Genomic DNA, 71258 nt, shown 5'->3' with positions numbered 1-71258 from the left:
CATAGACCACGTACCTAGATCCCTCAAAGTTGCTGCCCAAGTGGATAGGGTTGTTAAGAAGGCATATGGTGTTTTGGCTTTCATTAACAAGGGGATTGAGTTTAAGAGCCGCGAAGTTTTGCTGCAGCTCTATAAAACCCTGGTTAGACAACACTTGGAATGTCGTGTCCAGGTCTGGTCACCTCATTATAGGAAGGATGTCGATGCTTTAGAGAGGGTGCAGAGGAGATTTACCAGGATGCTGCCTGGATTGGAGGGCTTGTCTCATGAAGAGAGATTGAGTGAGCTTGGACTTTTCACACTGGAGAGAAGAAGGAAGAGAGGTGACTTGATGGAGGTGTACGAGGTAATGAGAGGCAGAGATAGAGGAGATAGCCAGAGACTCTTCCCCAGGGCAGAAATGGCTGCCATGAGGGATCGTAATTTTAAGATGATTGATGGAAGGTCTAGGGGAGATGTCAGAGGTAGGTTCTTTATGCAGAGAGTGCTGGCTGTGTGGAATGTACTGCCAGCAGGGAGTAGGGATATTTAAGCGACTGCTGGACAAGCACATGGATGGCAGTAAATTGAGGGGTGTGTAGGTTAGGTTGGTCTTAGATTAAGGTAAATGCTCAGCACAACATTGCAGCCAAAGGGCCTGTACTGTGCTGTGTTCTAACTGACTGGGGGAGGAAGCTCCACACATCCCCACCCCCAATGATGGAAGAGCACTGCCCATCAGGGCAAACGATAAAACTGAAGCTTTCACTTCAGCCAGAAGTGCTGATTGGTTGATCCATCTCTGCCTCCTCCATTGGTCCCCAGCATCTCAGATACAAATCTCCAGCCAATTCGATTCACTCCACATGATACCAATAAACGGTTGGAGACACTGGATACAGCAAAGGCTATGGGCCCTGACAATATTCTGGCAATAGCACTGAAGGCTTGTGCTCCAGAACTTGCAGCTCCCCGAGCCAAGCTGTTCCAGTACAGTTACATCACTGGCACCTACCCAGCATTATGGAAAATTACCCAGCTATGTCCTGTACACAAAACAGGACAAATCCAACTCGGCCAATTACACCGCATCAGTCTGCTCTCCATCATCAGTAACATGATGGAAGAGGTCACTGACAGTGCTATCGAGCAGCATCTGCTCAGCAATAACCTGCTCAGTGATGCCCAGTTTGGGTTCCCCCAGGACCACTCAGCTCCTGACCTGGTTCACAGCAGTTGCCATCTCCCTGGCCTGACACTCATCCCTGGAATGTCTGGATAACAAGGACACCTATGGCAGACTCCTTTTTATTGATTTTAGCTCCACATTCAACCCCATAATTCCAACCAAACTCTGAGACTTAGCACTCTGCTCCCCCCTCTGCAACTAGGTTCTTAACCCGCAGACTACAGTCAGTAAGGATAGGCAACAGCACCTCCTCCACAATAATCCTCAACACCACTGCCCTGCATGTCTGCAAACGCAACCCCTTACTATACTCCTTATACACTCTCAAACGTGTGGCCAAATTCAGCTCGAATGCTATTTACAAATTTTCTGATGATACAATCATAGTGGGTCAGAACTCAAATGATGATGAGACCGAGTCCAGGAAGGAGATGGACAGCTTTGTGACGACATGATCTAAAGACAACAATCTTCCCACCAATGCCAGTAAAAACAAAGGAGTGGGTCAGTGACTTCAGGAAGCAGAGTGGAAGACATGCCCCTGACTGCATCATTGGTGCTGAGGTGGAGATAGTCGGGAGCTTCAAGTTCCTGGGAGTAAATATCACCAACAATCTGTCCTGGTTCATCCACACCGACTATATCGCCAAGAAACCATACCAACATCTCTGTTTCCTCAGGAGGTGAAGGACATTTGGCATGTCCGCAATGACTCATCAATTTTTATAGATGCACCATGGAAAGCATCCTATCCCGGTGCATCACAGTGCGGTATGGCAACTGCTCTACCCAAGGCTGCAAGAAATTACAGAGAGTTGTGAACACAGCCCAGTCCATCACACAAACCAGGCTTCCATCCATTGACTCTGTTTACACTTCGCGCTGCCCGGGGAAAGCAGCCAAAAGGATCAAAGACCCTTTCCAACTCTAGTTAATACTCTCTTCCAGAAAAGGTTGAAAACACATACTGACATGTTTTAAACACAGCTTCCTCCCCACTCTTCTCAAAATTATCAGCAGACCCCTTGTACATCTGAGCACATCATTCCTGATGAAGGGCTTTTGCCCAAAACGTCGATTTTCCTGCTCCTCGGATGCTGCCTGACCTGCTGTGCTTTTCCAGCACCACTCTAATTTTGACCCTTGTACATCTGAGTTGATCTTTCTCAGCATCTTCTCTGTAGCTGTAACGCTATATTTTGCATTCTGTTCTATTACCCTGATGTACTTAGGTAAGGTATAATTTGTCTGGTTAGCAAGCAAAACAATTACAAACAAAAATCAAACCACCACAGCCTTGGTTCAAACATGGACAAAAGAATTCCAGAGGGGAGGATAGAGTGACAACTCCTTGGCATCAAGACTGCATTCGACTGAGTGTGGCATCTTGGAACCCTAGTAGAACTGGAATCAATGGGTATTGGGAGGCAAACTCTCCACTGGTCAGAGTTATACCAAACATGTAGGAAGATGGTTGTGGTTGTTGGAGGGCCAGTCATCTCAGCTCCAGGACATCTCTGCAGGAGTCCCTCAGGGGAGTGTCCTCGGCCCAACCATCTTCAGCTGCTTCATCAATGACCTTACCCCACCCACCCTCCCACACCCATCCCAAACCCTCCCCCAGTAAGGTCAGAAGTGGGGATGTCCGCTGTTGATTACAGATTACATTCGCAACTCCTCAGTTACTGACACAGCCCATGTTCAAATACAAGATCTGGATATTATCCAGGCTTGGGCTGACAAGTAGCAAGTAACATTCACACCACACAAATGCCAGGCTATGACCATCTAACCCTAACCCTATCCCCTCCCTCCACCTTGTCTCAGTCCCAACCCTCGAACTCAGCACCACCTTCCTAACCTGCAATCTTCTTTCTGACCTCTCCGCCCCCACTCCGGCCTATCACCCTCACCTTATCACTCTCACCTTAACCTCCTTCCACCTATCGCTTTTCCAACACCCCTCCCCCAAGTCCCTCCTCCCTACCTTTTATCTTAACCTGCTTGGCACATTTTCCTCATTCCTGAAGAAGGGCTCATGCCCAAAACGTCGATTCTCCTGCTCCTTGGATGCTGCCTGACCTGCTGCGCTTTTCCAGCAACACATTTTCAGCTCATCTCCAATAAGAGCCTATCTAACCATTTGCTTTTGACATTCAATAGCAATATTATCACTGAATCCCCCACTATCAACATCTAGGGAGTTATCGTTGACCAGAAACTGAACTGGACTCACTACATAAACACAGCGGCTACAAGGGCAGGTCAGGGGTGAGGAATCCTGCAGTGAGTAACTCACCTCCTGACTCTCCAAAGCCTGTCCACCATCTACAAGGCACAAGTCAGGAGTGTGATCGGATACTCCCCATCTGCCTGGATGGGGGCAGCTCCAACAACACTCAAGAAGTTTGACACCATCCAGGACAAAGCAGCCCCCACTTGATTGGCACCACATCCACAAGCATCCCCTCCCTCCACCACTGACACTCAGTAGCATCAGTGTGTACTATCTACAAGATGCACTGCAGAAATTTACCAAAGATCCTCAGACAGCACCTTCCAAACCCACAACCACGTCCATCTAGAAGGACAAGGGCAGCAGATACATGGGAACACCACCCCCTACAAGTTCCCCTCCAAGCCACTTACTATCTGGACTTAGACATATATTGTCATTCCTCCATTGTCGCTGAATCAAAATGCTGGAATTCCCTCTATAAGGGCATTGTGGGTCAACATACAGCAGACAGACTGCAGCAACTCAAGAAGGCAGCTCACCCCCACCTTCTCAAGTGAATAAAAAATAATTTGCTGTGTAGGTGTTGACATGAGGAATTACACTGACAACAGTTCTATGCTATTGGTCAGACTCAGAATGTGCTTGTATGTACTGGAGCTACTACTATTAATGAGGCCCTAGTCTTCGCCGACAGAGAGCGCGAGTATATGCACTGCACCCTGTTTCAACTCAGCAAGGTGGGTGACAACCATTTTCAGCTATGTTCTTCAGGGCAATGTCCTAACCAATCAGTGTCAACCTGACTGCTTTCAAATTTAAACAAAGACTGACAGTTAACTGTCAATCATCTTTAACTGGCGCATTCTCCATGACAGCATCTGTACAAATCGTTTTCCCACCAATTGGTACTCTACTCTCATTAACATAAATGCTAGTGTTCCCCTTAAACTGGTATTCATGTGAATTGTCCAGATGAGAGTAAGCTGAAAAGCATTGATAACATGCCCCTTTTACCACAATGCTCAGGATGAATGTTAGCATTTAGTAAGAAAAGAAGCTTGTAAGCTCTGCTAAGGTGAGAACCGTGTTGTGGATCTGGTGCAACCATCCCCATTGGTGAGCCAGAGGACAATGCGCAAAAATCCACAACCAAAACCTCTGAAAACTCCTGCACAAAAATTAATGAATCGAACAAGGTTTAGAGAAAGTAATGGGATTCAAGATGACATTGTACTGAACTACTTTATCACGTTAAAACAAAATACACAAAATCATCTCTTTTCTGCAAAACTAGTCCAATGGGGTTGCTGACCAGGAACAAAGAGTTATAGTGACACGCAGAGACAGTAAGAACATCATCAGGAATAATCACATATTTAATAAACTGGGAAAAATACACTGGAGCAAGGTATCTCCATGGAAACCATGGTACACCGAAAAATCCACCAGTCTCCTGGGAAGGACCATGCACTGAGCACTGACCTTGTGTCTGTACAGGAAGGGCTCATGTAAATACACACTCTTTCAAGAATTCATTAAACAAATTTGGCTATTTCGAGATTGATGTCACAAAAGTGAAATTGTGAGCTTTATTGCATCAGCTGGTGAGGTGTCGATGAGACTCCTTTGTCTAAATGATCAGACTGAGGTCAGGGATGGGTCCAAAGCTGACAGCTCACTGTGTTCCCACTGCAAGGTCAGTGGCTGTGAGGTTTATATACAGAAGCACTTTCACTCTGAAGCCAATGCACCCCCTCAACTCTGTGTAACCTTTCACCTTCATTCACCACCCGTCCTTCCAATGCATCACATTACCTGCAAAGACCATCAGGGACAGTGCAATAATTCTGTAGGTGAGGAAGAGGTAGAGAACTGGGGAAGGGGCTCACTCAGGATGGAGTGGGAGGGGAATTAAAGCACTGTACCCTTCAGTGCCCACCATTGGTGGACATGGTGTGCTCCCTTTCCAAGGACACCCACGCACAAAGGTAACTGCAGAAGACAGGCAGGCAGTTGGCAGGGATGACCACCCCCTCCATGGCTCGCTGCCTGGACCTGTTTATAACCAGCCTGGCCAGGCCCAGGAGCAGACCCACAGGGAGCTCCTCCGATCTGCCTCCCCGGGTGCCCAAATATCAGGAGTGTTGGGCTGAATTATGACCAAAGGCACAGTGAAAGGATTTTTTTCTCAGAAAACCAAAGAGGAGGTGCAAATACCCAGAACCAACACAAGGTTCAAGGACTCTCCAGCTCACTGAACCAAATGCCTGTTTCTTTGGGAATAAATATTCAGACATGTCTGATGGCAATTGACACCATGGTTTGAAGTTACCCTGTTCATGGATGTTATTACACACCTCTGAAGCAGGTGGGACTTAAACCTGGGCCTCGCGGTCCAGGGGTAGTGACACTGCCACAAGAAGGCCCTGGAGATCCTCTCTAGCGGGCCCAGCTGTGAATTGTCGTTTGCGGTGTCTGAGATCTGCAACTCGAGCTCCACATTTTTAATCATTTTACCTCCATTTTTTCAATCCTCTTTTTCCAGGCTGGTCTCCCTGCACTCGATTGTAAGAGGACACTGTTCTGTCAGCATGTGCTCTCCTCCAAACGTCCCATCCAAACAGCGGCTCTTCAAAAATGGATGTAGCATGAGACCTGACGTCTGGCTGTGAATCTGAATCAGCACATCACGCTCCATGCAGACTCCAAACATTAGCCCTGTTCCTGTCCCCACAGATGCTGCCAGACCCGCTGAGTTTCTCCAGCACTCTCTGATTTTGTTTCAGATTTGCAGCAGCTGCAGTATTTTATTTTCACACTATATTTCCTCTGTCACCCTTTGTGTTTGTGAAGAAGCAACAAATCAGCAGAAAGTGGGAAATGGGAACAAGTTGAAAAGGGGAGCGACGGGGTGTAAGTCCCCCGGGAAACCCGATAACAGTCTGAAGAAATCAGAATGAATGTTTTGATGGTGGAACAAGGGGAAAGTCTCATCAGATACTCTGTTCATCCACATGTCTGTCCACAACAAAAACTGGGACATTAACTTACAATCTGTGCAAGAAAAGAGAAATGTTTTAAATGTCAAGGCAGACTTTTAAAAAATCCTATACAGAACTTGAGATGAGTGAAGAGGTGTTTGAGATTGCAAGAGGAAAGTGAACTTAATAAGCGACATTCTGAAAAGAAAGTGCCAATATTTCAGCTGTTTGATCAGAACCAAGGAACCACATTGATCTCCACGAGAGGGCAAAGGGCAGCAGGACATGGGGAGCTGGGGACCCAGGATGATGGCTGTTACAGAGCGGATTACTGACAGAGTACAGAGTTTGTATGACATTGGTGTGAGGCAGCAGTCTGCCTGTTGGTGGTTTCTAGGTGGGCCCTTGTGCTGAGAAATTCCTGTGCTGGGAAATTCAATCCTTCATCCCAGTTTGAGGAGATGCCAGTGTGCCCTCCTCCCTTGGCACATGTACAACTTGCCACCCAATGACAATGCTGGAAGAGGCTGTGGGTGCGATCGCTATGGAAACATTTGAATATACCTTGGGTTATGATGGAAACACAGAGTCTGTGTGGTTTCTATGGTGATTAGGGACATTGCTATGGAGCAGCAGAATGTGGGAAGCAGGTTCCAGTGTGTTCCCCCAACAACCCTCTGCTGCCAGAGCCTTCCAGAAGTTCCACAAACCTGCCCCCTCCCTTGTACAAACAGACAGAATTGGAGCAGAACTAAACCATTCGGTCCATCGAAACCCCTCAACCCGAACAGCACTGTGGGTGCCCCTCAACCCATGGACTGCAGTGTTTCAAAGTGGCACCTCAACAGCACCTTCTCAGGGCAGCTGGGGACGGGCAATAATTGCTGACCCAGCCAGCACCACTCCTGGCCTGTGGGTACAATAAGAGAAGTGTTTCAGAGTAAGACGCTAGGTATTGTTCTCGATAAAATCAAAAATACCTCTATTGTTTTTTTTCAGGGAACAAATGACACACTTGCACAGAGTCCGCCAAAGCACTGATAAACAGTTGTGTATAACTGTGGGTAATGTACATCGCTGGACCGTACGATATAGGAGCAGCAGTAGGCCATTCAGCCCATCGCGTCTACTCTGCCATTCAATGAGATCATGGCGGATCTGATCCGCCTCAACTCCACTTTCCTGCCCTTTCCCGTAACCCTTGCTTCCCCCTGACTGATTAAAAATCAGTCTGTCTCAGTCTTGAATATACTTGATGACCCAGCCTCGACAGCCCTATGTGGTACAGAATTCCATGGATCCACCCCGCTCTGAGAGAAGACATTCCTTCTCATTTCTGTCTTCAACATGCAACACCCGATGATGCCCTCTGGTCCTAGACTCTCCCATAAGGGGAAATAACCTCTCCACATCTCCCCTGTCTCGCGCATTCCAATAAGGTCAGCTCTCATTGAGCACAGGCCCAACCTACTCAATCTCACCTCATAACAGACCCTCCATCCCTGTAATCAACTGAGTGAACCTTCTCTGAAACGGTCTCTAATGATCCTTCCTTAGATAAGGAGCCGGGGTGACATGTTAATTGGCCGATCTGAGAAGACAGCCCATGGGATCAGGTTGTGAAATCGATCTCAGCGCTGGAGACTCCTCCAAACTGAGAGTTGCAAACTATTTGAGGAGATTGTGATGAATGGAACAATCTACCGCCTGGCTGAAGCAGATTATTTGTGGTTTAACAGTTTCAAATAGCAGCATCCTTCCTGTTTTTAACCATATAGGGTAGCTATAGTAACACAGCAGGAATGTTGCATCATCCTCAGGCATATTACTTGACACTGAATTAAAATGATGATGAAATATCCACCGGGTCCTAACTGGAAGATCTGAACTAGATGCTGGTAAAAGTGAAACTTACTCATTCGTTTGGTTGACATGACATCACAGCTTCAGGATAAAGCCATATCAACAGGGATCCATGTTACGGGATCAAAACTGCACACTTCTCATCAACTGGCACCGATTCCTGAGATACAAACTGTTATTAGCTTCTACAGAGCTTGAGTTTTGCTGAAAAGAAAGATCCATTTTATCAAACCTTTTCATCTTGCACTCTTCAGAAGAATATGCAAGAAGCTTTTCACTGTGCCTCGGTACACGTGACAATAAATTCAATTCAATCATTCTCCCACCAGAACTAACACTGAATATGAGTGCTGTAGTTGGAAAGTAGATTTTGATTTGTCAGAGTATTGCCATGGAGGCATGAATGATGATTATTCATCAGTTAATGATGATTGACAGTTAACTGCCAGTTTTTGTAGAATTTTAAACCAGGCAGGTTGACTCTGGTTGGTTGCACATTGGCCTGGGAAGTACATGGTGGTGGCGGAGTGAGGGGGCCTGGCTCCTTCTTTGTTGAGTGAAGCAAGTGTCGTGTGGATACATACTCTTCCTGTACAGGGCCCTGTAGTTTGCAGCACACAGACACACAGACACAGAAACACACACACACAGAGACAGACAGACACACACATTGATACACACATACAGACACACACACAGACAGACACACATAGACACACACACATAGATACACACAGACACACACACAGACAGACACACAGATATACACACACAGACACACACATAGATACACACAGACACACACACTGACAGACACACACATACACAGATACACACACACAGACACACACACACAGACATGCCATGCTGAAGCCTTGCCAATATTAAATTGATTGTCAGTATGATTCTTTGCCTATTCAGTCTCCTGCAGTAAATGTTATCCAAAGGCAGAATCATGTCTAATATTGGACACCGCATTGTAAATTTTGCCAGGGGTTGAGTGTGGTCAGTACCTTTGTTATTGCCAAAGGGGCCTGCTGGTTGATACCATTGGCCAGTCTTTGGGACAGATAGCCTAGACACCTGGAGCCACACCAGCAGTGAACCTCAGACCCACATTATCAGTGTGAGAGACTGCAAGGTTTGATGGTAACCTCCTGTTGGTGGTGAACACCACTCATATGACTACTGCATAATAGCAGTGTGAAGCAACTCACTTAAATGTTTTCAGAGACTTTAACCTAAAAGGTCATTGGAGGTAGACTGGGCTCTATTCAGAATCAAACATTGGCCTAAGGGCCAATTGGACATGTCTTTTATTTAGAAACGTTCTTAGATAGAAACTGCCCCCTATTGTACAAAAGTTAAAAGGGGGTTAACCCCTCAAGATTGTGTGGGTCTTTATTGGATTAGAGAGGGAGAGAAATTGTTTTCACTGACAGGAGTGTCACTAAAGGAGGGGGCCACAGGATTTTGTGTAAATTGACAAATGTGACGAAATGTGCCTTTAAGAGGGGTTTGCCTGTCCTTTCTTGGGGTGGGGGAGGGGTGGTATGTGGAGGGATGATGTAAACTTGGTGCCGAGGTGTCTGCCCCATGGAAAGCAGAAGAAATAGCTTTGGGTTTTTAAAAAAAAATTAGAGAAAGCAAGCATGAGTGGGTGGAGTCAGGCTCACACCGAGCCCAGGGTTTTGGTTTTGCTTTCAGTTGGAGTTGGGGTTTTGGAGTTGAAGCTGCTCGATACAGCTCTCTCTCTCTCTGCTGCTGGATTCACTCTGTTAGTGTTCCTTCACCTGGACTGGGCGGGATAGCAAGCGAAGGAAATCTGTTTGGCTTTGCCAAGGGTGTGTTTATGGGATGCTGCTATATTGGAACAGTTGATAACTGGTAGTATTATTTTGTTAATTATTTCATTAGAGTTTAAGTTATGTCAATCCTTTGTTTGTGTTTTAACTATGGGCTAAGAATAACATGGGTTTTGCTTAAAGCCGAGTAGTGTGACCAATTGAATCACATCTGGAACACAGCATCTTACACTGGCCTTTAGATAATAGTTAGGGTCTAACTTATCTGGGGTGGCACGGTGACTCACAGTGCCAGAGATCCAGGTTTGATTCTAACCTCTGGCGACTGTCTGTGTGGAGTTTGCACATTCTCCCCGTGTCTGCGTGGAATTTCCCCAGGTGCTCTGGTTTCCTCCCACAATCCAAAGATGTGCAGGTCAGGTGAATTGGCCATGATAAATTGCCCTTGTGTTCAGGGATGTGTAGGTTAGGTGCATTAGTCAGGGGTAAATACGGTAGGTGAATGGGTCTGGGTGGGTTACATTTTGGAGGGTTGGTGTGGACTTGTTGGGCCGAAGGGCCTGTTTCCACACTGCAGAGAGTCTATGATCCTATCTCCTTGATAATTTGAGGGGGGTTGGTCTGGCCCCTAACACACAAAAGGCTGGGTGAAATGACACAGTGAGTTGCGGTGATATGGAACGTGCAGTGGGAACAGGTCCAACAGGAATGTTTAAAGTGGAATTGGAGAAATATTTGATTACATGGATATCTGGGAATACACTGATTGTAAACAGTGGACAGACTGGAAATGAAAGGGTTATTTTTACTGTTGGACTGCAGTTCATTTTTGCTTTTTATCACTTTTCAACCTCCACTGGAAATAAAATTTGGAAGACATTAGTTTTAAAGTCGAATGTTGTCCAAGATAATGACTGTCATCCTTCATCCTGTAAATACTTGGAACTGAATGATTGGTAAATTGCTTCAGTTTCTAAATCCGTATGGACCCAGTTAGCTCCAGACTCCTGCAATCCTCTGGATGAAAACAATGTAACCTCATCCCCTTCTCATCCTCCCACCAATCAGGTTAAATCCATGCTCCCTAAACACTGACCCCTCACAGATATCGTTTGCAGGGGCTTGCATCATGCCTCAGAAAAGCACTTGCAAAACTTTCACTCTCTGTCTTCCTCACCAGCATTCACCCTTGCCTCACCTTCCTCTTTTTGCTGCCTTTGGGTAATTTCTCCCACTATCTGTTTCTAAGATACAATGTTGAATACGAGCTGTCAGAGCTATCCCAACTCAGCCCAAAGTTCATAAACACGTCCTTCCAACAGGGACAACTCCCAGTGACTCCAGGTCTCCACTGAGACATAGTCAGGGTTACAGTACACATTGTCTGGGTCACTGCTTGGAGATCTGGGATAACACTAGGATACAACAGGGAGTCTGGGATAGCACAGGGAGGATAGGATGCGTCTTAGACAAAACAGATAGAAATTCCAGGCTTTGCAAGAAAGTGCTGGCTCTGAGCATAAAGACATATCACAAGGCCTGTCCATCAGGCTCTTTAGAGGACAGCAGAGGCTATCCCTTCCAGCCTGCCTTCCCAAGAGGGGGCTGCTGGATAATCAGAGACCAGGGAGGGGGTATCCTCATGGGGGGAGGTGAAGTGGGGGGCAGGTGTGAAGGATAAATCTGATCAGAGACAAGTTCAGGCTTGTTTCTGAATCACAGCATTGTTACAGCTTACATGAGATCATTCAGCCCAACGTGCCTGCACTGTCTTCAAATGAGCAGCTGTCACTAGTGTCAATCTCCTGCCTCTTGCCCATATCCCTTCACACCATTTCTATCCAAATACAGCCTGTTCTCTCCCGATTGCCTCAATCGAACCTCTCTCCACCACATTTCCAGGCCGTGCACTCCAGACCTTTCTCACTTGCTGGATGAAAAAGTCTTTCCTCACATCATTCTTGCTTCATTTGAACATCAGTTTATTTCTTTGCCCCTCTCATTCTTGTTTCTTTTCGGAGCTGTTTTATATTCAACTGTTACAACTCTAGCATCACAGAATAATTGAGACAATCAAGGAAGAATTAACTTGCACCATTGTTCCACTTGGAACAGTGGGATGAGGGTTCAAGTCCTACCTTTCTTTCATCATAGAATCCCTACAGTGTGGAAACAGGCCATTCAGCCCATTGAGTCTTGAGTCCGAAGAGCATCCCACCCAGACCCACCCCCTACCTTATTTCTGTAACCCTGCATTTACCCATGGCTAATCCACCCAAGTCTGCACATCTTTGGACTATGTGTGGAAAGCAGAGCACCTGGAGTAAACCCACACAGACACGGGGAAAACGTGCAGACTCCACACAGACAGTCACCTGATGGTGGAGTCAAACTCAGGTCCATGGTGCTGTGAGGCAGCAGTGCTAATCTCTGAGCCACTGTGCCACCAAGGTCAATCAATAGCACAGTGTCGCTAACAGAGGTTGCAGTGCAATCATTGTCAAATTATTGGAGATTTGTGAACTGTGACTCCCAATCTCACCTCCTCACTCATCTCTGCAAACCCCTGCAATGGCAACACCTCATTTGTCAAAAGCCTACAAGCAGCCCAGGGAATGGTGCTGTAGTGGGCAATGGCTCTGGAATTATTAACCTACAGACCCAGGTTAATGCCCTGGGGATGTGAGTTCAAACCCCACCATGGGACCAGGTGGAATTTCAGTTCAATTACAGCCATATAATGACCATCACATCTATCGTCAATGGATATGAAACCCCACCTGCTTTTCTAATGGACAACAAACACTGGACTTGTCAGTGAAAGATTATTTTTTTAAAAACTGGTCTTTCCTGGAAGTTCCAGGCAACTTTAAAAATGATGTGTGGACAGTGGAAGGGATTCAAACCTACTGCTAGCTTGTACAATTTTCCAGAGGCCCTTCAAGTTATTGAGACCTTCTCTATCACAACTGCCAGGAGGTTCTGGGTTTTCAGAGGCCTCTGCACTGAACCCAGTGAGGGATGCTTCAAGCAGCTTCAGTACAGCAATACTCAAATATGGAGCCATAGACTCATACAGCTGTACTGCACAGAAACAGGCCCTTTGTTCCAATCGTCCATGCTGACCCAGATATCCTAAATTAATCTAGTCCCAGTGCCAGCACATATTCTTTTAAACCCTTCCTGTTCATATACCCAACCACATGCTTTTTAAATGTTGCATTTGTACCAGCCTCCACCACTTCCTCTGGCAGCTCATTCCATACACGTACCACCCTGTGTGTGAAAATGTTGCCCCTCAGGTCCGTTTTATATCTTTCCCTTCTCACCCTAAATCTATGTCCTCTAGTCCTGGACTGCCTCACCCCAGGGAAAAGACTTTGTCTATTTATCCTATCCATGCCTCTCATGATTTTATAAACCTCAGCTTCCGACGCTCCAGGGAAAATAGCACCGGCCTATTCAACCTCTCCCTATAGATCAAATCCTCCAATCCTGGCAACATCCTTGTAAATCTTTTCTGAACCCTTTCATGTTTAACAACATCCTTCCTGTAGCAGTCTGCTGCATTGGGAGATGCCAATACTTTCTCACCCCCCCAGTAAATTCCAACTGGTGATGATGACAGACGATGTGTCCCGTTCAGGATGGTTTGCATCATTCCCCGAGAGCAAGCAGTGGGTATGGGGAGCAGCCTCTTACTCTGAGTTTGCTGATTTCTGTTGGAGCTCAGAGTCAGATCAAGAAGTGGGCAGTGGTAATTTATTTTCTCAGCAATAGCTGAGCTAGGTTGCATCATCTCAGAGCTCCTCCTGCACCGTTATCTGAGTTTCCCATCCTGTTCACACACTGCACTTAGAGACAGTCTCTGACAGACACTCTCTCTCAGATTGCTCACTCTTATTCTCTCTCTCTCACACACACACATATTTAGACACACACTCTCACACAGACACTCAGAGAAACACACACACTCCCTCACATAGATACACACACACCCTCACACAGATACACACACCCTCACACAGACATACAGAAACACACACACTCCCTCACACAGAAACACAGACACACACTCTCTCACACAGACACACACTCTCTCACACAGACACACACTCTCTCTCTCACAGACACACACAGATACACTCACACTCTCTCTCACACACACAGACACAGACACACACTCTCTCTCACACACACAGACACAGACACACACTCTCTCTCACAGACACAGACTCTCTCTCACAGACACACTCACTCTCTCACACCCACCCACCCTCAGTCTCCCTGACTGTCCTGCAGACTCCGGCCTCAGGCAGATCCACCTCCCTGTTGCCCAGACACGGACAGGGCTCTGCCTGCAATGGGGAAGGACTCGGAAGCCGGGCAGCAGCTTGCTAACGGCAGCCGCCGAGGATGCAGTCTGAGCGGCATGGCGATCCAGCCGAGCCCCGGGGAGAAGCGGCGAGCCCCGGGGAAACTGCGGGCTTTCCTGCGGAGGAACTGCCTGGTGCTGCTGACCGTCTCCGGGGTGTTGCTCGGGGTGGCGGCTGGACTAGCGGCCAGGAAGCTGCAGCTCTCCCGGACCCACATGCTGCATTTAGCTTTCCCCGGAGAGCTCCTGCTCCGGCTCCTCAAGATGATCATCCTGCCCGTGGTGTTCTGCAGCCTGGTAGCTGGAGCTGCTAGTATCGACCCCAGAGCCCTGGGCAAACTGGGGGGCAGAGCCATCCTCTACTTTGCACTGACCACCCTGATTGGATCAACGCTTGGAGTCACCTTGGGCTTGACCATCAAACCAGGAGATCAGAGCGGCCAAGTACGGCCCATGGACCAACCCATTGGCAGCTCCAGCCTGCCCAACAAAGAGGCAACTGATACCTTCCTGGACCTCTTCAGGTAAGGCACCCCCTGTTCACTCATCGCAGTCTGAGAGGGGGATCTTATGAAACACACTGGATTGTCAGGGAACTTGCCAAGGTAGATGTGGGAGAGTTTAGGACCAGAATTTGGGGGCCACCGTTTTAATGTCCAGGGAGGAATCTCTTCTGTCAGAGGAGGGGTGGGAGGGGTGAATCTGTGGAATTCTTTACCGCCCAGGGCTGTGGAGGCTGGGTCCTTAAAGGCTGAGATAGATCAGTAACAGAATCGAGGATGATGAGGAAAAGGCAGGAGAGTGGACGCCAGGATGATCAGATCAGCTATGGTCTCATTGACTGGCGGACTAGACTTGATGGGCTGAATGGCCCACTTCTGTTCCTACCTCTGATGGTCCTCACATTGGGATGCAACATCGGTGGGTAAAAGATGGTTTCAGGGAGACTAATGGAGGAGTTTAACATCACCAGGGGTTTAGAGAATTCGCTGAGAGTGGGTTTTAGAGAAAAGCTTGTTTCTGATACAGTTGTTGTAATGTCCGACTGGGAATGTTTTAGCCTCAGACTGTGTGCCTGTCAGAAAATGAATGTTCCTAATATTAAGACTGTTACAACCGTGAGTGGACCATGATGTGTGGGGAGGGTAGATTGAATTTTGCTGCTCCACCTGCAACTTTCACATCAAAATGTTTTGTAATACACTTTTATAAATCTTATGAGTAACGTAATTTTTTAGTGGAATGTAATAAGGAGAAGCCGTGCTCATTGTGTTGGCAAGTGAGTTAGTAGCCAGAGGTAGTCCGATTAGATTAATAGGCAGAGAAGCTGAGGGGAGTGATTTTGATGTAGCCAATTGTGTTCTGGAACACACTGACTGAAAGAGAAAAGGGAATTGATTCAACAGGAACTTTCTAAAAGTGGATTGGAAACGTGGGAAGTGAAAAATGTGGGGCTCAAGAGTGGTGTGTGGGACAACTGTGACAGCTCTTTCAGAGTACAAGTGCACACACAATGGGCTGAATGGCCTCCTCCAGTGCTTACTATTGGGGAAGGGGGGTCCACATTTATTAGTTAGGCCTGTAAGTGCTGAAGACGTGTGAGATATCCCCTGCAGTGGGAAGGTGGGATTGACCCAGAGGCAGGCTGCTCATGCTGTTTGTGGATAACTGGTTGTGTTTTTGTTTATGTTTTTGTTTTGATTGAAATGACAGTGAATGCACAGAGTTCAGGCTGTCAGTCACTTTGAGGGGAGTATCTGAACAGGCTCTCCCCGAACTGAAAGCATTGACTGCAATCTCAGGCTCAGGAGCTGGCCTGGCCAGGCAGTTTCAACTGAGATCAGTCTTCATTTGGTCTCTTCTCACCCTCAGGTTCACTCACTGTCTCACACTCTGCCTCACCGTCACACTGAGTGTCTGTCCCACTATCTCTCACAGCCTTGCTCTCTGTCTCACTCTCTGTCTTGCTCACTGACTCACTCTTAGGAGATGATAGCCTAGTTGTATTATTAGACTATTAGATCATTAATCCATAGACCTGGGCAATATCTGGGGACCCAGGATTGATTCCCATTGTTGCAGAGAGCAGATTAGAGTTCAATAAAAACCTGGAATTAGAAGTCTATTGATGACTATGAATCCATTGTCAATTGTCAGAAAACCCCATCTGGTTCATTAATGTCCTTTAGGGAAGGAAATGGCCATCCTTGTCTGGTCTGGCTTACATGTGACTCCAGACCCACAGCAATGTGGTTGACTCTTTATTACCCTCTGGGCAATTAGGGATGGGCAATAAATGCTGGCCTAAGCCAGTGATGCCCCCATCCTGTGAGGCTGAGGGGTGACCTGAGGGGCATGGATAGGGTAAATAGACAAAGTCTCTTTCCTGGGGTGGGGGAGTCCAAAACTGGAGGGCATGTTTAAGGTGAGAGGGGAACTATTTAAAAGGGCACCAAGGGGCAACATTTTCACGCAGAGGGTGGTGTGTGTATGGAATGAGCTGCCAGAGGAAATGGTGGAGGCTGGTACAATTACAACATTTAAAAGGCATCTGGATGGGTAAATGAATCGGAAAGGTTTAGAGGAATATGGACCTAATGCTGGCAAATGGGACTACATTAATTTAGGATATCTGGTTGGCATGGACCGAAGGGTCTGTTTCCATGTTGCACATCTGTATGATTCTATGAATTGAAAGAAAACATCACTGTCATACTCTCTGTCTCACTCTCTGTCTCTTTCTCTCTCACTCATTGCCTTGATCATTGTCCCCATCCCTGTCTCTGTCTGTCTCCATCTCTGTCTCTGTCTCAGTGTCAGGCTTGGTCACTTGGATTTTGGAAGGGAGTGTTGGAGGTGGAGGGTGATAGACAGAAACGGTCCCAGTATGAGAGGGAGTCTGGCCTTAAAATCACATCGAGTTACCTCAGGAAATATTTCTTCACACAAAGGGAGGTTGATGTTTGTGACTTGCTGTCACAGGAAGTAGTAGACACTGAGGCTCAGTTAATAATCTTTCATCTTTGTTGGTCACGAGGAGCTGAGATGTGCAGATGCAGTTAGGTCCCATGTCAGCCATGATCACATTGACAGGATCAAGCAGTTGAGTGACACAATCCCCATATCCTACACAATACAGTCTGTTCAGAATTCCAGAAGGGATTTATTTATGACTGTCTTGTGTTTGTGACAGCAGCTTCTCTACGTCCCATCCATTCACCTTCCATTTTGGAATAGACAATCTCAGCCTATTCCAATCTTCCTGATGATTAAATTCTCTTGGGGTTCCAAAGGTATTGCCTTTGTAAGTTATCTTTTGCCTCCTTTTGAGAGTGTTGATGTTCTCAATGCGGTGTTTTTTGTGATACAGATCCAGACAGCTTTGCAATCTAACCAAGATTCAGTTCAGGTTGAAATTCATTTCTTTGCTTTTCAATCTGTCTCTCTGGAATTTAAACTTTTTAAAGATGCTCCTATTAACACATATCCTTACTTATTGATTTGTGAATGTATTTCCATGTACTCTTTCAATCTCTATCCCATTTATCCATTTTCCAAGCATAATGTAACTTTGAAAGTAAAAACAGATGACCAAGTGGGCTGAGTCAGCAGATTGATGACTCAGATCAATTTACAGGATCTCCTGGTCATTAGAATTTATCCCCTGCCTTTTGATCAGAATTTTACTAATGACAGAGGCCATTATCTGGTCTTTTAGGCCTCCCCAGCTTTTGTAACTCAGTGCCAAGTGAGAGCTGCTGATACACTGAAGGGTCTCCAATGAAGCGTTTTCAGAAGCACATTCACTGAGCTTGAACATGTGCAGTTACTCAGAACAATGTTCTCAAACATCGTGATCAAATGCATCTTATTGATTGGATGTGATGCCCTGACCTTAATGCAGGAGCCAATTAGGTTCACATTGTTTAGTAGCATGGACAATATTCCAAACTTTTCCAACATATGAGATTCCGATTCTGTGTTCAGTTGGCCTTTCTGTCTGGAGTTCTGCAGTAGAATGTAACATTGATGTTTGTTGTAATCATCTGCAGTTTTTCTTAAGAAGATTTTTATCGACGCTATAGCTCTGAAACGTGAACTGGAAGTTAATGTTTCGAGTTTAGTATAATTGTTGTTTGGAACTGGTTCCTTCCGTTCCAGAGGACAGTCACATTGAACATGAAATGTGAATGATGTCCCTTTTGGCAATGATGTGGAGGTGCTGGTGTTGGACTGGGGTGGAGAATGTTAGGGGACAGGGCTCCTCTGGGTGGTGCCTATGCTTTTATACTCCAGGTGGGGCCTGTTTCTTGTTGTGTCTTTAGTCACCACTGAGACTTTGCTGTGTAAAAGTTGGCATTTATTGGAAAAGATATCCTCACTTAAAATTATTCACTTGGACCCCTGAAATTATGCAAATTTCTACATCTTAATTTCATCCAATGCCTGATTAGTTTTTTGTTGTGTGGGCTTTGGTTGGGAAGGCCAGCGTTTAGGAGCTGTCCTCGAATTGCCCCCTGAATGAGGTGTTTTCTGCTTAAACCGCTGCAGTCCATGTGATAAGGATTAAGGATGAATCCCCTGGCAGCACCTAGCAGTGATGAGGAGGTACTGGGGTGGACAAAGTTAAAACTCACACAACAAAAGCTATCAGCGATGCTGCCCTTATGTTTGTGGAATCAACACATTTCTCGGGTGTGAGTGACAAAAAGTAAACAGCGAGGGAGATACTCAAACTGAGCCATGGTGCTAAAGACAGACACTCTTATCCTCTTAGACAGTGGTTCTATATATAACCCACTGATCCTCTAAATACTGGGTGCTGCATTTTCCCTGTCTTAGCTTTCAATCCCAGTTATTGAACATCTGAATAAGAAAGTGGCCATTGTTATTTCTGTTTGCCTGATTTTGGTATCAGTGTTAGTGTTAACGTTTTGCCCTCTCTCTTACTCATTGCCCACTTTGTAACTAGAAGCTGAAGGTGATTGTGACACCGCACGGCCTGAGCACAGAACAAGGCATTCTGCTTTCTTGCTCCAACACGTGGCAGATATTTTGAAATTTATTTCACTTCCTTATATCTAAACTGCTGTCATATAAAACATCCTTTTTTCCAGCTAAAAATTCATCAAACTATAAATATAACGGTTGTTACTAAAATCAAATCAGACACCTGGTCCTTTCATTAGTGTAAGTATTCAGAAATGTCCAGCTACTATTTTGTGTGAAGGCTTTTGGGAAGTTAAACTGTGCCTCACTAGGAACATTTAAATCAAAATGATTTAAGAAGCATTTATTTATATCTTCTCAACAACAGGTTCATATTTTATTTATGGTGCATAGCCTCAGACATGAAAGGCCTTAACATTGTTTCCCATTGTGCTGCCACGTCAGTATTTTATCTTTAGTTGGGCCCCTAAGGTCCCTCTCTGAGGGGAGACAGTGACATGACGGTAATATCACTGGACCCAGTGACCCAATCACTCTGGGAACATGGGCTCAGATCCCTGCATGGCTCTTGCTGAATTTAAATTCAATTAATAAGATTTGGAATTGAAAACTAGTCTCAGTGCTGGGGATCCTGAAGCCAGTGTGGATTATGTAAAAACCCATTGGGTTCACTCCCCACTTGAGGGAGGGAAACCTGCCACCCTTACCTGGTCTGATCTACATGTGACTCCAGACCCACAGCAACGTGGCTGACTCTGGACTGCCATCTGAAATGACCAAGTGAGACACTCAGGTCAAGGGCAATTAGGGACAGGGCAACAAATCCTGGCCCAGCCAATGTCACCCCCATCCCATGAAGAACATTTAGAAGTCAGGTATTACCATGTTCCTTAACTTAATCTGGGGCTGTAATATGACACAATAAAACCCTGGTCACTAAACTGTGGGAACGGATGGAACAACTGGAGGGCAGTTTGAAGAGTTAGATTCATAATTCAATTTTTCCTTCTTTATCATTGTAATATAGAACATAACTCCATATTTTCTGCTGTTTCAAATGTGTATACTGTGCAGAGAGGCTGTGAGTGGGTTAAGCTCAAAGCCTTGATCTGAAGTTGTTTTCGTTGTGTGTGAGTGTATTGTACAAATACTTTCCCACGGACTCTAAAGAAACTTGGTAAATAAACCCGAGAGCAGGCTGCTGGGCTGAGAACAGGTAGAGACACACTCTGGGGCTGCGGGAATGTGTGGAACACGATGCATGAAACGGCCCATTCCCCCCTTGCCTACAGGCTGCCTTTAGATTGAGATTTTGGGAACTGCCCCGCTCATTCATGGTTTAATTATGTTGATCAGCTGGAGCTGAGTTGTGGGATAGGGGTCGAGTTATGTTCTGAGGTGAGCTAGGCCCAGCTGGAATCCATTGGAGGTTAGAAGAATGAGAGGTGACTGCATTGATAAGTATGAGGTTCTGAGAAGATTTGTCAGGCTGATGCTGAAAGAATGTTTCCTCTTGTGGAGGGAGACTCAATCAAGGGGACAATGTTTAAATGGAAGAGATCTCCCAGTTATGAAGGAAATGAGGATTTTGTTTCTCTGAGAGTTTTGAGCTTTCTTCTCCTGAGAACGATGAGGAGGGTCATTGAGTATTTTTGAAGCTGAGGTAAAAAGATTTTTTCTTGAATGTGGAGTTGAGAACTGCATAAGATCAGCCATGGTCTTATTGACTGGCAGAGCAGATGAGAGGGGCTGAATGGCCAGATTGTATTTGATGTGTATATAGGAGTCAGCTCCTTCAGCAGGCTATAGGAAGGGCTCGGGGGGAATTGAAGGAACAGAAGTGAACTGCGCTCTGAGTCGTATAATTTGAGTTAAGCTATAAATCTGTAAATATTTTAACTCCTTGCTTATAATAACTGCTTCAAGGTCATTGATGTTCTTGCAGCCTTCTCACAGAGTATAGCAACAAACTGTTTCTGATTAAATAAGTTAAAGACTGGCCTGAATTTTCCCACCGAGGTGGTCGGGTGGAGGTTGCTGTAGAAAGCTGTGCCCCCTCGATGTTGTCCTGCCCTGCAGTGAGTTGGACAAGCAGGAGGCTGGTGACATAGCCCAGGCCTCAGAGGAGACGATACCTTCCACAGAGGCAGGAGCCAGTTGAGGCCAATTTAAGACCTTGCTCATTTGGGGGTTGGGGTTGGGGTTGGAGAGGTGCTTCTCCCAAGAAGGTGAAGATGGAACATCTGCCTTTTCTGGAAAAAACTCTCAAAGATTGTGTACTTCCCAAGGCAGTGAGATAGTTGGAGAAAGATGCACTAAAGCCAGGATCTGTGGCTGGCTCTGATCCGTCTGCTAACGGTGTGTGACCAAATACAGACACTGCCCCCATGGCAACTACTGACTTAATCCAGAGGAAGGAGAGGTGATTTTACTTTAATTATTCATTCATGGGATGTGGGAGTCACTGGCTGGATGATGCCCAGTGCATCCTGTAGATGGTACACATTGATGCCACTGAGCGTTAGTGGCGGAGGGAGGGGACACTTACGGATCAAGTGGGGGCTGCTTTGTCCTGGATGGTGTCAGACTTCTTGAGTGTTGTTGGATCTGCCCCCATCCAGGCAAGAGGAAAGTATTCCATCACACTCCTGACACGTGCCTTGTTTTTAGATTACATTAGATTCCCTCCAGTGTGGAAACAGGCCCTTCGGCCCAACAAGTCCACACCGACCCTCCGAAGAGAAATCCACCCCCCTCCCATATTTACCCCTGACTAATCCACCTAACACTATGGGCAATTTAACATGGCCAATTCACCTGACCTTTGTGACTGTGGGAGGAAACCGGAGTACCTGGAGGAAACCCACGCAGACACAGGGAGAATGTGCAAACTCCACACAGAGAGTTGTCCAAGGCTGGAATTGAACCTGGGACCCTGGTGCTGTGAGGCAGCAATGCTAACCACTGAGCCACCGTGCCACCCATGGTGGGGAGTATTCCATCACATTCCTTGTTGATGGTGGGGCAGTGTGCCATCCCAAAGCTTGATGTACATTATTGTTCTCTTTCTGGGTGTTCCTATCACTCTTTTTCTAACCAAGCAGCTTCTAACTGGTTCTAAAGAGGTGTCACTGGACTCAAAATGTTAACTCCATTTTCTGTTCACAAATACTGCCAGAACTGCAGAGTTTCTCCAGCAGTATCTGCTTTTTTTTTGGCTTCTAAATGAACTAATTAACTTTAACAGTGACTACACATCCAGATAGCCAATAGCCCACCAATGCATGGTCAGTTATATCATACTTTCGGCCATGATATTCTGAAGGCTATTTAACTTATCAAACCCCCTTGTGGCTTGTAATGAAATGTAAATAGTTTCTGGTCACCTTTAGGAAATGTTCTGATTTTGCATTTGGATGAAGGCCTCTAATTTGTGCAATGCTGAAATGAGAAATTCAATATTTTCATTGTATTTTCTGTAACATCTGACTTGAACTGTTTTGGAATGTACTTACAGATAACTCATGAATAAAGTGTGTTTTTGTGAAGAAACATTCTGTTATAGTTACAAGTTTACCGAGGAGCTGCGTCTGGAGATTGCAGCCAGAATAATGTGCTTCAAAACTAACCTCACGTAATCTATTTCACAGAAACGTTTGCTGCAACTTTCTGACACTTGGGTTGTCTCAGAATAAAATCACTGGGACCCGAAATGTTAACTCTGCTTTCTTTCCACACATGTGGCCAGACCTGCTGAGTTTTTACAGCAATTTCTGATTTTGTTCCAGATCCTGGTTGTTGCCTAAAAGGAGGCTACTGTTTATTTCTTTTCGCTGCAGACGGTTTGATGAGTAATGATTGGATTGGATTTGCTGTGAAATTGTTGTTTCTTTTTGTTTGTTGCAGGAATCTGATTCCTTCAAATCTTGTTGCTGCAGCTTTCCGCTCGGTGAGAATTACTCCTTTAAAACCTTCAAACTAATCAGGGTCTGACAGGGACATTGGTTAACGGCTGAAGCAGATGCTGTGCTTTCTATGCCTGCTCTTGTTCTCCCTACTGCACCAACCAAACACTATATCTCACTGCCATTTGTCACCAGGGCACATTTATTAATACCAGTTGCTCAGCGTCCATCAAAGGTTGGGAAAAGATCCATATTCAAAATAACATTTGGGAAACGCTTCCTTTGCTTGTGTGAATTAAATTGTGGTGATAATCTTTAAACTCCCAAATAGTGAACAAGTGAGAACTTTGACATTCCTGGTGCAACACAATACACATTGCTGCTAAAAGGACAGGAAGACTGCTGGCAGTAATGGCCCTGTCTCTAGGCTGGAAGTTCCAGGTTACAGGTCCCAATCCAAGAATTTTCCGGCTGTGCTGATTGGTTGTCAACAGTAAATCCTTCCAGGTGGCTGTACAGCAGGTGGTAAGAGGGGGAGAATGGCCTTCTCAGCTACCCCTGCAGACGGCCATGGTGAACACTACAATGCATTACCCATAAACCTGCACCAGCCAATGGCAGTGCCCGACCCTATCCTCAGGAACGGAGACTGGGGAAAAGCCAGGGGACATAGTGAAAGGTGACCTCATGGTGACAGGCTCCAGAAGTGGCCAATTATATTTGCCTTTAGTGGAGTTACACAGCTCAGTGTGCTGGTGTTGTTGGTGAATCACACTTGATGTGCAGGTATTTGTTATGATTGACGAACCATGGCAGGGTCTAACACAAGCTTCCTTTCTCAGTATGCCACAGATTATAAATGGGTACTGACTGCAGCCCCGGGTGAAAACGTAACATCCAGAAACACAACCCTCGAAAAGGTAAGAGATGTTCAACTCTGGTTGCCAAGAGAGCTCTGGAGTTTGTTCTTATAAATATTTATTTGCAGAGGTACACAGTCAAGCACACACCTCCAAACCCAACCGCAGGGGGAGATGGTGGGGAACTGGAGGAGGTAATAACAGGAGATCTGTGTGATCTCAGGTTTTCACCTTCCACTGCTTTCTCTGACTCACATTTGAAAGTGATCATTGAATCTGTTTCTGTCATGATGCAGATCGCAGTAATTCACCACCTCCGTTAGAGAAATACTTTCTCATGTCAATCCCGGACATTCCTGTCAACTGGGTGAATGCATGTCTTATCCAAGAGCAAAAGCTGCTCCCTGTCTGATGAAAGGAGGTTGGCTGGGGGAGGGTGGGGGGAGACCAGAGTGGGAGGGGGTTGTGCAGACCAGCATGGGGGGTTGGGTGGAGTTTGGGTGGGGTGGGGTGGGGGGGGGTAATCTTTGAAAAGCAAACACAGCCATTGACCCCCTGGGGCAGGAATGAGTCAGTTTCAGCATGACCCTGTTTGTGTGAGAGCTCAGTCAGGGTGGATAGTCTTGCTTTGGTTGTCTCTGATCCTGTGGCCTACGTTTTCTGTCTGGGATTCCAGGTTCCAGTTGGCACCGAGGTGGAGGGGATGAACATCCTGGGACTGATCCTGTTTGCGATGACCTTTGGGATTGCTCTCCGGAAGCTGGGCCGTGACGGAGAGCAGCTGATTCAGTTCTTCAGCAGTTTCAATGATGCCACCATGATCCTGGTCTCATGGATAATGTGGTGAGGGTTCAGCAAGGAGCTCGCTCACAGACCCTTCCTGAATGGGTTGCTGCTACTGCCATCACTCCCCCCCCCACCCAACACACCCTGCTAACATCCCCACACACCCCCACCCATCCTCACCCCCACCAATACCCCCCACACCCCCACCCATCCTCCCCCTCACCCCCTCCCCTCCAACTCACTTATCCTCCCACACGCCACCAAACCTCTCCTTCCCTTCACACTCACCTCCCTCATCTCCCACCCCTAAAACCCCTCACCTCAATCTATCCTCCCCCTCTCACCCCCTCCCCCATGCCCCAACTCATCCTCCCCTTCCTCATCCCCCACTCATTCTCCCCTCCTCCTCCACACCCCAGCCATCATACTCCCTCCCTTCACACTCACCTCCCTCACTCCCTCGCACTCACCTCCCTCATCCTCCACCCCTTAATCTCACCCCACCCCATCTCCTTCACCTTCCCAACACCCTCCCCCTTTTCCCCCACACTTACTTCCCTCACCCCCTCACCCTAACTCACTACCCTCCATTACATGCCACCCCTTCACACTCACGCCTGATCCCCCCATCCTCTCACCCAAACCCTCACCACCCCATACCTTCACCCCTTCATCCTCACCACTCTCACCCAACCCCTCACTGCTCCCCAACCATGTTCTCCCCCTCACCCCTACCCCACACTGCACCCCTAAACCATGCCCTCCTCCCGCCCCCTCACCCATGCTCCCACACAGCCCCCCAACCCCTCACCTCTCTGCTCCCCACCCACCATTGTGTGTTTGACTGAGCCCCGGGATGTCTCCCTGATGCTGACTATCCATCTTGTTTGAAACAGGTACGCCCCGGTTGGAATCCTGTTCCTGGTTGCCAGCAGAATCGTGGAGATGGAGGATGTGGTTTTGCTAGTAACCGGTTTGGGGAAATACGTCCTTGCTTCTATACTGGGCCATTTCATTCACGGAGGGATCATACTGCCCTTGATCTATTTGCTGTTCACTCGCAGAAACCCGTACAAGTTTCTGTTGGGCATTATAACTCCGTTAACCACAGCTTTCGGAACATGCTCCAGGTCTGTCACTCACTGTTTTCTCGTCAATGTCACTTCGAGAGGGGTGGCATGAGGGTGGGGGTTACATATTTTTCCTTATGGTTGGTGAGATCATCACGTGGCTGCAGTTCCCAAACAGAAGACTAGTCATCAGATTGGTCAAAGAGCTGGGATCTTAACATTGCTTTATATTCCAGGGGGTTCAGTCTCATTCCACTCAATCTCTCCTCCCATGGATAGCCGTGTCATTAAGGGAATCAAACAACCACCTGCTCAAAGGAATTGATTTTTAAAGGGCTTTCACAGACTGGGAGTGAAGCATGGAAACAAAGTAGTCATTGGGAGAGTTCCAGAGATCAGGGGATCACTGGTGGACAATCAGCCCGTAACATGAAAGAGAAAATCAGAGCTGGAGCATGGGGGGGTTGCATTCTGGGAAATCTGTGTGGATGGTACCTGGAACCACTTGGTGATGGGAGCAGTCAAACCTCTAGAGAATAGTGATCTCATGCAGGTCAATAAGGAAGAATAAGGTTGTAACATTTTCCTCAGAAGAGAGCTATCGAATTCTGGATTGGCTAGAGGGCATGGAATATTGAGAAGGGAAGATTGACCATGAGACTATTTGACAATCAATTTATAGTTTCCATTTGGAACATGTGGGTCACTGGCTGGGCCCAGTATTTATTGCCCATCCTTAGGTACTTTTGAGAAGGTGGGGGTGAGCTGCCTTCTTGAACCACTGCAGTCCGTGTGCTGTGGGTTGATCCACAGTGCCCTTAGGGAGGGAATTCCAGGAGTTTGATCCAGCGAATCAACAGTGATATATTTCCAAGTTCAGGATGGTGAGTGTTCTGAAGGGGAACTTGCATGGGGGTGGTGTTCCCATGTATCCGCTGCCCCTTGGTCTTCTGGATGGAAGTGGTCGTGGATTTGGAAGATGCTGTCTGAGGATCTTTGGTGAATTTCTGCAGTGCATTTTGTCGTTCGGGCACACTGTTGTCACTGAGCGTTGGTGGTGGAGGGATGGGGTGTTTGTGGATATGGTGCCAATCAAGTAGACTGCTCTGCCCTGGATGGCGTTGTTGGAACTGCACTCACCCAGGCAGGTGGGAATTGTCGAGACGATGATCATGTGAGTGGAGGTTTGAGTGATGGAGAGTGACAGACATAAGCAATGAAGTGTTCTGTTTCAGATTTGAAGAGATTTTAATTTTCAGGAATAACTAGACTTTTCCATCTTTGGAATTTTACAAGTAGGGAACTTGACCAAAACCTTTCCTCGGGGGAAGTTCTGTGAGTGGACTGTCCTGTGGCAAACTGTTGTTTACTCTGGCCAGCAGCATCGGCAGAGAGAGAGAGCAGAGTTTTGGTTCTGAAGAGTCACTGGACTCAAAATGTAACTCTGCTCTCTCTCCACAGATGCTGCCAGGCCTGCTGAGTTTCTCCAGGACTTTCTCATTCTGTTTCTGATTTCCAGCATCTGCGGTTTTTAGTGTTTGTTTTTGTGCTGTTATTATTTTGTGTTACGTGGGAATCGCTGTCACCTGTTAACATAGTCAGCACATTGTAAGCTAATAGTGAAGGGCTTTGCAGAGTTGCTTTTAGCAGGACATCTGTTAATATTTCCCAGATTTGTGCTGCCATTAGGAAGGTAAATGATAGAACTGACATGTTAATGGACACTCTGCTAATGGAGTATTTGCTTTGCCATCACCTAAAGATTCCGAAATATTTGCTTAGCCCCGATGGCTTTGGGATAAAAGGTTACAATTAAAAGGATGTCAGAGAAAACCCTGCAGTAGAAGAGTCCGTGTTCATTGTTGTTGGTGTGAACAGTAAAGAGGGAATAGAGTCATACAGCACAGAAACAGACCCTTCAACCCAACCAGTCCATGCCAACCATAATCCCAAACTAAACGAGTCCCACTTGCCTGCTCCAGTGTAATACAATTTGTTCATCTCCATCGTGCTGCTCATGGGGAGTTCGTGCTCAGGGCAAAGAGGGTTAGGAGGTGGGGGCAGGAAGGGGGGAGTAATTGGATCAATGAGTGGGAGGGGCTGTGTTGGAAAGGGAGATGGGGAAACCTGCAAGTTAAGGTGAGAGTGAACAAATCGAAAGGAACAGAACAATGGAGCGGCTCTCATACAGCGTTAATAATGTTGAAGCTGGACGAATAATTCCCCGTCATGAGTTCAAATCTCAGCAGTGTAGTTTTGAGACTTGATTTCAGGTTAAAAGAATATCTGGAATATAATCAAACCCTGTATTTTAACCTCAACTGTAAAATAGTTTGACCATTGTTAAAATTCAACCTCCCTTTAAGGCCTGGTCTGTATGGGACCACACCACCAGGGCTGCCTCTTAATTACCCCGAAACTGGTCAGCACACCACACTGCTGTCTCCAAGGAGAGGGAGATTAAACCAAAAGACTGCTTGGCATTGAACCATCTTAGCTCACCCTGCCAGGCTCCTCCCTGACATTTGGGATTGGTGCCAATGTTGGCAGAGTACTGTGTTCTCAGTAAAATGTTTCTGTTCTGCCCAGTTTCCTGAGTTCTCTGCAGGGATTCCAACTCCTGCTCCATACCTCCGGGCAAAATGAAAGGACGGCAATCGAATCAGTCTTTGTTAGCTGTGGGACACAGCTCCAGGTTCGAGTCCAACTCCAACTCTGGTCAGCAGTGGAGGGTGTGTTTGTAACCTGGCCAAACAAGATGATGTCAGCCTGTCGATCTATCCTATCGGCCAATGATAGATGGCAGGAGGGACAGAGAGTCTCCTGGTCAGCTCCTCTGCTTAAGGCAATGACAAACCAGGAGTGTGCACAGAGCAAGCTCTGAAACAGGGGCTGTAGAAAAGAAAGACCATGTTACAGAAACCAGACATTTGTTCAACTGGTCTTTGGCCATGTTTAAGATGCACGTCATCCTGCTCCCACCCTACATTATAACCATGGCAACATAAACCCCTCTTCCTCTGTCCCTCATGTGCTCATTCCAGCCTCATGTTAAATATATCTGCAGTATACAGTATACCTTTACACCTCTCTCTGGGAGCCATGTTCACATTCTCCCCATTCTCTGGAGGAGGGGGAAGAGGTTTCTTCTGAATTCTCCATTGGATTTATTAAGGACTCTCCTTTTGTTAATGGTCCTCAGGTGGTTCATACCAGGAGAAGGGTCTCACTTTCTGGGTGATTTTGTTTGGAAGTTGGAGCCAGGATCATTTCAGCCCTGATTGATCAGAGTTAGAGATCACTGCCCCCAGCCCTGGAGGTAAAAACCAGAAGAAAGGTCTCCCCCAACCCTCACTTTCTCTTTCCTCTGTATCTCTCTTTATCTCTCTCTCTCTCTCTCTCACATTCTTTCCCAGTAAGAGTCCCTGCAAAACTCTGACCAAGTTGTTCCCTAAAATGTAATTTGGAGTGAAGTCTTTATTGAATAATTGCTCCAGTGACTTGTGACCTTCTACTGCTTGAAGGCACTCTATAAATGCAAGTTGTTACAAAGTGGAATTGCTGAGGCCAGATCCTGAGCCATACGGGTACCATGCTGTGTCTAATAGAGTGCCCTGATTTGGAAGGTGCACGTTTGACTCTCTCTCCTTATCGTACATTGCAGTTCAGCCACTCTACCTTCAATGATCAAGTGTGTGGAAGAAAACAATGGAATCGATAAGAGGATCTCTCGGTTTGTTCTCCCCATTGGAGCTACAGTCAACATGGATGGTGCTGCTTTGTTTCAGAGTATTGCTGCTGTCTTCATTGCAAATTTGAACGATATCACCTTGGATGCAGGACAGATCTTCACCATTATGTAAGTATCAAGTTCTCATTTTTTGTTATTTTATGATTATGTGTCAGAGATCTCTCACTCTCTGCCACACTCTCTTTAATTTCTCTGGAGAGAGATGTCCCTATTAAACTGGTGTGGAGTTCCCCAGGTCCCACTCTAAGAACACAAGCCGAACACTGAATGGGCCCTGCAGCCTGCCCTGTCACTGTATGGGCCTGACGCCTGCCCTGTCACTGCATGGGCTCTGGGGCCGGCCCTATCACTGTATGGGCCCTGGTGCCTGCTCTGTCACTGTATGGGCCTGACGCCTGCCCTGTCACTGCATGGGCCCTGGCACCTGCCCTGTCACTGCATGGGCTCTGGGGCCGGCCCTATCACTGTATGGGCCCTGGAGCCTGCCCTGTCAATGTATGGCCCTGGCACCTGCCCTGTGACTGTAGGGACCTGGAGCCTGCTCTGTCACTGTATGGGCCCTGGCTCCTGCCCTGTCACTGTATGGGCCTGACGCCTACCCTGTCACTCTATGGGCCCTAGCTCCTGCTCTGTCACTGTATGGGCCCTGCTGCCTGACCTGTCACTGTATGGGCCTGGAGCCTGCTCTGTCACTGTATGGGCCCTGGCTCCTGCACAGTCACTGTATGGGCCCTGGAGCCTGCCCTGTCACTGTATGGGCCCTGGAGCCTGCTCTGTCACTGTATGGGCCCTGGCTCCTGCCCTGTCACTGTATGGGCCCTGGAGCCTGCCCTGTCACTGTATGGGCCCTGGAGCCGGCCCTGTCACTGTATGGGCCCTGGAGCCTGCTCTGTCACTGTATGGGCCCTGGAGCCTGCTCTGTCACTGTATGGGCCCTGGCTCCTGCCCTGTCACTGTATGGGCCCTGAAGCCGGCCCTGTCACTGTATGGGCCCTGGAGCCTGCTCTGTCACTGTATGGGCCCTGGAGCCTGCCCTGTCACTGTATGGGCCCTGGAGCCTGCTCTGTCACTGTATGGGCCCTGGAGCCTGCTCTGTCACTGTATGGGCCCTGGCTCCTGCCCTGTCACTGTATGGGCCCTGGAGCCGGCCCTGTCACTGTATGGGCCCTGGAGCAAGCTCTGTCACTGTATGGGCCCTGGAGCCTGCCCTGTCACTGTATAGGCTCTGGAGCCTGCTCTGTCACTGTATGGGCCCTGGAGCCTGCCCTGTCACTGTATGGGCCCTGGCTCCTGCCCTGTCACTGTATGGGCCCTGGTGCCTGCTCTGTCACTGTATGGGCCCTGGCTCCTGCTCTGTCACTGTATGGGCCCTGGCTCCTGCCCTGTCACTGTATGGGCCCTGGAGCCTGCTCTGTCACTGTATGAGCCCTGGAGCCTGCTCTGTCACTGTATGGGCCCTGGAGCCTGCTCTGTCACTGTATGGGCCCTGGAGCCTGCCCTGTCACTCAGTGAGATTGGAGCTGACCTGGCTGTCACCTCAGCTCAACTTCCCTTTCCCCCAACTCCTCCCACAGCCCTGAACCTCCTCATGTCTCTAACCCAGCTTTGACCCAGCCTCCATAGAGAATTCCACAGAGTAATGAGCATCTCAGAGAAAGAAACATCCGCATCTCTGACATAAAAGGGAGACCTTTTAGTCTTAAAATTTATCCCAATGTGGCAACGTTCTTCATCAAGTCTCTTCCTCAAATCTTTCCATAAGATAACCTCTCTTTCATCCAATCTCCTGAAGATGCAGCCCAACCTATCCACATCGGAATTTTAAAAAAAAAAATCATTCATAACGGTATCACTGGCCAGGCCAGTATTTATTGTCCACCCCAAAGAGTCAACCACATGGCTGTGGGTCTGCAGTCACATGTAGGCCAGGCCAGGTAAGGATGGCGGTTCCCTTCCCTGAAGGACATTAGTGAACCAGATAGATTTTTTTTTCCATTTTTTATGTTTTATTAAGCAATTACAAAAAACAGCTTACAAAAAACAGTTAACATTTACAGCTGTATACAACAGCAATTTTACAAGGGAGAGGAGCAGCAAAACCCAGCCCCAAACCCTACCATTCAACCAGTTTACAGGGGAAATGAGGACAAACCTCAAATCCCAGTTTCAAATATGAAAAGACAGCAACAATGACATTTGTATGTAAGACAGTTGTGTTACCAGATGGATTTATTTCCCGACACTCAGCAATGAGTGAACATTAATGACATCATTAGACTCTTAATTGAACTCAAATTCCACCAGCTGCCCTGGCAGGATTTGAACCTAAATCCCCAGGACATTACCTGGGTCTCTGGATTAAGAGGCCAGTGATAATACCATTAGGCCATCATCTCCCTTTGATTGCCAGTTAACTTCTAATCAATACTAGTTTAATACGATGGCCCTCTGAGAATCACAGATTGATACAGTAAATGATGGAACTGTTCAATCCAAAGATAAAAGAACAATGTTCTAACTTGCTGTATCCCCTGGTCTTAGAAATAATGAACTTCCAAAAAGGAACACAGGCCCTTGCTTTGAAACAAGACCTTTATTTCTCTCTGAGGAATATCCATAACAAGCCTGCTCTGAATTCATTGTGCTGTCCGTACCTTAACATGAACCACTTCCTGTTTGCCTATTGCTCCTGGTCTCCATTGCCTCCCTGTTTGGTACAATGCCTCGATTTTAGACATTTCATCACGTTTTCATTCCTCTCCACAATGCTACCCTCCCTAGCTCTGTCATCTCCTCCAAACCCGTAACCTTCTCCCACTCTTTACCCCTCCAGTTTGGACCACCTGAGCATCTCACGATTCCCATTGCTCCATCGTTGGTAGCTAGGCCCTCAGCTTCCTGGCCCCCAATCTCAGGATGTCCCATCCCAACCCTATCTACCCCACCACCTCTCCGTCGCTTTGCAAAATTAACGGCGATTGCAATGCCCTCAAATTTATATTTCGTTTGGTTCTGGTCTCCTTCCTATCGGAAAGATGTTGTGAAACTTAAAAGGGTTCAGAAAAGATTTACAAGAATGTTGCCAGGGTTGGAGGCTACAGGGAGAGGCTGAACAGGCTGGGGCTGTTTTCCCTGGAGCATTGGAAGCTGAGGGGTTATAGAGGTTTATAAAATTATGAGGGGCATGGATACGGTAAAGAGGCAAAGTCTTTTCCCTGGGGTCAGGGAGTCCAGAACTAGAGGGCAAAGGTTTAGGGTGAGAGGGGAAAGAAATAAAAGAGACCTAAGGGGCAACTTTTTCACACAGAGGGTGGTACGTGTTTGGAATGAGCTGTCAGAGGATGTGGTGGAGGCTGGTACAATTGCAACATTTAAGAGGCATTTGGATGGGTATACGAATAGGAAGGGTTTGGAGGGATATGGGCCGGGTGCTGGCAGGTGGGACTAGATTGGGTTGGGATATCTGGTCGGCATGGACGGGTTGGACCGAAGGGTCTGTTTCCATGCTGCACATCTCTAAGACGCTATGATTCTGTGACTCCCTAGAGGTGCCTTGGAACATTTGGGTTAAAGGTGATATATGAATGCACATCATTCTTGTTGTATGAAAACACAAAGCCCTGGAGAAATTCAGCCAGTATGTCATTGTCTGTGGAGAGAGAAAACAGCATGGCTTCTTCAGAACAGCTGGTATCTTCAGTTTCTTCATTGGCCTGAGGCATTCACTCTGTTTCTGAACTTGAGCCATTCACTCTGTTTCTGTCTCCACAGATGCTGCCAGACTTGCTGAGTTTCTCCAGCACTTTCTGTTTCAAGGCCCATAAAGAGCGACCTGACCTCCCAGTCACCGCCCATTTTAATTCCCTTTCCCCCTCCCTTTCCAACATGACCATCCTTGGCTTCCTCCATTGCCACAGTAATTCAGACCGCAAACTGGAGGAACAACACCTCACCTACGCCTGGGCAGATTACAGCCCGGAGGACTCAACATTGAGTTCTCCAATTTCAAATAACCTTCCTTCCCATCCCGACTTCCTTACCAAACCCTCCCCCTCCCTTCCATTCCTCTGATCTTCCAGCTACCAACTGGATTCATTCCTCCCATCGACCAACCAGGACGTACCTACCACCTGTACCACTTGTCACTACCTCACCACTCTGCCCCTCTCCCCATCCATAACCCTCACCCCCTCTTTATGTGCAACTCCCCTTTACCCGCACCCGCAGTCCTGAAGAAGGGTTACACCTGAAACACCAGAATTCTCCAGCTCCTGATGCTGCCTGGCTGCTGTGTTCCTCCAGCCTCCTGCTTGTTTACTTTACAATGTTGGAAGCAGGTGGTCATTGAGATGGACAATGTGACAAACTGCTTATGTCAGGAGCAGGGTTAGAGTCTCAACCCCGATTACAGCATGAAATCAGAGACAGCAATGTGATATAATTGCACCTCATTTGTCTGAAAGCTGATCCAGTATTTGCTCAGTTTCCATCTCCACAAATCAATTGTCATTTTTTATTTGCGTCTCCACATTAATCAAACCTGAAGCTGATGCTAATTCAGCAAATCCCTCTCCTGAGCATTATAGGTGAATCAGACCAGCCTAACTTCGACAGTTCCCAGGCAACAAAAGCAGAGTCCCTCTCCGTTTTCCCATCAGTTTGTGCTGCAGCACACGTTCCTCTATAAACAAAAAATCTTTCCAATTTGGACAGAGCCTGCTGACCAGTGGGTTTCACCTGCGGCTGTGTTTGCAGTGACGTTACATACTCAATCAATTTCTACACACACTCCATTAATTTTTGCATCATCCCAGAGGTTGGGGATATTTGGATCAATGAATCTGCCATTCCTTGTAAACTCTGTTGGTTAAACCATTCCTCCTCATCCATCTTAATCTGACCTGCAGCTTGTGACAGAGATAACCATCCCCTCGTCCTCCAACCCCACTCCACTGGCCTCCAGCTGCCTGCGGCTTGCTTTTGTCCTATTCATCAGAACCAGGGACTCTCTTCCAGTGGTTTCTCTTCCTGCTCCATCTGATGCCCCCTGCCTATTTTTCATCTACATGTGGCCCATCAGCAACACCACCAGGTCCGGGGTTAGCTTCCCACACGTACATTGACATATACCACACCTCTCTCCATCCCTCTGCTGTGCCTACATTATCCAACTGCATATCCATTTTCCTCCACTTTGGTTAAACAGGTGGTTCCACCAAATAGATATTGGGAAGAAGACTGAAGGCATTGTCTCTGCTTCCTGCTCCAAATGTCTCCGCTCCCCCACCCACGGCCAACCTAACCTCCGTCTGAAATAGCTTTGAGAGCCACTCAGTATGAGGCAACTAGAGATAGACAACAATTACCCACCTTGCCAGTACTGCCCACATTTGTGGAATTCTTTCCCGCAGAGGGCTGTCGAGGCTGGGGTCATTGAGTATATTCAAGGCTGAGGCAGGCAGGATTTTAATCAAGAAAGGAATTGAGGGTTATGGAGGAAAGGCAGGGAGTGGAGTTGAGGATGATCAGATTAGCAGTGACCTTATTGAAAGGCAGACCAGGCTCGATGGGCTGAATGGCCTAACTCTGTTCCTATGGCTTATGGTGTTTGGGGAGCAGGGTAGACATGAGAGAAAATGGCAGAAGGATCAAGCGATGGGTGAGATAAAGAGGGGATGGAAGTGGGGCAGAAACAAAGTAGGTGGCCAGAATGGCCTGCCTGTAGACTCACTGCAGCGAGGTGATCGGTGAGTGAGTGTGATTGTTGTTGAAGTGCTGCTGGTTGTAATCACAGAGTGACGGCTACAGCTTCGAGTGTTGGAGCAGCTGGAATTCCAGCTGGAGCTGTGCTGACTATCGCCATCATCTTGGAAGCTATTGGACTCCCCACCAATGACCTTTCACTAATATTAGCCGTTGACTGGATTGTGTAAGTATAAAAGATCTCACTATCAGCCACAGTCCATTTTTTTAGCAAGTCGTTTATGTAATATTTAAATGTTTCCTTGTGTTTGGGACCTCTACTTTTCCTTCATTCAGATGTGGTCCTGGGAATGATGGGAAAGTAGGGATGGACTAATATCCTGGAATTGCTGACATGTGGACATTTTCCAAACTCGAGAGTTAATTGGATAAATGTGTTATTCCCTGCTCAGTGAGCAGTGAGCTTCATGACTTGGCCTCACATTAATCCCATCAGACAAGTTGCCACCCAGGAACATTCACTGTGTAGCAGACGTTCATAAACCCGAGGTAGTGGGCTGTAACGCTCAGACCTGGGGTATTAACTCACAGGAGCCCCCTTCCCCCACCACCCCTCTGCTTGCTGACTCCACTTGTTCCAAGCCAAGCAACATTTTCATTTCAAAATTTTTCTCCCTGTTCTCACATTCCCACGTAGTCTCCCCAGCTCTGTAGCAATATTCGATTCCCCACCCTACCCCATCATGGGAGATTAACCCCCCCCCCCCTTCCAATTCTGAATCTTGTATGTTTCTAATCCCCATGGCTTTGCTGTTACTGGATGTTCCTTCAGCTGCCTAAGCCCTAACCTGGGGAATTCCCTCCATAAACCTCTCCACCTGACTGTGCCACTGAAGGGGAAGGGGAGGAACTCACCACCACTTGCTCAGGGGCAATTAGGGATGGGCAATAAACTGTTAAAGTCCCTGTTTGTTACGGCTCAGGGAATCCCTGATGTACTTGACCTGTAAGCCTCTCTTGGTTCATCCCAGAGATCATTCTCTGTGGTGGTCTGGAATATAAAACTCTTACAGGCAGTTTAGTTTAAATTATTATCTTTATTTACCATTAATATTACACTATAACATGGATACCTATGCGCCAGGCTTGAGTTAAGGTTGTAAAACCATTAGCAGAGTAACAGTGCCAGCTCTTACCCCTCAGAGCTCTCTCAGGCTACTCTCCTTATTGCTGCAAACAGGCTGTCTTCATACGGAATTTGATATTAAAATTACAAAACGCCACATGTCCTTAAACAGATAAGTGGCAATAAAATGACAAAAGTTTGCAGAGGAAGAGAAACTCATTGACAGGTCTGTGTACGCTTGACTAATTAAGATACAGGCACATCAAAGTGGGACACCATGATCCAGCCAGGTCCCAAATGGCCGATTGCTTTGGCTCGATAGCCTTCCCTTTTAACACTACATCGCAACGAGGGACTAGTCTGAACTATGTGGAAAAGGTCATGAGGTAACCTCGCTCAGCTAACATGTGCAGTATCACTGTCCTACAAGATGGCTTTTTCTTTTAAAATCATCTTAGATTCCCAAAATACAAATTAAATTCATAACATTTCTGGATCTCGAGCTCCTGGGAACAACACACAAACATTCAATCCATGACAAGCAAGTGTATACACAAATCAGACCACAGAGTGTTAACATTTCCACCAGCTTCTGTCCTCTCTCTCTCTCTCTCTCTCTCCCTCTCTCTGTGGCCCTTGAACCCTTCAGTCAATGTAATGTACAGAAGAATGTTTCCCCTCTCCCACTCACACATGAACATCTTCCAACTTTCTTACTATCTCAGTTTCGGCCTCCGTGTTTTCCTAGCTTGTCAGTGTGATGAGACATTCACATTCCAGAACTGTCAAGATGAGGGGGCTGAGCTTCATAAATTCAAACCTGCTCAGTGTGGTATACATGAACGTGTATCAGGATTGTTCTATTACGTGCATATTTAGCTTATTAAATTACAAGTTCTTTTCCTATTGAGTAGGAGTTTTGTTAAGAGTCTTCAATATAAACCAGAAATTTAGTTATCCAACATCCAACTGTGAAACGTGTGCAGCGTCCAGCCCCTGGGGCGAGAAGGAAGTACTGCCACACGTTCCACAAGTGAACAGTGTTATCACCTTATTTACACAGATCCATTAACACTAAGAATAGACGCCCTTAATTTTTCTGAATAAATGTGTCAGGCTACCAGCTTTCTCAAAATGATGCCCTTTGTCAGCAACATCACATACCCTAGAAAATAAAACCAAACCTTTTTATTTTTAAGATTAGTGTGTTGCTGGAAAAGCACAGCAAGTCAGGCAGCATCCAAGGAGCAGGCAAATCAACGTTTCAGGCAGGAGCCCTTCATCAGAAATTCTTGATGAAGGGCTCCTGCCCGAAATGTTGATTTTCCTGCTCCTTGGATGTTGCCTGACCTCCTGTGTTTTTCCAGCAACACTCTAATCTTGACTTGAATCTCCAGCATCTGCAGTCCTCACTTTCGCCTTTTTATTTTTAAGACATCCCTTAAAACTTTCTCCAACCTGAATATCTCTTTCTGGTACACTTTCAAATTTTATTACTTTGAAGGTGCTACATAAATGCAAGGTGAGGTTGTTGTCCTTGGAAGGAGGGATTTGAGACATGGCAGTGTAGAGTTACATTGGAGCCCTCCTTTTACTGACTATGCATTATCTCCTCCTACATTGCTCAGACATTAGGAGCTGAACTTTGGGGATAGTACGTTCTGTTTCTTGTATGGTTTGTGGGCTTGTTATCCCACAAGAGTTAAACAAGGAGATCAGTCCAGTATTGTTTTCTGTAGAATGTAGATGTTAAGAGGTGGTTAAATTGAGTTTTCAAGATTAAAAAAGGGGACAGAAAGTGTAAGGAGGGGGCTTTCAATCACTGGGATGTCCAAGACTAATGCTGAGGCTGAATATTTGAGCCAGACCTTTTGGGATTGAAATGAGGAAACTCTTTGATGCACAAAGGGTGGTAGACCTTTTGAATTCTCTCCGACAAATGGCAATTATCACTAGATCAATTGTTCATTTAAAATCTGGGGGTAGTAGACTGTTGTTAACCAGAGGGTACTGTGGGATCATAGAATCCCTACAATGTGGAAACAGGCCACACAGACCCTCTGTAGAGTAATCCACCCAGACCTGTCCCCCTACCCTATTATTCTACATTCCCCCCTGATTAATCCACCCTGACCTGCACATCTTTGGACTGTGGGAAGAAACCGGAGCACCTGGACGAAACCCACACAGACACGGGGAGAATGTGCAAACCCCACCCAGTCGATCACCCGAGGCTGGAATTGAACCCAGGTCCCTGCTGCTGTGAGGCAGCAGTGCTAACCACTGAGCCACCGTGTCGCCCATATATTGGGATATTGGGGCAGTTTAAGAAGCAGTGGGTGAGGTGATGGCTAAAGGCAGTTTAATTTCTGAAATAATTCTTCAGAGGGAGGTATCCCATTGCCCTTTATTTAAAAATGCCCAATCTTTGACAATAGCCTCTCACTGAGCCAGGCATTCGGGAGGCTTGACATCCCTGACATTCACAAACAGAAACAGAAATGGCTGGAAAAGCTCAGCAGATTTGGCAGCATCTGTGGAGAGAAATCAGAGTTAACGTTTCGGGTCCGGTCACCCTTCCTCAGAACTGACTAGCAGCATCTGTAGTGTTTTTGGTTTTTATCCCTGACATTCAACCTTTTCTATCAGCCTGGGCTCCCTGATTGGGCTGCTAGTGTGGTCCAATCAGGAGGCTGCTATTCTGTGGGGTCTAGCTGGCTGACCCCCGTCACTATCGCTAGAGTGTACAGGAAAGGAAGATTCTGGAAAAGGAACTCCAGGCTGCTGCTTTGTGGTGTGACTGAGACAGTCAGCCGAGTGTGGGGTCACTCCAGTTACTGACACCCCAGCAAGCCACAGGAAATCCTGGACAATCGCCAAGATCCTCAGAGATTATTGGCAGCTTGACTTTGGTCAACATAAGAGTGTCTTCACTTCTGATTGGCCCCTGAATAATGCACATTAATGTTGAGCTGACCAAGGCCCTGGATAGACCCCAGTTTGTGCTGGATGAGGTCACTCAGTTGGGGTGATAGTAGGGGCTGTCATTCTCCTGAAAAGCCATGATCTCATTGGATGATAGAGGAGGCTGAATGGCCTCATCCAGCTCCTGAGGAATGTTCCGTGTTCCCCAGCTACACAGTGCCCCTAGCTGGAAGGCTTACCTGAGGTAGGGGTAATGCCATCTTTGAGCTCAGCCCTGGCAGCTTCTGCACTGAGACAGGGGTTTGGGCACCTCTTACCCAGAGCAGTATCCGAGAGCTAGTTTCCCCCCTAACAGAAGCATGGGGAGGAGGGGGTACAGGGTTGTAGAGCCCCTCCCCCCCTCACACTGTACACTGACTGATGGCTGTGACTGTGAACAGGGACCGGAGCTGCACTGTGGTCAACGTCGAGGGTGATGCTCTGGGAGCAGGGATTCTTCACTACACCTGCCTTTCCGAACTGGACCCAGTGAAACCCGAACTGACGGATGTGAAAGTTGAAGCCGTAGCTAACCCGAGTTCCGAGGAAGAAACCTCTCCCCTGGTCTCTTACACTAAACAGCTGTCAACTCCTGCCAACACCATTGATTCAGAACCAAAGGAATCTGTGCTCTGAAGGCATCAAAATACTTCTCCCTGTTTCAGAAACCCCTTTTCCACCTGAAAGCTACCTTCACGTGGGAAGAATAATCTCCAGTGTTAATGGTTGATTTCTAATTATTTAATGTGAGTGTTGGTGTCAGTTACTTAGTCATCTTCAAACCAATTATTTTGCAATTATTTAAGTAAAGATCCAACATTAATGAGCAGGAAGCATCCCCAACCAACATTCCATGAGTATTAGATTCAGACATCATGGAAACAGAGGGAGCCGCCCAGGATCTCAGTTATCCATGGCCTTCCTACAACATATAATGTTTAAAAACTTCAGTCACGTTTAATATTTCTTAATTGTCCTGTTGCCTTTTTCCTATTTAGATGTTCATAGAAAAAGAGATAAGGGTATTTGAAGTCTTTCCTTCTGTTGTGGCTGAGACAGGAGGTTTCACATGTTCTGTTGTCAATGGCTAAGTTTTCACACTGAGGCAGTATTATGTTGCCATTTACAGTATCCTGTATGACTTGTAATGAATGTGTTAGTGTGTCAGTTGCTGTAAAAGATTTGCAAATATTTTGATGTTCATGGTCTCTGTTACATAACCCTCTTGGAGACAATACTTTATTTGGATTGACCAGGACGAGAGGAGAGTTGACCGTTTCACTGAGACACTGGGGGATCTGGAACTTACTGCTTATATAGATAGAGGCAGAAACTCTCCCCTCTTTGTAAAAAGAAAACCACTTGGATATGCAGTTAGTGTCAGGCCCAAGAGCTGAAGATGAAATTAGTTTATATATCATAAAAATGACAGACCAAGTGGCCTCCCACTGCACTGTGAGTTTTCTCTGTTTCTCAATGTTCATTTCAGATGGGCTTTGAGATGTTGCTTTAACCTGCTTAACCCTGTGCCTTACTGTTTACTTCCTCTGCCCTGACCATACCTCTCCAACAAACCCATGCTGACCAGTAGCTGAGGTGCAGAGACGTGTGTGTGAGAAATTCCCACAAGCTGAAAGATAATATGGTCACAGATTGGAAAATGGTAAGGGTTTTTGCCTCACCCACTTGGTGCTGCTTTAATAAGCAGCAGTCTACATGCTTTCAGAATTCCTTGGCACCACATTGAGTAGGATGAGCCTTCCATCCTGGGCCTGCCTTTGTGTTTCTCTGGTCTCAGGTGCAGAGACCAGTTGGAATGGTTTCCTAAGCAATTAAATGGTGGAAATTCTGCATATAAAGCAAGGAACGAGCAGTTGTTTCCAAGAGACTTTACTGTACCTTTTACACAAATTATTCATCTGTCAAATTTATTCTTCCGAATGTTTTTTAAAGAAGTAATTTCCTTTTGTAAACACCCTGATTAAAACACTGAGAGTAAAAGGCATGGACAATGTGCTGACCAAGCGTTTGACAACAGTTTTGGAAGTTGTAGAGTAACTGACTAGACTGTACCTCACTGCTGGTGATGTGTTCGCTAACATACAGCTTGTTACACAATGTTCCTGGGAGAGTTTTGCTTTGAAAGACACATTTTGCAACACAGTTTAGCATTCTCCTCATTAACAATAGCAGTTAACCCAGGTACACGTCCATCACCATGGGGATGTATTTCATTGGTAGTCTCACCACCTCGCTGAAAATGATCTGAAAGATCAGCTTCCTAAAAGGGTAGTCCATTCCAAACTCGGGATCCAATAACCATTCTCCATGAGCCCTGATAGAACTTGGTTTCAGCGTACATGTATCTACTAACCTCCGCGCTGACTTCATGTCAAAGCACATTGCAGAATTGTCAGAACTAATCTCTGAGGGAATGAAACAGTAAAGCAGTTATCCTGAGGAACCTTAACAAAACTTTATCCAATGAAGTAATTGTATTCTGGGTAACTCAATGTCATTGGATAACAGTGAGAAAAATTTCCTTTTCAAAACTTGATTTGCATCCTGACGTGATTGTGATATGGTGTAGAAATGTTCAGTTGAGATGAATCGATTACAGTTTCTTTTGAACTGATCTTTTTGTTTTAAAGAAGGTGGTTTGATTTACTGTACATGTTACTAAATATCTTTATCCTGTACTTTGCCTGGACCATGTTAATTCCCATCCTGATCTTCAAATCAAGGCCTCATCCCACTCCATACCCAGCCCAACCCAACCCCAATACAATGCAACACGACCCAACCTCAAAACAACCCAACCCCATACAACCACATCACAACCTAATATAACCCCAACCAACCCCAATACAGCAGAACATGACCCAACCCAACCCCAATGCAACCACAACACAACCCAATACAACCCCAACCCAACCCAACCCCAATACAACAGAACATGACCCAACCCAACCACATCACAACCCAATACAACCCCAACCCAACCCCAACACAACAGAACATGACCCAACCCAACCACATCACAACCCAATACAACCCCAACCCAACACAGCCCCAATACAACACAACCACAACCCAACCCAACCCAACCACATCACAACCCAATACAACCCCAACCCAACACAGCCCCAATACAACACAACCACAACCCAACCCAACCCAACCCAACCCAACCCGAACCACAATACAAATCAACCCAACACAATCCCAACACAACCCCAATACAACACAACACAAACACAACCACAACCACAACCACAACCACAACCACAACCACAACACAACCCAATACAACCCCAGCCCAATTTTGTACAATACAATACAGCCCTGACCAGCCAAAGCAGCATAATCTAACACAGTAACACACAGTAGAGATAACATACTCGCAGCTGGATCATGTCACTTTCCTGTTTCTCCAAGTCAAGAAGCAGGAGACAAGTGCGCCCATGAAAAGAATTTCAGAATTCAAGTGATTATTTCATCTAAACACAGTGGCCTTATTTCCAACTCTTTTTGATAATGGTAATAATAATGCTGCAGCTCCAAACGTTATTCAATCACCTTAACTCTTCACAGAGTGACAAGAACAATGAGAGTTTACACTTGTTACCATGACGAGTGGGGATTGAGCTTTCTCTAGTTTGTTTAAATGATGTAATTTAATCTTGTCCTGATGTAAAGTATTGCTGATAATGTCTAATCTAATAATGTCATAGATTCTGCTAAGAACTGTATTACAAATGCTGTGAATTTAAATTACTGACTAATATTGACGTAAACTGAGTTTTTGCCAAACTGGATTGCAATGTTCTTTGAATAAAGTTAATGCTGTCAATGTGCCATTTTTGTGTTTTTTTTAACTAAAGCTCTCCTGTAGCCATGCAGGAGTTTGTATCTTTTCAGACTTTTCAGCTTCTCCCAAGTTTAGGTGGTAAAACAGAATTATATCCAGACTGTATCCAGGGCAGGGAGTGATGGAGATAGGGAGGGGGCATTAGGGGGCTGGTGGAAGAAGTGACGGAGATAGGGAGGGGGCTGTAGGGGGCTGGTGGAGGAGGTGATGGAGATAGGGAGGGGGCTGTAGGGGGCTGGTGGAGGAGGTGATGGAGATAGGGAGGGGGCTGTAGGGGGCTGGTGGAGGAGGTGATGGAGATAGGGAGGGAGCTGTAGGGGGCTGGTGGAGGAGGTGATGGAGATAGGGAGGGGGCTGTAGGGGGCTGGTGGAGGAGGTGATGGAGATAGGGAGGGGGCTGTAGGGGGCTGGTGGAGGAGGTGATGGAGATAGGGAGGGGGCTGTAGGGGGCTGGTGGAGGAGGTGATGGAGATAGGGAGGGGGCTGTAGGGGGCTGGTGGAGGAGGTGATGGAGATAGGGAGGGATATGGTGATGGATGAATTTGAAACAAAAATGAGCATCTTGAATGTAGACAAGGGACAGAATATGGGGAGGGATACATTAGCCGTATGTCCCGATATTAATTGCAGCCATATAGCTTCTCACGTGCCCACTGACACTGACCCCCCCACCCCCCAGCTCCCCCAACAACTTGCTCCAAGAGGCAGAGAGGACAATGGAAGGAATTCCAGAGCTTCGGATCCTGGTACATGTAGACATGGCCATCAGTGTTGGAGTGATTCGGGAGAGGCTGGGAGTCCCCGTTATTTTGGATATTACAGAGAAATTTATCAACAAGGGCATGGACTGGATCATCCTTTTGGACCCCTCAAAGTTTTACATAATTTGGAGGAACTTACTATTTGTAAATTCATTCACGGGATGTGGATGTCACTGGTTAGGCCAGCACTCATGGTCTATCCCTGATTACCCAGGGGGCAGTTGAGAGCCAACCACGTTGCTGTGGGTCTGGAGTCACATGTAGGCCATACCAGGTGAGGATGGCAAATTGCCTTCCCTGAAGGACATGACATTAGTGAGTCAGTTGGGTTTTAGCCAATAATTGACAATGTTTTCATGGTTATCAGTATGTTCTTAATTACGGATATTCTTCACTGAATTCAAATTTCACCAACTGCTGTGATGGGATTTGAACTGGGACCTGGGACATCAGGGTCTCTGGAGTAAAAGTCCAGCAATAACACCACTAAGCCAACACCTTCCCCTGACTCTCTCTCAGCTAAATCCTCTGTAACTGGGGGAAGTGAAGCCAGGGAAATGTTATACCTTTGGTCATAATTCAACCTAAAACTCTGATCTTTGAGCACTCAGTGAGGAGAAGGGGGGAAGGCAGATCGGAGGAGCTCCCTGTGGGTCTGCTCCTGGGCCTGGCCAGGCTGGTTATAACCAGGTCCATGCAGCGGGCCCTGGATGGGCGGAGTCATCCCTGCCGACTGCCTGCCCCTCTTCCTCAGTTACCTTTGTGCCTGAGTGTCCTTGGAAAGGGAGTACCTGGTCCTGATGGCTTTAGACAGAGGTGGACACTACGGGAGATACAGCGCTTGAGTTTCCCCTCCAACTCCATTGTGGTGTAGCCTCTCCCCTCTCTCTCTCCCAGCCTTTGGTGGAGTGCATTGGCTGGGAAATGAATCAATTGGAAAATATGGCTGATTTTCCAATGGTGGGTAAACATTACCACAAGCCATTTCGCCGGTGGGGGGAAAGGGAAACTCAGTTGTATGTAAGAACATTACTAGATTTAAAAAAGAAAAATGAAGCCAGAAAGGGAGTTCATGTGATGGAGTGGTAGTGTCCCTAGCTCTGAGCCATGAGGCTCAGGTTCAAGTCCCACCTGCTCCAGAGGGATGGAGTAACATCCCTGAACAGGGTAATGAGGAAAATATCTGAAAGCAAATCACACTGAGCTTTTGATCTTGTGCCCTGCTGACTCGATATCAGTGTATTATCCGAATGTCCTGCTGTTTCCGTTACCCTCAGGGTCTCATGCAGCTAGCCTTAGTTCAGCCTGTTCCAGATGTGGAGCAATCTTTCGATATGTGTGAACAGAGCAGGTCACCAGGTATTTTCTCATCAACCTGTACAGAGATATTGCGACACGTCTGGAGCAGGTGGCACTTGATCTCAGGCCTCCTGGCTCAGAGGGGGGGAACGCTACCACTGTGCCACAAGGGTCCACTTCACCAGTTTTTTAAAACATTATTTATACACAGAAGTGTCATCGCACACAACCAAGTGACCTTCCCAGTATCACAATAACCGTGACTGATTCATCATTGTGTAAGCTATCCAGCACCAGCAGTTTTTACTATGCAGCCAATTCAATGTTGACATGTCAAGCCCATTAAAGGCAATACTAACTCACAAAAGGGAGGGGGAAGAGGGGAAAGAGGGATAGGAGCAGACCGTATGGGAAGGTATTTAATTGCGAGAGGGGAATTACAATGCTATTAGGCAGGAACTGGGCCACCTAAATTGGGAACAGATGTTCTCCGGGAAATGCACGATAGAAATCTGGAGGTTGTTTTGGCAGCACTTGTTGATGGTGTTGGAGAGGTTTGTCCCACTGAGGTAAGGAAGGGATGGTAGGGTGAAGGAACCTTGGGTGACAAGGGATGTGGAATATCTAGCCAAGAGGAAGAAGGAAGGTTACTTAAGGTTGAAGATGCAAGGATCAGACAGAGCTTTAGAGAGTTGCAAGGTAGCCAGGAAGGAACTGAAGAATGGATGTAGGAAAGCTAGAAGGGGGCATGAAAAAGATTTATGGGTAGAATTAAGGAAAACCCTAAGGTGTTTTACATTTATGTGAGGAACAAGAGGATGACCAGAGAGAGGGTAGGGCCGATCAGGGATAGTGGAGGGAACGTGTGCCTGGAGTTGGAGGAGGTTGGGGACATCCTTAATGAATACTTTGCTTCAGTATTCACCACTGAGAGGGACCTTGATGTTTCTGAGGACAGCATGAAACAGACTGATAAGCTCATACAGGTTGATGTTAAGAAGGAGGATGTGCTGAAAATTTCGAAAAGCATAAGGATAGATACGTCCCCTGGGCCAGACGGGATTATGGTTACTATGGAAAGCGAGGGAAGAGATTGCTGCACCTTTGGCGATGATCTTTGCATCCTCGCTGTCCACTGGAGTAGTACCAGATGATTGGACGGTGGCACATGTTATTCCCTTGTTCAGGAAAGGGAATAGGGATTATCCTGGGAATTACAGACCAGTCAGTCTTAAGTCTGTGGTGGGCAAAGTATTGGAGAGGATTCTGAGAGACATGATTTATGATTATTCAGAAAACCATAGTTTGCTTAGAGATAGTCAGCATGGCTTTGTGAAGGGCAGGTCATGCCTCACAAACCTTACTGAATTTTTTGAGGATGTGACTAAACACAGTGATGAAGGTAGAGCAGTGGATGTGGTGTACATGGATTTTAGCAAGGTGTTTGATAAGGTTTCCTGTGGTAGGCTCATTCAGAATGTAATGAGGTAATGTATACAGGGAAACCTATCTGTCTGGATAGAGAATTGGCTGGCCCACAGAAGACAGAGGGCGGTAGTAGATGGAAAGTATTTAGCCTGGAGCTCGGCGACCAGTGTGTCCCACAGGGATTGGTTCTAGGACCTCTGCTCTTTGTAATTTTTATAAATCACTTGGATGAGGATGTGGAAGGGTGGGTTTGCCGATGATATGAAAGTTGGTGGAGTTGTGGATGGTGTGGAGGGCTGTTGTAGTTGCAATGGGACATTGACAGATGCAGAACTGGGCTGATAAATAGCAGGTGGAATTCAACCTGGAAAAGTGTGAAATGATTCACTTTGGAATGTCAAATTTGAATGCAGAATACAGGGTTAAAGGTAAGATTCTTGGCAGTGTGGAGGAACACAGGGATCTTGAGGTCCATGTCTATAGATCCCTCAAAGTTGCCACCCAAGTTGATAGGGTTGTTAAGAAGGCATATGGTGTGTTGGCCTAGCAGGGGATTGAGTTTAAGAGCTACAAGGTTATGCTGCAATTCTAGAGAGCCCTGGTTAGACCACATTTGGAATATTGTGTTCAGTTCTGGTTGTCTCATTATAAGGAAGATGTGGAAGCTTTAGAGATGGTGATGAGGAGATTTACCAGGATGCTGCCTGGATTGGAGGGCATGTCTTATGAAGAAAGGTTGAGGAAGCTAGTGCTTTACTTGTTGGAGAGAAGAAGGATGAGAGGTGACTAGATAGAGGGGTACAAGACGTGGAGGGGCATAGATGGAGTAGAGCCATTTTCCCAGGGCTGAAATGTCTATCATGAGGGGTCATAACTTTAAGGTGACTGGAGAAAGGTTTAGGAGAGATGTCAGAGGTCAGTTCTTTAACAGAGAGTGGTGGGTATGTGGAATGCACTGCCAGCGGTGGTTGTAGAGTCAGAGTCAGAGACATCGAGGACATTTAAGCAACTCTTGGATAGGCACATGGATGACAGTAAAATGAAAGATATGTAGGTTAGTCTGATCTTAGAGTAGGATAAAAGGTCAGCACAACATCGAGGGCTGAAGGGCCTGTACTGTACTGTTCTATGAAATGCAGTTGGACAGGGTAATAAAGACAGTGATGAAACAGCACATGGTCCCTCTCCAAGGACACCTGGGCTCAAACAGAACCAGCTTCTAAACCTTTTTATTCACCTCCACAAGAGGGCCCCCTGCAGTCATCCGAGGTTATATTTTAATTATTTTTGTAAGACAGAAAATTGTAGACGCTGTTTGAACAGACTTTATTCTTACGAATGCATTTTATTTTCTCCACCAGCAGGAAAACACTCGTGTGGTCAAATGAATATTTACAAGCGACACCTGTTAACATTAAAAAGTGAGGGAGAGAGGGAGGGAACTGAATGAGAATGGCGTGGGAGGGGGGAATAAACCACTGTATCCCACCCCCCCTCACCCAGTGCCCACCTCTCTCTAAAGGCTCCGAGAACATTAGTGAACATCACATGATCATCAGTTCTTTTTAAACTGTTTTTCTAATCAACCTGTTCAAAGATGTTATTACACACCTCTGGAGCAGGCCTCCTGGTCTAGAGGTGGGGATACTACCTCCGTGCCACATTAGGGCCTTCAAAAGAATTGAATCAATAAATCGATTGCACCTGGAGGTTAAAATATCTTTCCAGTTTCGAGGTTTTAAAATTCTCATACCTATTATGCAATCCTTCCAAAACTGAACTGTCTCCTGTCTCACAAGCTCCTCCAGACACCCCAACCCTCCAGGATCTCTGTACTCCATCAATTCTACCTCCCTTTTCAGGAATCCATCCACCACTGGCTGTGCCTGCAGCAGTCTGAGCCCTAATCTCGGGAACTCTCTCCCTAAAGCTCTCCGACTCTCCCTCCTTCCCTCGCTCCATTTTTAAGGTGATCCTTTGACTTTTACACTGTGGTGAGATAAAATGAGGTCTGCAGATGCTGGAGATCAGAGCTGGAAATGTGTTGCTGGAAAAGCGCAGCAGGTCAGGCAGCATCCAGGGAACAGGAGAATCGACGTTTCGGTCATAAGCCCTTCTTCAGGAAGGGCTTATGACCGAAACGTCGATTCTCCTGTTCCCTGGATGCTGCCTGACCTGCTGCGCTTTTCCAGCAACACATTTCCAACTGTGGTGAGATATTCAGCCAGCTCCCTACGTGGATCCTGTGGATGTGTTCTTCACTGAGAGTCACTGCTGTGTTAAACAGGACAGAGCGACAGAGTCTCATATCAAACAGCCAATGCTACAACAAACAATATCCACTTACTCAGAAACAGAAATGGAATTCTGCGGAAGGGTCACTTGATCCGAAACGTTAACTCTGATTTCTCTCCACAGATGCTGCCAGACCTGCTGAGCTTTTCCAGCAACTTCTGTTTTTTGTTTCTGATTTACAGCATCTGCGGTTCTTTTTCAGTTAATATTTACTCAGGAAGCCTGAAGAGTGTTTGTTGCTTTCTCAGTAACTTTGCAGGGTGTTGGTGACATAGTGGCCATGTCAGCGCAGTGGCAATGCCACAGGCCCAGCTGAATGTTTAAGGGACCAGCTGCTGAATGTTCCCTTTATTTCTGACAGTGTTGTTTTGAGACAGAAATACTGCATATGCTGGAATCCAAAATAGATACACAGGAAGCTGGAAGAACACAGCCAGCCAGGCAACATCAGGAGATGGAGAAGTCAATGTTTCAGGTGTAACCCTTCTTCAGGACGGGGGTGGGTGTAAGGGGAGCTGCAGACTCACTGAGTGTTTTGGGCAGATTCATGTTGGGCAGTTCGCCATCGCCCACCCCTCACCGTCCCCTCGTTAGCTGATTCAGGGTGTATCAGGCCTTTCCTGGCTGTCTCAGCAGCAGAGACAGACAGTGCATATCACTCTGAGTGCTACACACAAATCCCAGCTGCTCTCCCCCCCTCCCCGTCCCCATCCCTGTCCCCTGCCCCCTGCACCCCAGAGAGCCTGCAACCAAGGGGCTCCCAGTCCCTGCAATGTTATCCTGAACAGAGACCCCCAGATAGCTCCAATCACCCCTCACTTCAGCCACACGCAGCTGGGGCTGTTGCTGCATGGGGTGGCTCTGGGGGGGAGGGCAAGGAGGCCTCTATTTTCTCTTGTTGCCCACCAAAGTAAGCCACATAACCAGTCCCAGTCAGAACTGCAGCCACGGCACAGTGCACGAAGATAGATGGTCAGTCATCTTCTTCCCCCCACAGGGGTAAGTGTCATCACCTCCTGCTCCCTCAGACTCACAGGGACCACCACTCATTCTGACACTGTCACTGCACGCACCCCTCATCTAGACTCATCAACAACAGCTCCCACAATAGACCGCAGCATGGCCATTACCCAACTCACCCTTCCAGACTATGAGACTCTCACTGAGCTCACCCTCCCAGACCGCTACCCTTCCTGACCTCTGCATGTCATCTACACTCAGTGAAGACCTCACCACAAACACCTCCTCCATCCACCTCCATCAAACCCAACTCCTTCCTAGGTATCACTGCAGGAACAATTGGTCCAGCCCCTGAACTGGAGTCAGATGTCCCCCCACCTTGGCCCCACTACAGAAGCACAGGCAGTGTGTTGGTAATAAGATGCTGACACTGTAGGTGTGACACTGAGGTCGCACGATGTCCTACATTGACATATCCACCTCCTTGACCGTCCATTCCCCTCCCACAGTCACGACCTCTCCATCTGCACTAAAGGTGAGGCACAGACACTAGCAGGCTTCAGGAAACACCAGGTGAGTGAGTGTTTGGCAATGAAGCTGAGGGCCATTGGATTGCTCCTGTGCAGATGTATCAATGCTCCCCCCCTCAGTCCATTCACACAGAGTGAGCTGGCAGCCGCAAGTCCCCTGAGCTGCAGAGTGGTATCCCAGAGGGCTGATGTGAGGCCTGAGAGCGGGCATTCTGGTGCGATGAGGCTGGTGGTTAGCTGATGCCAATTTGGGTAGACAAAGGGATGAAGAGGAAAGTGTCTGTGGAGTGCGCAGGGATGTTGTGGTGAAGACAGGTCTGAATAAGGGACAGGAGAGATACTGCTGATGGGAATCTGCTCTCCAAACCATGACCCCCACTCCTCCCGGGCTGGGAATTGTCAGCCTGTCTCCCAGGGAGGGAGAGCAGGCTTGGAAGCTGTTGGGAAAAGATGTGAGTCAGACCAATAACGAGATACAAAACGATTGAGATAATGTGGTCCCCAATCATTCATGAGGTTCAGAACCCACCTTCTAAACTCTAATGGGAAAAATCGGAATGTTTTGTCTCAACAGCAAGAGTTTAATTTTTCCAGAATGGTCACGTTTTCCCAACTCTCTCACTATTGCCCACACTTGTCAAGGAAGCAGAAAATTGTAGTCACAGGTTCAAACCCCACCATGACCCTCTGGATTGATAGCTCCTCTCTGTAATAGTGACCATGAAACTGTCATTGGTTATTGTAAAAACCCATCTGCTTCACTGACGTCCCTGAGGGAGGGAAATCTGCCGTCCCCTTACTTACTCTGGTCTATGTGACTCCAGGCCCGCAGCATTGCGCTTCACTCTGGAATAGCCCAGTGAGACACTCAGGTCAAGGCCAATTAGACAATATTCCACAAAGAAGTTTTAAATGTTGCATTTGGGAAAGGAGCTTAGCAGAGACAGGGGCTTACCAGGACAGGGTCTTTCTTACCAGGACAGGGTCTTACCAGGACAGGGTCTTATCAGGACAGGGGCCTACCAGGACAGAGGCCTACCAGGACAGGGGCTTACCAGGAAAGGGTCTTTCTTACCAGGACAGGGGCTTACCAGGACAGGGCTTACCCGGACAGGGTCTTTCTTACCAAGACAAGGGCCTACCAGGACAGGGGCTTACCAGGACAGGGGCCTACCAGGACAGGGGCCTACCAGGACAAGGTCTTTCTTACCAGGTCAGGGGTCTTACCAGGACCTGTATAAGGACTTAGAGGAAAGGTCTGGGCTCTTTACTTTCAAAAGAAGACTGAGGAGTGAGAAGACCATAAGACATAGGAGCAGAAATTAGGCCATTCAGCCCATCGAGTCTGCTCCACCATTCAATCATGGCTGATAAGTTGCTCAACCCTATTCTCCTGCTTTCTCCCCATAACCCTTGATCCCCTTGATACTCAAGAACGCATCTATCTCCAAGGTAAATATACTCAGTGATCTGGCCTCCATAGCCTTCTGTGGCAATGAATTCCAGAGATAATGATAGTGATCTGTCACAGAACAGCCAAGAAAATGAAAGGATCTTAAAGGGTAGATGTGGAGAAGATGTTTCCACAAGGGCCCATTGATGGAAGATGATCACTGATAAATCCATTAGGCAATTCAGAAAAAGTGTGTATGCAGCATAAATGCTATCATAGACCAGTTGGGCCAAATGGCCAGTTTCTGTGTTATAGACTGGATGTACTGTGAAGAATGAGAGTTGCCTCATTATCCTGTTGAAAATGTGTTGCTGGAAAAGCGCAGCAGGTCAGGCAGCATCCAAGGAGCAGGAGAATCGACGTTTCGGGCATAAGCCCTTCTTCATTATCCTGTTGTCCTGTCAGTGGGGTAGCTGAGAGAACAAAACTAATTTATAACATTAGGGTAGGGAGAAATATAAATCTCTTATTCTGCTTAGTGCAAGGGCAGAGTTTGCTCCGAAACATGTGCTTGTGTTTACACACGTGTGCATTTTTATTACAAGGTGTGTATGAAGAGAAGGTTTGCACACAATTATCATCACGTACAGCTGTGTGTGAGAGAGGACAGGAGAGGCACAATGAACTGGTTGATGGTGTTTTATTTAGTGCACATGGAAGACACATATCTAGGTTTAATGAACAAGATTTTACTGGACTGCATTTGTTCTTGCATTGTGAAAATTTGTCCTTGAAGTTTAACAATGATAATTGGAGAAAGAATTAGACAAAGATATGTTGAGTTGTTACAGATGTATGACTTTTTGAGTTACCATGTAACAGTATTAAACTTCTTGTTTTAATTTTGCTCAAACAAGTCACATGACAAAATATAACCAATTGTAGGAAGAAATAATTGGATGGAATGCATGGGATTTTTAAGTAAACTTGGTCATTAGTGCAATGAGGAAATGGAAAATGAATGTAATGAGAAATCTCACAATTATTAACGTGTTTAGATTAGGTGTCATGTCCTTCTCATTAAACACACACCTGTATTATAAGTCATTCCTACTGAGAAAAGGAATGTAGAATTCCTGAGACTGCATGGCCGGAGTCTAATTATATTTGAAGCAAACTGATGGACTTGATTTAGACCTGGAGTAGGATCGAGAGAGAGAAAAAATATCAACCTGAGAACAATCTTCAATAAACATTTATTTGTAAACAAAACCATTTACAAATAGACAATGAAAATGCATTTGATCACTAACACGTTAACAGAAGTATTGCTGATATGTAACATTGACAATGAAGCTGTGAGATTTACACAAAGCCTATACTGGCACCAACGAGTGACAATCAGGGACCAGGAGGACAATCAGGTATGTTAAAGGAGTGAAGACAGGAGTGCCACAAGGGTGTGTTCTGTAACCACAATTGTTCAGTCTTTACACTGAGCAAGTACTTGATGTACTCCCAGGGTAAACATTGGAGGCAAGAGCATAATAAACCTGCAGGACACTGATGACTACACTGAGAAACAGAGAGGTCCCTGTGAAGTCCAGTGGAAATAAAATCCAGAGGTATGGAATTTGGAGTATGGACACTTTAATGACAAAAAAAGTTGCGGTTTGAAGAAACACATTGGAAAACACGGGAGTAAAGACTGAAGTGGACGGGACCATACAGTTATAGAGTCATAGAATTGTACAAAACAGAAACACACACTTTGGTCCAATTCACTCATGCTGACTGGATGTCCTAAATTAATCTAGTCCCATTTGCCAGCACTTGGCCCATATCCCTCCAAACCCTTCCTATTCATATACCCATCCAGATGTCTTTTAAATGTTGCAATTGTACCAGCCTCCACCACTTCCTCTGGCAGCTCATTCCATACACGCACCACCCTCTGCATGAAAATGTTGCCCCTTAGGTCTCTTTCAAATCTTTCTCCTGTCACCCTAGCCTATGTCCTCTAGTTTGCTGATGACACCACCATAGTCAGTCGAATCTCAGATGGCGATGAAACAGTTTACAGATGGGATGTGGAAGACCTGGAAAAATGGTGCACTAAGAACAACCAAGCTCTCAACGCCGGCAAAACTAAGGAACTCATTATTGTCTTTCGGCAGGATGTTACTCATGCCCCCCTACACATTAACAGCACAGAGGTGGGACGAGTGGAGAGTGTCAAGCTCCTGGGAGTGGTCATCCACAACAAGCTTTCTTGGGCTCTTCATGTGGACGCACTGGTTACAAAGGCCCAACAATGTCTTTTCTTCCTCAGGCAGCTGGGGAGATTTGGCATGACGGTGAATACCCTCGCCAACTTTTATAGGTGTACCGTTGAGAGCATTCTGTCTGGATGTATCACTACCTGGTAGGGCAACTGTACCATTCAAGATCAGAGGCGGTTACAGAGAGTGGTGAACTCGGCCCGGACAATCACAAAGGCCAACCTCCCATCTATAGAATCCATCTACCAGGCCTGATATCAAGGAAAGGCCGCCAGCATTCTCAAAGATCCATCCCACCCTGGCAATGTTTTTCTACAACCACTACCATCAGGGAGAAGGTACAGAAGCCTGAACACATGCACCAGCCGGTTTCGAAACTGTTTCTACCCGACTGTTGTTAGAATACTGAATGGACTCACAAACTCTTAACATTCACCTGTACCTGTGTTTTTGTTTTTGCTGCTGTTTACCTATTATTTACTATCTATGTTACTTAGCTGAAAATGTGTTGCTGGAAAAGCGCAGCAGGTCAGGCAGCATCCAAGGAACAGGAGAATCGACGTTTCGGGCATAAGCCCTTCTTCAGGAATGAGGAAAGTATCTATGTTACTTAACTCTGTGATCTGCCTATTGCTCAGAAGATAAAGCTTTTCACTGTGTCTCGGTACACGTGATAATAAATTCAATTCAATTCAATTCTGGACTCCCCCTCCCTTTCAAGGAGCTATGAACCTGCACTCCAAGGTCTCTTTGTTCAGCAACACCTTACCATTAAGTGTGTAAGTCCAGCCCTGATTTCATAGAGAATGAGTCTTTGGATGTGGCGGATGGTGGGATGGAAAGTGAGGACAAAGGGAACCTGATCATACAGCCCTTCAAAACAGGGCTGATGCCATGGCTTCCTACCTACTGTGGTTAACAGGGCCCTCAACCACATCCAACCCATCACCCATACCTCTGCCCTTGTCCTTCCCCTCACTCCCAACAGTGTGATCAGGTTCCCTTTGTCCTCACTTTCCATCCCACCATCCGCCACATTCAAAGACTCATTCTCTACCAGATCAGGGCAGGACTCACACACTTAATGGTAAGGTGTTGCTGAACAAAGAGACCTTGGAGTGCAGTCATCCCAGCCCTTTCCCCTTCCCATCCCTCCCACCAGCGTTAATGTGGAGGTGCTGGTGTTGGACTGGGATGGACAGGGTCAAAAATCACATGGCACCAGGTTACACTCCAACAGGTTTATTTGAAATGCCAAGCTTTTGTAACCTCGCTCCAAAGGGGCAGTGCTCCGAAAGATTGTGATTTCAAATAAACCTGTTGGACTATACCCTGGTGTCGTGTGATTTTTGATCTCATCACAACAGCGTGATTGGGTTCCCCCTTGTCCTCACTTTCCATCCCACCAGCCTCCACATTCAAAGCATCATTCTCCACCATTTCAGACAACTCCAGCATAGCACCACCCCCAACCACATCTTCCCCTCACCCCCCCGTCTGTATTTAGAGTCATAGAGATGGTCAGCATGGAAACAGACCCTTCGGTCCAACCCGTCCATGCTGACCAGATATCCCAACCCAATCTAGTCCCACATGCCAGCATCTGGCCCACATCTCTCCAAACCCTTCCTATTCATATAGCCATCCAAATGCCTCTTAAATGTTGCAATTGTACCAGCCTCCACCATATCTTCTGGCAGCTCAGTTCATACACATACCACCTTCTGTGTGAAAAAGTTGCCCCTTAGGTCTCTTTTATACCTTTCCCCTCTCACCCTAAACCTTTGCCCTCTAGTTCTGGACTCCCTGACCCCAGGGAAAAGACTTTGCCTCTTTACCCTATCCATGCCTCCTCATAATTTTGTAAATCTCTATAAGGTCACCCCTCAGCCTCCAACGCTCCAGGGAAAACAGCCCCAGCCTGTTCAGCCTCTCCCTATACCTCAAATCCTCCAAACCTGGCAACATCCTTGTAAATCTTTTCTGAACCCTTTCAAGTTTCACAACATCTTACCAGTAGGAAGGAGACCAGAATTGCACACAATATTCCAACAGTGGCCTAACCAATGTCCTGTACAGCTGCAACTTGACCTCCCAACTCCTGTACTCAATACTCTGACCAATAAAGGAAAGCATAACAAACGCCTTCTTCACTATCCTATCTACCTGCGACTCCACTTTCAAGGAGCTATGAACCTGCACTCCAAGGTCTCTTTGTTCAGCAACACTCCCTAGGACCTTACCATTAAGTGTATAAGTCCTGCTAAGATTTGTTTTCTTAATCTAGAGATGAAGGTTAATGAAATAAAACAAAACTGAAGACACTGGAAATAATTAGCAGGTTTGTCACTGTTTGTAGAGAAAGAGAGTTGAGTTCCTGGCCTTTCATGAGAACTGGAAAAGATGAGAGATGAGTGCAGCTTCATGCTCCCACCAGGACCTTGAAAACTTCATTCATTTTGCCTCCAATTTCCACCCCTCTATAACTATTGTCCATTTCTGACATTTCCCTTCCTTTGACATTGACCTTGACCTCTCTGTCTCCATTTCAGGGAATAAACTGTCCCCTGCCATCCAGTTCAAAGCCAGTGACTCCTGTAGTGATGTTCACTCCAGCTCCTCACACCCCCACATCCTGCTAGGACTCCATCCCATTCTTCCATTTCCTTTGCCTACGTTGTACCTGTTTGGATGATTCCACCTTCAAAACCGTGCTGCTGTCATGGCTTCCTTCTTCCATAACCGTGGTTTCCCACCTACTGTGGTTGACAGGGTCCTCAACCACATCCAACCCATCACCCATACCTCTGCCCATGCCCTTCCCCTCACTCCCAACAGTGTGATCAGGTTCCCTTTGTCCTCACTTTCCATCCCACCATCCGCCACATTCAAAGCATAATTCTCCACCATTTCAGACAACTCCAGCATAGCACCACCCCCAACCACATCTTCCCCTCACTCCCCCTGTCTGTATTTACAGTCATAGAGATGGACAGCACGGAAACAGACCCTTCGGTCCAACTCGTCCATGCTGACCAGATATTCCAACCCAACCTAGTTCCACCTGCCAGCACCTGGTCCATATCATTCCAAACCCTTCCTATTCATATAGGATAGGCACCTATCCTGATGCCTTTTAAATGTTGTAATTGGACTAGCTTTACAGGAATTGTTCCCTCTGGAACACCCTAGTCCATTCCACAATTACCAACACCACCCCCCTCTCCATGGCACCTTCCCATGTAACCGCAGAATGTACAACACCTCCCCTTCCACCTCCTCCCTGCTCACCACGCAAGGACCTAAAGAGTCTTAATTAGATTAGATTACTTACAGTGTGGAAACAGGCCCTTCGGCCCAACAAGTCCACACCGACCATCTGAAGAGCAACCCTTTCCCCTACATTTACCCCTTTACCTAACACCATGGCCAATTTATCATGGCCAATTCACCTAACCTGCACATTTTTGGACTGTGGTAGGAAACCGGAGCACCCAGAGGAAACCCACGCAGACATGGGGAGAATATGCAAACTCCACACAGACAGTTGCCCAAGGTGGGAATTGAACCCAGCGCTGTGAGGCAGCAGTGTTAACCACTGTGCCACTATGCCGTCTTTCCAAGGGAAGCAGCATTTCACCTGACCTCCCCCAGCTGTGTATTGTAATTACTGCACCCAATGTGACCTACTCTCCATTGGAGAAACCAAACGCAGACTGGGTGACCGCTATGTTTAACACCTTCAGTCAGTGTGTAAGCATGACCCTGACCTTTCCACAGCAGGTCATTTTCACACAGTGTCCTGCTCACATGCCCCATATGTCTGTCCTCTGCATGCTGCAGTGCTCCACTCAATCACAGCACTAACTGGAGGAACAACATCTCAACTTCAGACTAGGCACTTTACAACCTTCTGGACTGAATACAGTGCTGAGTTTACCACTTCCAATTGTGAACCAGCTCCCATTTCTTTGCTCTCCTTGGGCTGGTTATCATGTCCTCCCCTCCCCCATCCCACTTACTGTCCTTTCCAGTCTGGCAGTGGAACACTCCATCGTTCTGCCATTCTCACATTCCCAGCACTTAATCTGAACTACCAACATCATTTCTCCATCAGCTCCCTGCACCCACTACACCCATAACCCCACCTCTCCCAAACTAGACCTTCAATGCTGTCCCCTCCATGCTTCACCAGCTTTGACAAATTATCTAGATTCAAACGTTCTCTCTCTCTCTCCGTGGATGCTGTCTGACCTGCTGTGATCTCCAGCATTTGTTGTTTCCAGGACAGATTCCAGTATCTGCATCGTTCCTAGAATTGATCACTTTCAGATCCCAGGATTTGCCCCTCTCTAGCTGGGATTTGCCTTGCGTTGTCCTGGAATTTGCCCTGCTGTGAGCTGGGACTTTCCCCTCTCTGTGATGGGATTTGCCTCACTGTATGCTGGGATTTGCCCACCTGTGCTGGGATTTGCCCCCTCGGCACTGGGACATTCCTCTTTCTCTGGTGGGATTTGCCCCACTTTGGGCTGGGATTTGCCTCTCTCTCTGTGCTGGGGCTGACCCCTCACTGTGCTAGGTTTTCCCCTCTGTGTGCTGGGATTTGCCCTGTCTGTGCTGGGATTGACCCTCACTATGGTGGGATTGGACCCTCATTGTGCTGGGATTTACCTGTGTACTGGGATTTGCCCATCTTTATGCTGGGATTTGTCCATGTCTGTGCTGGGAATGGCCCCTCCCTGTGCTGGGATCGATAAGACACTGCCCCCTGAGAGTAGTGAGTTCTCTGATTGGTCGCTGGGCTGTGTAACAGCCGACGTTACCGCATGTCTATTGGCTGCCGCAGCTCTTGCCCCGCCCCATACTTTTGTTACGTTTTCTTCGAATGAATCTGCTCTGGAAGCGGCAGATCCTCAGAGAGAGAGAGATCCTGGATCGGGGCAATGGAGAGGGTGATCACAGTAATAGAGATCACAATGAGAATGAGAGAGGTCATTGAAAGAGGGAGGGACGGAGATCACAGAGAAAGAGTGATCACAGAGAGAACGATATCATAGACACAGAGATCATAGTGAGAGAGTGAGGTCACAGAGTGAGTGACCATAGAGAAAGTGATCATAGAGAGAGATTGTGATCATAGAGAGATCATAGAGAGAGCAGAGTGAAAGGGTGACCATCACAGAGTGACCAAGAAAGAGAGTGAACAAAGTGACCATAAGACATAGGAACATTCAGCCCACTGAGTCTGCTCTGCCATTCAAACATGATAAGTTTCTCATCCCCATTCTCTCCCCGTAACCCTTGACCCCCTTGATACTCAAGAACCTATCTATCTCAGACTTAAATATACTCAGTGACCTGGCCTCCACAGCCTTCTGTGGCAGTGAATACCACAGATTCCCCACTCTCTGGATGAAGAAGTTGCTCCTTATCCCCTTTCTCAAAGGCCTTCCCTTTACTCTCAAGCTGTGCCCTCAGGTCCTAGTCTCTCCTACCAATGAAAACACCTTCCCAACATCCACTCTGTCCAGGCCATTCAGTATTCTGTATGTTTCTATTAGAACCCCCCTCCCCCCCCCCCTCATCCTCCCAAACTCCATTGAGTATAGAACCAGAGTCCTTAAACGTTCCTTGTACATTCCTTTTCATTCCTGGGACCATTCTTGTGAACCTCCTGTGAACATGTTCCAAGGCCAGTAGATCCTTTCTAATGTATGGGACCCAAAACTGTGCACAGTACTCTTCCTGCAGAGAGAGTGGTTATCAGAGGGTGACCAGAGAGAGTGATCAAAGGCAGTGATCAGAAGGAGTGTGTTGGGGTGGGTGGGTGTGGGTGTAGGGGTGTGGGTTGAGTGTGTGTATGTGGGGGTGTGGGTTGTGTGTGAGGGTGGGGTGTGTGTTGGTGTGGGTGGGGGTGTGTGTTGGTGGAGTTGGGGTGTGTTTGTGTTGGTGTGGATGGTGTGTGTGGGTGTGGGTGGGGGGGTGTTGGTGTGGGTGGGGGATGTGTGTCGGTGTATGTGGGGGGAGTGTGGGTGGGGTGTGTGTTGGTGTGTGTGTGTGGGTGGGGTGTGTGTGTTGGTGTGGATGGGGTGTGTGTGTTGGTGTGGGGTGTGTGTTGGTATGGGTGAAGTGTGTGTGGTGTTGGTCGGGTGTGGGTGGAGGGTGTGTGTTGGTGTGGGTGGGGTGTCTGTTGGTGTGGATGGGGGGTGTGTGTGGTGTGGATGGGGGGTGTGTGTTGGTGTGGATGGGGCTGTGTGTGTTGGTGTGGGTGGGGGTGTGTGTTGGTGTGGGTGGGGGTGTGTGTTGGTGTGGGTGGGGTTGTGTGTTGGTGTGGGTGGGGGTGTGTGTTGGTGTGGGTGGGGGTGTGTGTTGGTGTGGGTGAGGGGTGTGTGGGTGGGGGTGTGTGTTGGTGTGGGTTGGGGTGTGTGTCAGTGTGGGTGGGGTATGTGTGTTGGTGTGGGTGGGGTGTGTGTGGGTGGGGTGTGTGTGTTGGTGTGGGTGGGGAGTGTGTTGGTGTGTGTGGTGTGTGTGTTGGTGTGGGTGGGGGTCTGTTGGTGTGGGTGGGGGGTGTGTGTTGGTGTGGTTGGGGGGGTGTGGGTGGGGATGTGTGTCGGTGTGGGTGGGGTGTGTGTGTGTGTGTGTGTGTTGGGTTGTGTGTGTGAGGGGATGTGAGTGGGGTGTGTGTTGGTGTGAGTGGGGTGTGTGTTGGTGTGGGTGGAGTGTGTGTGTTGGTGTGGGTGGTGGTTGGTGTGGGTGGAGGGTGTGTGTTGGTGTGGTTGGGGGGTGTGTGGGTGGGGATGTGTGTCGGTGTGGGTGGGGTGTGTGTGTTGGGTTGTATGTGAGTGGGGTGTGTGTTGGTGTGAGTGGGGTGTGTGTTGGTGTGAGTGGGGTGTGTGTTGGTGTGGGTGGAGTGTGTGTTGGTGTGGGTGGTGGTTGGTGTGGGTGGAGGGTGTGTGTTGGTGTGGGTAGAGGGTGTGTGGATGTGGGGTGTGTGTGGTGTGGGTGGGGAGTGCGTGTTGGTGTGGGTGGGGGGTGTGTGGATGGGGGTGTGTGTGGTGTGGTTGGGGGGTGTGTGTTGGTGTGGATGGGGCTGTGTGTGTTGGTGTGGATGGGGCTGTGTGTGTTGGTGTGGGTGGGGTTGGGTGAGGTGTGTGTTGGTGTGGGTGGGGTGTGTGTTGGTGTGGGGGGTGTGGATGGGGGCTGTGTTGGTATGGGTGGAGTATGTGTGGTGTTGCTGGGGTGTGGGTGGGGTGTGTGTGTTGGTGTGGGTGGGGCGTGTGTGGATGGGGGTGTGTGTTGGTGTTGGGGTGTGTGTGTTGGTGTGTGTGGGGGGTGGGGTGTGTGTGGGGGGTGGGGTGTGTGTTGGTGTGGGTGGGGGTGTGTGTTGGTGTGGGTGGAGGTGTGTGTTGGTGTGGGTGTGTGTTGGTGTGTGTGTGGGTGGGTGTGTTGGTGTGTGTGGGTGGGGTGTGTTGGTATGTGTGGGTGTGTTGGTGTGGGTGTGTGTGGGTGGGGTGTGTTAGTGTGTGTGGGGGTGTGTGCGGTGTGTTGGTGTGTGTGGGTGGGGTGTGTTGGTGTGTGTGTGTGGTGTGTGGGTGGGGTGTGTTGGTGTGTGTGTGTGGTGTGTGGGTGGGGTGTGTTGGTGTGTGTGTGTGTTGTGTGGGTGGGGTGTGTTGGTGTGTGTGTGTGTTGGTGTGGGTGGGGTGTGTTGGTCTGTGTGTGTGTGTGTTGGTGTGGGTGGGGTGTGTTGGTCTGTGTGTGTGTGTGTTGGTGTGGGTGGGGTGTGTTGGTCTGTGTGTGTGTGTTGGTGTGGGTGGGGTGTGTTGGTGTGGGTGTGTTGGTGTGGGTGGGGTGTTGGTGTGTGTGTGGGTGGGTGTGGGTGTGTTGGTGTGGGTATGGGTTTGTGTGGGTGGGATGTGTTGGTGTGGGTGGGTGGGGTGTCTGGGTGTGTTGGTGTGGGTGTGTGTTGGTGTATGTGGGTGCGGCGTGTTGGTGTGGGTGTGTTGGTGTGGGTGGGGTGTGCGTTGGTGTGTGTTGGTGTGTGGGTGGGTGTGGGTGTGTTGGTGTGGGTATGGGTGTGTGTGGGTGGGGTGTGTTGGTGTGGGTGGGGTGTGTTGGTGTGGGTGGGGTGTTTTGGTGTGGGTGGGTGTGTTGGTGTGGGTGTGTGTTGGTGAGGGTGTGTGTTGGTGTGGGTGTGTGTTGGTGTGTGTGTGTGGGGTGTGTTGGTGTGGGTGGGGTGTGTTGGTGTGGGTGGGGTGTGTTGGTGTGGGTGTGTGTTGGTGTGGGTGTGTGTTGGTGTGGGTGTGTGTTGGTGTGGGTGGGGTGTGTTGGTGTGGGGGTGTGTTGGTGTGGGTGGGGTGTGTTGGTGTGGGTGTGTTGGTGGGGTGTGTTGGTGTGTGTGGGTGTGTGGGTGTGTGGGGTGGGTGTGTGTGGGTGTGTGGGATGGGTGTGTGTGGGTGTGTGGGGTGTGTGTGTGTGTGTTGGTGTTGGTGTGTGTGTGGGGGGGTGGGGTGTGTTGGTGTGTGTGTGTGTTGTGTGGGTGGGGTGTGTTGGTGTGTGTGTGTGTGTTGGTGTGGGTGGGGTGTGTTGGTGTGGGTGTGTTGGTGTGGGTGGGGTGTTTGTTGGTGTGTGTGTGTGGGTGGGTGTGGGTGTGTTGGTGTGGGTATGGGTGTGTGTGGGTGGGATGTGTTGGTGTGGGTGGGTGTGTGTGCGGTGTGTTGGTGTGTGTGGGTGGGGTGTGTTGGTGTGTCTGGGTGTGTTGGTGTGGGTGTGTGTTGGTGTGTGTGGGTGCGGTGTGTTGGTGTGGGTGTGTTGGTGTGGGTGGGGTGTGCGTTGGTGTGTGGGTGGGTGTGGGTGTGTTGGTGTGGGTATGGGTGTGTGGGTAGGGTGTGTTGGTGTGGGTGGGGTGTTTTGGTGTGGGTGGGTGTGTTGGTGTGGGTGTGTGTTGGTGTGGGTGTGTGTTGGTGTGGGTGTGTGTTGGTGTGGGTGTGTGGGGTGTGTTGGTGTGGGTGGGGTGTGTTGGTGTGTGTGTGTGTGTTGGTGTGTGTGGGTGGGATGTGTTGGTGTGGGTGTGTGTTGGTGTGGGTATGTTGATGTGTGTGTGGGTGGGTGTGTTGGTGTGTGTGTGTGTTGGTGTGGGTGGGGTGTGTTGGTGTGGGTGTGTGTTGGTGTGGGTGGGGTGTGTTGGTGTGAGTGTGTGTTGGTGGGGTGTGTTGGTGTGTGTGGGTGTGTGGGGTGTGTGTGGGTGTGTGGGGTGGGTGTGTGTGGGTGTGTGTTGGTGTTGGTGTGTGTGTGGGGGTGGGGTGTGTTGGTGTGGGTGTGTGTTGGTGTGGGTGTGTGTGGGTGGGTGTGTTGGTGTGGGTGTGTGTTGGTGTGTGTGGGTGGGGTGTGTTGGTATGTGTGGGTGTGTTGGTGTGGGTGTGTGTGGGTATGTGTGTGTTGGTGTGGGTGGGGTGTGTTGGTGTGGGTGTGTTGGTGTGTGTGTGGGTGGGTGTGCGGTGTGTTGGTGTGTGTGGGTGGGGGTGTGTGTTAGTGTGGGTGGAGGTGTGTGTTGGTGTGGGTGTGTGTTGGTGTGTGTGGGTGCGGTGTGTTGGTGTGGGTGTGTTGGTGTGGGTGGGGTGTGCGTTGGTGTGTGTTGGTGTGTGGGTGGGTGTGGGTGTGTGTGGGTGGGGTGTGTTGGTGTGGGTGGGGTGTTTTGGTGTGGGTGGGTGTGTTGGTGTGGGTGTGTGTTGGTGTGTGTGTGGGGTGTGTTGGTGTGGGTGGGGTGTGTTCGTGTGTGTGTGTGTGTTGGTGTGTGTGGGTGGGATGTGTTGGTGTGGGTATGTTGGTGTGTGTGTGGGTGGGTGTGTTGGTGTGTGTGGGTGGGTGTGTTGGTGTGGGTGTGTGTTGGTGTGGGTGGGGTGTGTTGGTGTGGGTGGGGTGTGTTGGTGTGGGTGTGTTGGTGGGGTGTGTTGGTGTGTGTGGGTGTGTGGGGTGTGTGTGGGTGTGTGGGGTGGGTGTGTGTGGGTGTGTGGAGTGTGCGTGGGTGTGTGTTGGTTTTGGTGTGTGTGTGGGGGGGTGGGGTGTGTTGGTGTTGGTGTGTGTGTGGGGGGGTGGGGTGTGTTGGTGTGTGTGTGTGTGTGTGTGTGTTGGTGTGGGTGGGGTGTGTTGGTGTGGGTGTGTTGGTGTGGGTGGGGTGTTTGTTGGTGTGTGTGGGTGGGTGTGGGTGTGTTGGTGTGGGTATGGGTGTGTGTGGGTGGGATGTGTTGGTGTGGGTGGGTGTGTGTGCGGTGTGTTGGTGTGTGTGGGCGGGGTGTGTTGGTGTGTCTGGGTGTGTTGGTGTGTGTTGGTGTGGGTGTGTGTTGGTGTGTGTGGGTGCGGTGTGTTGGTGTGGGTGTGTTGGTGTGGGTGGGGTGTGTGTTGGTGTGTGGGTGGGTGTGGGTGTGTTGGTGTGGGTATGGGTGTGTGTGGGTGGGGTGTGTTGGTGTGGGTGGGGTGTTTTGGTGTGGGTGGGTGTGTTGGTGTGGGTGTGTGTTGGTGTGGGTGTGTGTTGGTGTGGGTGTGTGTTGGTGTGGGTGTGTGGGGTGTGTTGGTGTGGGTGGGGTGTGTTGGTGTGGGTGGGGTGTGTTGGTGTGGGTGGGGTGTGTTGGTGTGGGTGTGTGTGGGTGGGATGTGTTGGTGTGGGTGTGTGTTGGTGTGGGTATGTTGGTGTGTGTGTGGGTGGGTGTGTTGGTGTGTGTGGGTGGGTGTGTTGGTGTGTGTGTGTGTTGGTGTGGGTGGGGTGTGTTGGTGTGGGTGTGTGTTGGTGTGGGTGGGGTGTGTTGGTGTGAGTGTGTGTTGGTGGGGTGTGTTGGTGTGTGTGGGTGTGTGGGGTGTGTGTGGGTGTGTGGGGTGGGTGTGTGTGGGTGTGTGTTGGTGTTGGTGTGTGTGTGGGGGTGGGGTGTGTTGGTGTGGGTGTGTGTTGGTGTGGGTGTGTGTGGGTGGGTGTGTTGGTGTGGGTGTGTGTTGGTGTGTGTGGGTGGGGTGTGTTGGTATGTGTGGGTGTGTTGGTGTGGGTGTGTGTGGGTATGTGTGTGTTGGTGTGGGTGGGGTGTGTTGGTGTGGGTGTGTTGGTGTGTGTGTGGGTGGGTGTGCGGTGTGTTGGTGTGTGTGGGTGGGGGTGTGTGTTAGTGTGGGTGGAGGTGTGTGTTGGTGTGGGTGTGTGTTGGTGTGTGTGGGTGCGGTGTGTTGGTGTGGGTGGGGTGTGCGTTGGTGTGTGTTGGTGTGTGGGTGGGTGTGGGTGTGTGTGGGTGGGGTGTGTTGGTGTGGGTGGGGTGTTTTGGTGTGGGTGGGTGTGTTGGTGTGGGTGTGTGTTGGTGTGTGTGTGGGGTGTGTTGGTGTGGGTGGGGTGTGTTCGTGTGTGTGTGTGTGTTGGTGTGTGTGGGTGGGATGTGTTGGTGTGGGTATGTTGGTGTGTGTGTGGGTGGGTGTGTTGGTGTGTGTGGGTGGGTGTGTTAGTGTGGGTGTGTGTTGGTGTGGGTGGGGTGTGTTGGTGTGGGTGGGGTGTGTTGGTGTGGGTGTGTTGGTGGGGTGTGTTGGTGTGTGTGGGTGTGTGGGGTGTGTGTGGGTGTGTGGGGTGGGTGTGTGTGGGTGTGTGGAGTGTGTGTGGGTGTGTGTTGGTTTTGGTGTGTGTGTGGGGGTGTGGGGTGTGTTGGTGTTGGTGTGTGTGTGGGGGGGTGGGGTGTGTTGGTGTGTGTGTGTGTGTGTGTGTGTTGGTGTGGGTGGGGTGTGTTGGTGTGGGTGTGTTGGTGTGGGTGGGGTGTTTGTTGGTGTGTGTGTGGGTGGGTGTGGGTGTGTTGGTGTGGGTATGGGTGTGTGTGGGTGGGATGTGTTGGTGTGGGTGGGTGTGTGTGCGGTGTGTTGGTGTGTCTGGGTGTGTTGGTGTGTGTTGGTGTGGGTGTGTGTTGGTGTGTGTGGGTGCGGTGTATTGGTGTGGGTGTGTTGGTGTGGGTGGGGTGTGTGTTGGTGTGTGGGTGGGTGTGGGTGTGTTGGTGTGGGTATGGGTGTGTGTGGGTGGGGTGTGTTGGTGTGGGTGGGGTGTTTTGGTGTGGGTGGGTGTGTTGGTGTGGGTGTGTGTTGGTGTGGGTGTGTGTTGGTGTGGGTGTGTGGGGTGTGTTGGTGTGGGTGGGGTGTGTTGGTGTGGGTGGGGTGTTGGTGTGGGTGTGTGTGGGTGGGATGTGTTGGTGTGGGTGTGTGTTGGTGTGGGTATGTTGGTGTGTGTGTGGGTGGGTGTGTTGGTGTGTGTGGGTGGGTGTGTTGGTGTGGGTGTGTGTTGGTGTGGGTGGGGTGTGTTGGTGTGGGTGTGTGTTGTGTGGGTGGGGTGTGTTGGTGTGGGTGTGTGTTGGTGGGGTGTGTTGGTGTGTGTGGGTGTGGGGTGTGTGTGGGTGTGTGGGGTGGGTGTGTGTGGGTGTGTGGGGTGTGTGTGGGTGTGTGTTGGTGTTGGTGTGTGTGTGGGGGGGTGGGGTGTGTTGGTGTGGGTGTGTGTTGGTGTGGGTGTGTGTTGGTGTGTGTGTGTGTTGGTGTGGGTGGGTGTGTTGGTGTGGGTGTGTGTTGGTGTGTGTGGGTGGGGTGTGTTGGTATGTGTGGGTGTGTTGGTGTGGGTGTGTGTGGGTATGTGTGTGTTGGTGTGTGTGGGTGGGTGTGCGGTGTGTTGGTGTGTGTGGGTGGGGGTGTGTGTTGGTGTGGGTGGAGGTGTGTGTTGGTGTGGGTGTGTGTTGGTGTGTGTGGGTGCGGTGTGTTGGTGTGGGTGGGGTGTGCGTTGGTGTGTGTTGGTGTGTGGGTGGGTGTGGGTGTGTGTGGGTGGGGTGTTTTGGTGTGGGTGGGGTGTTTTGGTGTGGGTGGGTGTGTTGGTGTGGGTGTGTGTTGGTGTGTGTGTGTGGGGTGTGTTGGTGTGGGTGGGGTGTGTTCGTGTGTGTGTGTGTGTTGGTGTGTGTGGGTGGGATGTGTTGGTGTGGGTGTGTGTTGGTGTGGGTATGTTGGTGTGTGTGTGGGTGGGTGTGTGGGTGGGTGTGTTGGTGTGTGTGGGTGGGTGTGTTGGTGTGGGTGTGTGTGGGTGGGTGTGTTGGTGTGGGTGTGTGTTGGTGTGGGTGTGTGTTGGTGTGGGTGGGGTGTGTTGGTGTGGGTGTGTTGGTGGGGTGTGTTGGTGTGTGTGGGTGTGTGGGGTGGGTGTGGATGTGTGTTGGTGTTGGTGTGTGTGTGGGGGGGTGGGGTGTGTTGATGTGTGTGTGTGTTGTGTGGGTGGGGTGTGTTGGTGTGTATGTGTGTGTTGGTGTGTGTGGGGTGTGTTGGTGTGGGTGTGTTGGTGTGGGTGGGGTGTTTGTTGGTATTGGTGTTGTGTGTTGGTGTGGGTGGGGTGTGTGTGTGTTGGTTTTTGTGGGTGTGGTGTGTTGGTGTGGGTGTGTGTTGGTGGGTGTGTGTTGGTGTGGGTGTTGATGTGTGTGTATTGGTGGGCGTGGGTGTGTGTTGGTGGGTGTGGGTGGGGTGTGTGGGTGTGGGTGTGTGTTGGTGGGTGTGGGTAGGGTGTGTTGGTGTGTGTGTTGGCGTGGGTGTGTGTTGGTGGTGTGGGTGGGGTGTGTTGGTGTGTGTGTGTGGGGTGTGTTGGTGTGGGTGGGGTGTGTTGGTGTGGGTGGGGTGTGTTGGTGTGGGTGTGTGTTGGTGGGTGTTGGTGTGTGTGGGTGTTGGTGTGTGTGTGTGGGTGGGATGTGTTGGTGTGGGTGGGATGTGTTGGTGTGGGTGGGGTGTGTTGGTGTGGGTGTGTGTTGGTGTGGGTTGGTGTGGGTGGGGTGTGTTGGTGAGGGTGGGGTGTGTTGGTGTGTGTGTGTGTGTTGGTGTGTGTGTGGGGTGTGTTGGTGTGTGTGGGTGGGTGTGTTGGTGTGGGTGGGGTGTGTTGGTGAGGGTGGGGTGTGTTGGTGTGGGTGTGTGTGTTGGTGTGTGTGTGGGTGTGTGTTGGTGGGTGTGGGTGGGGTGTGTGGGTGTGGGTGTGTGTTGGTGGGTGTGGGTAGGGTGTGTTGGTGTGTGTGTTGGCGTGGGTGTGTGTTGGTGGTGTGGGTGGGATGTGTTGGTGTGTGTGTGTGGGGTGTGTTGGTGTGGGTGGGGTGTGTTGGTGTGGGTGTGTGTTGGTGGGTGTTGGTGTGTGTGGGTGTTGGTGTGTGTGTGTGGGTGGGATGTGTTGGTGTGGGTGGGGTGTGTTGGTGTGGGTGTGTGTTGGTGTGAGTGGGGTGTGTTGGTGTGGGTGGGGTGTGTTGGTGAGGGTGGGGTGTGTTGGTGTGTGTGGGTGGGTGTGTTGGTGTGGGTGGGGTGTGTTGGTGAGGGTGGGGTGTGTTGGTGTGGGTGTGTGTGTTGGTGTGTGTGTGGGTGTGTGTTGGTGTGTGTGTGGGGTGTGTTGGTGTCGGTGGGGTGTGTGGGTGGGGTGTGTTGGTGTGGTTGTGTGTTGGTGTGGGTGGGGTGTGTTGGTGTCGGTGGGGTGTGTTGGTGTGGGTGTGTGTTGGTGTGGGTGGGGTGTGTTGGTGTGGGTGGGGTGTGTTGGTGAGGGTGGGGTGTGTTGGTGTGTGTGGGTGGGTGTGTTGGTGTGGGTGGGGTGTGTTGGTGAGGGTGGGGTGTGTTGGTGTGGGTGTGTGTGTTGGTGTGTGTGTGGGTGTGTGTTGGTGTGGGTGGGGTGTGTTGGTGAGGGTGGGGTGTGTTGGTGTGTGTGGGTGGGTGTGTTGGTGTGGGTGGGGTGTGTTGGTGAGGGTGGGGTGTGTTGGTGTGGGTGTGTGTGTTGGTGTGTGTGTGGGTGTGTGTTGGTGTGTGTGTGGGTGTGTGTTGGTGTCGGTGGGGTGTGTGGGTGGGGTGTGTGGGTGGGGTGTGTTGGTGTGGGTGTGTGTTGGTGTGGGTGGGGTGTGTGGGTGTGGCGTGTGTTGGTGTGGGTGGGTGGGGTGTGTGTGTGTGGGTGGGGTGTGTGTGTGTGTGTGTGGGTGTGTGTGTGGGGTGTGTTGGTGTGGGTGGGTGGGGTGTGTGTGTGTGTGGGTGGGGTGTGTGTGTGTGGGTGTGTGTGTGGGGTGTGTTGGTGTGGGTGGGGTGTGTGGGTGTGGCGTGTGTTGGTGTGGGTGGGTGGGGTGTGTGTGTGTGTGGGTGGGGTGTGTGTGTGTGGGTGTGGGTGTGTGGGTGGGGTGTGTGGGTGGGGTGTGTTGGTGTGGGTGGGGTGTGTGGGTGGGGTGTGTTGGTGTGGGTGGGGTGTGTTGGTGAGGGTGGGGTGTGTTGGTGTGGGTGGGGTGTGTTGGTGGTGTGTGTGTGGGGGGGGTGTGTTGGTGTGGGGGGGGTGTGTTGGTGGTGTGTGTGTGTGGGGGGGGGTGTTGGTGTGGGGGGGGTGTGTTGGTGGTGTGTGTGTGTGGGGGGGGTGTGTTGGTGGTGTGTGTGTGTGGGGGGGGTGTGTTGGTGGTGTGTGTGTGGGGGGGGGTGTGTGTGTGTGGGGGGGGGTGTGTTGGTGGTGTGTGTGTGTGGGGGGGGTGTGTTGGTGGTGTGTGTGTGGGGGGGGTGTGTGTGTGTGGGGGGGGGTGTGTTGGTGTGGGTGTGTGTGTGGTGTGTGTGTGGGTGGGGTGTGTGTGTGTGGGTGGGGTGTGTGTGTGTGGGTGGGGTGTGTGGGTGTGTGTGTGGGTGTGTGTGTGTGTGTGTGTGTGGGTGTGTGTGTGTGGGTGGGGTGTGTGTGTGTGGGTGGGGTGTGTGTGTGTGGGTGGGGTGTGTGGGTGTGTGTGTGGGTGTGTGTGTGTGTGTGTGTGTGGGTGTGTGTGTGTGGGTGGGGTGTGTGTGTGTGGGTGGGGTGTGTGTGTGTGTGTGTGTGGGTGTGTGTGTGTGGGTGGGGTGTGTGTGTGTGGGTGGGGTGTGTGTGTGTGGGTGGGGTGTGTGGGTGTGTGTGTGGGTGTGTGTGTGTGTGTGTGTGTGGGTGTGTGTGTGTGGGTGGGGTGTGTGTGTGTGGGTGGGGTGTGTGTGTGTGTGTGTGGGTGTGTGTGTGTGTGTGGGTGTGTGTGTGTGTGTGTGGGTGTGTGTGTGTGGGTGGGGTGTGTGGGTGTGTGTGTGGGTGTGTGTGTGTGTGTGTGTGTGGGTGTGTGTGTGGGTGTGTGTGTGTGTGTGTGTGTGGGTGTGTGTGTGGGTGTGTGTCCTCCTGCAGACACAGCAGGATATCAGATCGGTCCCAGCTGCCGCCTCTCTCCGGCTGCAGTGAAACTGAGGGATCGGCTTCTCTCCGGGAAACGGGATCTAGTCGGTGGACGGAGGGACCTACTGGATCCTATGGCGGAGGGGAAACCTCTGGGACAGGCTGGGGGTGAGTTACTGCACCCCTCCCCTCCCCGGCCCGTGTCTCTCCCCCCCGGCCCGTGTCTCTCCCCCCGGCCCGTGTCTCTCCCCCCCGGCCCGTGTCTCTCCCCCCGGCCCGTGTCTCTCCCCCCCGGCCCGTGTCTCTCTCCCCCCCGGCCCGTGTCTCCCCCCCCCGGCCCGTGTCTCCCCCCCCCGGCCCGTGTCTCCCCCCCCCGGCCCGTGTCTCTCCCCCCGGCCCGTGTCTCTCCCCCCCGGCCCGTGTCTCCCTCCTTGTACAGATGATTGAACAGGCTCATGGTGGCTGGAGGCTCCGGCTGTATGTTCATGTCTCTCCATCCGGATGGTTCGGGGCTCTGTCTGTGTGCGACTCCCTCTGGCCTGGTGTGCTCCCATTCTAACTGCTTTCAGAGATTAACTGCCCTCACACAGATTTCCCGAAAGCAGAGCAGGAAATGAATTAAATTTAATGTGGATTAGATTCGGATGTTTCACATTTAACTGTGTGTGAGTGAGAGAGCGCGACAGGAATTACTGAGGTGTTTACGTGTGTGTGTGTCTGTACAAATCCCTAAGAGGCATTAATGTTTT

The 71258-nt window shown here is 48.8% G+C and overlaps 2 protein-coding genes across 2 annotated transcripts in view; both read left to right on the top strand.

Annotated features, from left to right (window-relative positions):
- Positions 1 to 13709: 13709 nt before the first annotated feature.
- Positions 13710 to 43403, top strand: slc1a4 (solute carrier family 1 member 4). Its single transcript, XM_043696689.2, has 8 exons — positions 13710 to 14955; positions 23288 to 23330; positions 24129 to 24206; positions 24823 to 24989; positions 25829 to 26062; positions 29667 to 29861; positions 35548 to 35682; positions 39948 to 43403. Exons 1-8 carry the CDS (start codon positions 14420 to 14422, stop codon positions 40180 to 40182), a joined length of 1623 nt encoding a protein of 540 aa, XP_043552624.2. The 5' UTR covers positions 13710 to 14419; the 3' UTR covers positions 40183 to 43403.
- Positions 43404 to 70529: 27126 nt separating this feature from the next.
- The window catches only part of cep68 (centrosomal protein 68), a 54001-nt gene continuing 53272 nt past the window's right edge, over positions 70530 to 71258 (top strand). Inside the window, exon 1 of the mRNA XM_087991695.1 lies at positions 70530 to 70677. The gene's annotated coding sequence lies outside the window, so the exon portion shown is untranslated. The remainder of the gene's footprint in view (positions 70678 to 71258) is intronic.

The sequence above is a fragment of the Chiloscyllium plagiosum genome, unplaced genomic scaffold (genome assembly GCF_037043375.1).
Source record: "Chiloscyllium plagiosum isolate Xiang-an unplaced genomic scaffold, Cpla_swu_hap1 HiC_scaffold_10, whole genome shotgun sequence".
NCBI classification, from domain to species: Eukaryota; Metazoa; Chordata; class Chondrichthyes; order Orectolobiformes; family Hemiscylliidae; genus Chiloscyllium; species Chiloscyllium plagiosum.
This window is presented reverse-complemented; position numbering and strand designations above follow the sequence as displayed.

Bases quoted from the DNA above. Each gene is read 5' to 3' on its own strand.
- slc1a4 (XM_043696689.2), top strand. From the start codon at position 14,420: ATGGGGAAGGACTCGGAAGCCGGGCAGCAGCTTGCTAACGGCAGCCGC. The intron at 24,207-24,822 runs GTAAGAGATGTT...CTGGGATTCCAG, and splicing joins GAAACACAACCCTCGAAAAG to GTTCCAGTTGGCACCGAGGT. The intron at 29,862-35,547 runs GTAAGTATCAAG...TTGTAATCACAG, and splicing joins GGACAGATCTTCACCATTAT to AGTGACGGCTACAGCTTCGA.